The sequence below is a fragment of the Anoplophora glabripennis genome, unplaced genomic scaffold (assembly GCF_000390285.2).
Source record: "Anoplophora glabripennis isolate ALB-LARVAE unplaced genomic scaffold, Agla_2.0 scaffold225, whole genome shotgun sequence".
NCBI classification, from domain to species: Eukaryota; Metazoa; Arthropoda; class Insecta; order Coleoptera; family Cerambycidae; genus Anoplophora; species Anoplophora glabripennis.
This window is the reverse complement of record NW_019416658.1, coordinates 583,272-655,360: the sequence shown is the minus strand read 5'-3', so window position 1 is coordinate 655,360 and position 72,089 is coordinate 583,272. Positions and strand designations below refer to the sequence as shown.

Here is a 72,089-nt window from a genome sequence, read left to right as displayed (position 1 = left end):
ATGAGACTAGTTAAATTAAAATCGGTTAATAAACAAAAAGGTTATTGCATAAAGACAAGAAAAGTGCCAATTTTTTAATTTGTTTATAACTATCGCATTTATTGTTAAAATTTTATAAAACCTATGACAAGTTGAGGGTTTTGTCATACTTTAAAAGTGTGCCAAAAGTGGGCGCTGTAGGTGCAATAGTTTTCGCACAATTCTATTTGTTTATAGCGGAGGCTCCAAAAGTTATGAACTTTAAGCCTCTGTACAGACGTTAATTTTCAATCAAACATGATTCTGAAAGCGTCATTGTAATCTTAAAGACGCAATTAAGCGACCTATTAAAAAATATCACCGTTTTTTTGACATTAACATTCTCAAATTGTGCATTAAAAAACCGTGCGTTTTTCGCTTATAAACAATTTGAATAACATTGTTGCTATTTATGCTATCTCACCGAAAATAGATGCAATGGATAGCTGGCAAAAAAATACAGTTTTAAAATAAAAAAGTACCCTCTACGACCAACAGGAGCCAATTGTTTATAAATATTAAGACTTGAATTTTTCGCAAAATAAAGTTTACGACGTAAACTACGATTTCCCGTGAATTGCATTGAAAAATGTGGAAAATTAACGACTCACGAGCCCTTTAAAGAGAAGGTACTCGCTAAGTAAACTGTCCGGCGGCCGGCGGCGTGGTGGTGGGGGAAGTGCGCGCTGTAAATTTTGCAATATCTCGGCTTCTATTCATCGTAGAAACTTATTTTTTTTTTAAACTGGGGTAGCTCGACGAAAAAATAACAATGGGCATATTTACGAATTCGTAGAATAGCCCTGAACCCCAGAAAAAATGCATCTTTTATAATTAATTTTTTTTAATTTACAAAAATGTCACAAAAATTATTGTTAAACGAAATATTAATTAAAATTTCAATTTCGGAATTATTTTACTATTATTAAATAAATAAATGAAGCTATCGTTCATTTAAAAAGTTATTTCTTTTACATATTAAGGCAAAGTAAACTTGTTTTTTCAATATTTTGTTAGCTATTTAATTACGATTTAAATGTAAAATTAAAGTAAAAATTCACAAATTATTTTCAAATTATTATTTATTGTTAAAAGATTTAAAAAAGAATAAAAAGCATTTGAATTTATTGCAAAATTCTCAAAATTAAAAAATATTAAAAATAACGCGGTCGATAAAATTACAATTTTAACTTCCTGAAATTTTAATATATAAAGTTTTTTTATTATATTTATTACTAATTTTATAAACATAATCAACATTAATTCAAAAAATATTAATCACAACCATTTTCAATAATAGATATAAATAATGCAATATAATACAATTTAAAATTTAAAATTTTTTCTATTTTTGTGAGAAATAATAATTTGAAAATAATTTATGAATTTTTACTTTAATTTTACATTTAAATCGTAATTAAATAGCTAACAAAATATTGAAAAAACAAGTTTACTTTGCCTTAATATGTAAAAAAAATAACTTTTTAAATGAACGATAGCTTCATTTATTTATTTAATAATAGTAAAATAATTCCGAAATTGAAATTTTAATTAATATTTCGTTTAACAATAATTTTTGTGACATTTTTGTAAATTAAAAAAAATTAATTATAAAAGATGCATTTTTTCTGGGGTTCAGGGCTATTCTACGAATTCGTAAATATGCCCATTGTTATTTTTTCGTCGAGCTACCCCAGTTTAAAAAAAAATAAGTTTCTACGATGAATAGAAGCCGAGATATTGCAAAATTTACAGCGCGCACTTATTTGAACTTTGGATTTAACTTTTCTCGCCCGCGCGACCGCTTGGACGAGCTTCCCCCACCACCACGCCGCCGGCCGCCGGACAGTTTACTTAGCGAGTACCTTCTCTTTAAAGGGCTCGTGAGTCGTTAATTTTCCACATTTTTCAATGCAATTCACGGGAAATCGTAGTTTACGTCGTAAACTTTATTTTGCGAAAAATTCAAGTCTTAATATTTATAAACAATTGCGCTACGATTTTTTAAAAAAAAATTCTTATCTTGGCTCCTGTTGGTCGTAGAGGGTACTTTTTTATTTTAAAACTGTTTTTTTTTGCCAGCTATCCATTGCATCTATTTTCGGTGAGATAGCATAAATAGCAACAATGTTATTCAAATTGTTTATAAGCGAAAAACGCACGGTTTTTTAATGCACAATTTGAGAATGTTAATGTCAAAAAAACGGTGATATTTTTTAATAGGTCGCTTAATTACGTCTTTAAGATTACAATGACGCTTTCAGAATCATGTTTGGTTGAAAATTAACGCCTGTACAGAGGCTTAAAGTTCATAACTTTTGGAGCCTCCGCTATAAACAAATAGAATTGTGCGAAAACTATTGCACCTACAGCGCCCACTTTTGGCACACTTTTAAAGTATGACAAAACCCTCAACTTGTCATAGGTTTTATAAAATTTTAACAATAAATGCGATAGTTATAAACAAATGAAAAAATGGGCACTTTTCTTGTTTTTTTGCAATAACTTTTTTGTTTATTAACCGATTTTAATTTAACCAGTATAATTTTGTAGATAATTTTACTCCCTACAAGTTGACTGAGAGACACTTTTCTCTAAAATTGATGGTTTTCCCTGCAAAGTGTAAAAACTGTTTTCCTCACTTATTTGTTTAAATAGAAAAGTTAGCTAATACAAGTTTTTGACTCACGAGACGAGAGATGTCTTGTATTATGATGTTCCTTTAGACAATTTTACATAAATCTAGCGGATAGGAGTTTTTTCGAGTTTCTCTTTTATTTTCGCTAATTTTCCTGGTGTAGTAGTGGAATCCAATTTCACAATGCAACAACTGTTCATTTTAATATAAATACTAATAAATAGTTAATTGTTTAACGTTGTTTCCTTTATTTAAATAATAATTTAAATAAAGTTTTAATGCGTTTTTCTTCATTCTTATAATTTGTAGACTACTAGAAATCTAATTATCCTTGTTTACCGAATCTAGAGACGTTCCGGCACAAAAACTCGATTGTTTTGACTGACCCTCCTCCATCCGGTCTAAAACCAGACTGGAAATATCCTGTTATCACGACAAATAAAAATAATAATATAATTGACCAATAATTAGAGTAATTAGTTTATAATAAATTTCATAACTGTTGTTACGTCTAGACGGTTCCCTTCGGCGACAGGAAGATTTCGCATTTCATTCTAATTACCCGAGACGCTGAAAAATTAAACTCGGTGTTTACGAGAGTTTCTGCGCTAGATAAGGCCGTGAAAGGGAGTATGTGATTCACACGTGATATGCCGCAATATCTTGTTTATATTTACGTCTGTTCTCATTAATAACGAATTGTTTGTAACCGCACCTGATTTATTTTTATAATGGGATTCCACAAGGGCGCCGAAATTACCCAGCAATCGAATGCGTTTGTGTAAATATATGGAATTGGGCTGAAGGGGGAGGGCAACAAAAGGATGAAGTTGATGATGGAACAAAAGAGGGTTATACAATAAAATGTTTTATTTTTTTCCTCAAAACGGTGCATCTTACGAAAAAAATTGAAGAGACCAATTTCATTCAGAATTGATGGCGGATTTCTAAAAAATTATCAAAACGGGAAAAAGTCAGTGGCGTACCATTTATTCTTATTAAAAAAAGTTGTGGCATTCTCGCTCGAACGCCACTGGTGCAAATAGAAATAGTCGGATCACCCCAAATAATGCCCATTTATTCCTCCAAAGCGTGTTTCAAATTTCGAGTCAATATCTTTAAAACTCTTTGAAATAATTAATAAAAATAAATAAAAAAATAAAATTTAAACATAGTCCAGTTGGTAGATGTTCGTACTGTGTCAAACCTTGATAACCTGGAAATAACTACACAGGCCTACTTTAAATGGTGAGTACAATAACAGGCTAATTTGCTGACAAAGTATTTTATCACGAAAAAAAGTTATTAACAATTTAATGGTGAATTTTTTTTTTAGTAGTTTTCTTTAAATAACTCAGCGGGATGACTTTGTACGAAAATATGCTTAGGACATGATTTTGTTCGTAATAAAAGTAGCTACAAAATGGCGGTGGTCCGATTACGAAATTTGCAATAACAAAGCCGTGAGATTGAAAAAACGGTATAAAACGTCAATTTTTTAAAGTTGCTGTAAAAATGTCAATTATAAACAAAAAGTGATAAAACTTTCGAAAACTATAGTTCAATATATATACAATAATGACGCTAAAGCCGAAAATCAGGAGAGCAAAACTTTTTGTTCTATAAGGTGTTATACATTCATCGGCATCTGAAACTCGAAACTTTGCCAAATTTGTTCGAAGCTTTGCTGACACTTGAAATTTGGTACACACATAGTGTAAATATGCAGAAACCAAAAGCAATTTGCAAAATTCAAGTATCTTCATTTTTGCAGTTTTGGTAAGGTTTTATACGTCACCCTAGTTTTATACGTCACCGTTTTTTTAATTTTTGGACGTATATTTATGTATATTTATAAAATATTCCATTACGGTAGATTAGCCAGCATAATTACCTACAATTTAAAAAAATATATATTTTCATCGTTTAGATCCTAAGCTACTTAACATTTTGCGCCTGTTAGCCGTAGTCGTACATTATTCAACATATTAACATAAAACAAAATCGTACGTGTGGGGTAAACCTTTAACTTTAAGTAAACAATTGTTTAAATTTACTGTTGCATATTTCTAATAGTATACAAGCGCCGAAGAGCGGAGCTCGCGCTCGAAAATGAAAAGTTAAAGGTTTACCCCACACGTACGATTTTGTTTTATGTTAATATGTTGAATAATGTACGACTACGGCTAACAGGCGCAAAATGTTAAGTAGCTTAGGATCTAGACGAAAATTATTTTTTTTAATTGTAGGTAACTGTGCTGGTTAATCTACTGTGATGGAATATTTTATAAATATACATATATATTTTTCCAAAAATTAAAAAAAACGGTGACGTATAAAACTAAGGTGACGTATAAAACCTTACCAAACCTTCAAAAATGAAGATAATTGAATTTTGCAAATTGCTTTTGGTTTCTGCATATTTACACTATGTGTGTACCAAATTTCAAGTGTCAGCAAAACTTCAAACAAATTTTGCAAAGTTTCGAGTTTCAGATGCCGATGGATGTATAAAACCTTATAGAACAAAAAGTTTTGCTCTCCTGATTTTCGGCTGTAGCCTCATTATTGTATATATATTGAACTATAGTTTTCGAAAGTTTTATCACTTTTTGTTTATAATTGACATTTTTACCGCAACTTTAAAAATTGACGTTTTATACCGTTTTTTCAATCTCACGGCTTTGTTATCGCAAATTTCGTAATCGGACCACCGCCATTTTGTAGCTATTTTTATTACGAACAAAATCATGTCCTAAGCTTTTTTTCGTACAAAGTCATCCCGCTGAGTTATTTAAAGAAAACTACTAAAAAAATGTTTTTTCACGATTAAATTGTTAATAACTTTTTTCCTGATAAAATACTTTGTCAGCAAATTAGCCTGTTATTGTACTCATCATTTAAAGTATTCCTGTGTAGTTATTTCCGAGTTATCAAGGAAATGTCACCAATAGTAACTTTTCGGCCTCTGCCAACTGGATTAACACTGTATCTCGGAAACGAAGCATATTTCGACCTACGTTTATGTGAACTTTTTTTCATAAAATAACTTCTGCAACCGCCCTCTAAAATATTTCGCACCTACTTACAAACACCCTGTATAACACTGTTTCGCACGTCCTACTTTGTTAGTTTAGTTAGTTTCAACTTTTTGAAATTTTTCTTTTTCGTTACGTTTCTTTGGATCAATTAGAACCTATATCTACAATATTAACTTCTAAAATTAATATTTAGTAATTAAACAATTAGTTGCAAAAATATAAACAAGATTAATTAACAAATACATATCTGGAGCAACAATTTCACGGTCAATCGAATCAGCCTTTGGATTGACCGTCTTTTCCATAAATTTCATCAACATCCATCGCTTTTTGCAATAATAATGCGCAATTTTCGAAAACTGATTTTTCCGCGTTCAATCTCTATCTTACCGGTAACAAATTGGTGAAATATGACTTTAGATATCTTAAATTGAAGGTAATTTAAATGCCTATAACATAAAATGACTAATTTTCTGATAGGTTGTCTAAATTTTCGTGCGCAGTAAAAAGAAAAGTGAAAAAACACGTAAATTTGCCACTTATTTGCAATTTGCCAACTTAGAGTCCTCCTTTCGAATTACTCTTTTGATATTATCATTCTACATACCGCCTACCCATCATAAAATGCAATAAACTGTCTACTAATGATTTTTTTAACGTTCAAACTCTAATTCGACTGGAGTATCACAAAATCCTTAATTCTTGTACAGTGTTAATTAATAATAGTAATAGAGTAGTATAAACAAAATTTTTAAGATGTCCACATAAAAAGAAGTCTAACAATAAGCTATTTAAATCGGGAGACCTAGGGGGTCATGATTGGAACCCACCACGGCCTATCGATTGTTATTAGGTCTGTTCTAGCATCAATTAGGGACTGGTTTCAAACTGTCAGAAATATTCGATCAGTTCAATTGTTAATGTACTTTCAGTGGATGTACTGCAAGAAATAGTTGGTCGAACGCTTTTGACAGTCTCAAACTAGTCTCGGGTCGCTGCTAGAACAGACCTATTAAAAGCAATATTTAATTGTTCTTTTGCTTTCCCACTGAAATTCACCGGGGCCTCGTCATGCATAAATCACGTCCTGTTTCCAATTAAAAATAGTACATCGTCTAGCAACGGCAACTCCTCTAGTAATCGGCGATAACTGTGTGATAAATGGTCCAATCAAGTAATCACCAATAATTCTAACCCACATGTCTAGTGAAAATCTCAAATAATAATTATTTAATTAAACAAAAGTAGTTTTTGAAAAACGAAGGTCAAAATTAATAAAACAAAATAATTATTCAGTCTAGAGGATTTTGAAATCCAGCTTTTATTTTAGCGAGTTACAGGAAATCATTTTTTATTTTTTTGCTCGAAAACGGCCGCAGATAGGAAAAAAGTGCAAGAAACAAAAAAGTTTCTTAATTGAACAGGGAAATAAACTAACTCTAGAAAAGACCTGTTATGTATTAGAAGAAAGTTTGGGGGGCTGAAAGATGGCCCGACCCCAGAAAAAGTATCACCCAGTAGATCGTGGCAACTATTAGATAGGGCTAACGATGCAGGTATTCCTAGTTAACCTACTTTCCAAATTTGAGCTACATATCTTAAAAACTGTGAAAGATAAAAGAAAGAACAGAAAAATTATTGAAACTTTAACACGCCGTACTATAGTAACGAAGCATTTACGGACATATGTTTATATGAACTTTTTTTCTTAAAAGTATGCGCAGATTCACCCCCCTGTATAAGGACATACTATTATGAAACACCCTGTATGAATCGTACTTTTGTATTTTTAAATAGGACACCCTATATATTTGTCGTTTTTCGGGATCCTCTCTTATTTCTGTATAAGGACATACTATTATGAAACACCCTGTATAAATCGTACTTTTGTATTTTTAAATAGGACACCCTATATATTTGTCGTTTTTAGGGATCCTCTCCTATTTCTGATTACAGCGATATATACATGTCACTATTTTCTTTGGCAGCTTACACAATAATTTGATTTATTTATCGAACAGTCAAGATTGCCATGACAGATCAAATATTGTATTAAGAAAAAAAATACTCTGCTTTAAAAGGTATTTTATAATAATCCCACTGTGTTCTAAACAATGAACTATTTTAAATTAATTTCTCTTATGCTAATTATACGAGGTTAGATAAAAAAGTAACGGGAATTTTCAAAATTTTCAAGCCAAAAAGTTTGGTTTATGTCTTAGAAATGCAAGTCAATTATTTTGTAATTATAAGAAAACGTCCTAAAATATAGTTTCCACTATTTTGTTTTCGAATATTAGTTATTGATCCTGTATAAAAACAATTGAACGAGCTAGTGTGAGAAACAATTATCTTAAAATAAGTATCCTAGGGCTTTAAAAATAAGAAATAAAGGCAGACCTGAGAAAATTTATTACTGATTTTAAGGAAAACTGGAAAATGGGGAAAATCATTGCGTAAAACAAAAAGAGATGAAGAAAATGTTAGAAGAAATAAAAATCCATCTTCGACATGCTATACCCAATAGGATAAAATAGGGAGTAAAAATTAGGAACAAAATCACTTTTATTATAAAAGAAAATGTAAGTTTCCGTAAAAAATAAAACTTGTGTGACGCAAAACTTTACTTGTCAGAACTTATCATTACACAACAGTTCAATAGCTTAACATTTATAATTATTGACGTAAAATACTGAATAAAGTAAAATAAAATCAATTCTTTTCTTTTTTTTATTCTCTAATTTAAGTAGTTACATCACATTAAAAACCGACGTCCTCGAAAGTAGATAACTATAATTTGGCGATAATAGGCAACAAACAAGATGGAACACACGAGTTATGGATAAATACAGTGCAATTTTTCAATGAGTTGAATTTATTGTTTTGTTCATTAACGCTGCATTACGTTTGATGGAAGTTTAGCAAAAATATACAGGGTGGGTCATTAATAATGGTACACAGCTTAATGGCATATTGTTAACGCCAAAATATAGTGATTGAGCCAAACATGCCTTAATCAATTACTGCTCCTTTTCGTTCTACAGGGTGTTAAAGTTGAAAAATATTTTTCTTTTTTATCTATATTTTAAGTATGTATGGACCGATTGTTTTGGAAATTGGTAGTTTAACGTCTGTTGAGGTGGCAAATACGAATATGCAAACACTGTCCTATCAATGTAAAAATCTGTCTAACTTTTTGTATTTTACAATTTTGAATTTTTTAACTACAAATTATTGAACAAAGTTCTAAATAAAAAAAGGTGTACTAGTTACAAATCGATAAACCAAACCGTTTTCGAGATACAGACGTTTTAAGTTTTTGAGATTCGGCGGGAATTAAATTAGAAAATTATCAGGTCTTAAGATACCAAGCCTGAATTAAGAATTAAGACAAACATTACAGCGATTAAAGATTTTATTATATCTTATATATTAACAAATTATTAACTACCAGCAACTTCAATGCACTTTTATTAAGATATCCTCTTCTCTAAAAAATAACGACAAGGAAAAAAACTACTTCTTAATCAAATTGAGTAGAAAACAATATGGTATTATAGTGACAGCTGTCAATTTATTATGTCCATGCCTACTACTTTGGAAAAAATAATTTTCTAATTTAATTCCCGTCGAATCTCAAAAACTTAAAATGTTTGTATCTCCAAAAACAGTGGAGTTTATCGATTTGTAACAAGTATACCTTTTTTTATTTAGAATTGAACGTAGTTCAACAATTTCTAGTTAAAAAAATCAAAATTGTAAAATATAAAAAGTTAGACATATTTTTACATTGACATGACAGTACAACTAGCGCCCCCTAGACGTGACCTCAACACTATTTGCATATTCGTATTTGCCACCTCAAAAAACGTAAATCTACAAATTTTCAAAATAATCGGTCCATACATACTTAAAATATAGATAAAAAAAGAAAATATTTTTTCAACTTTAACACCTTGTAAAACGAAAATTAGCTATATGTATTTTGACGTTAACAATCTGCCACTAAGCTATGTACCATCATTATTAATGACTCGTGAAAATCGTTTTTTTCTATCGCATTTAAAAATCAGGTTCAATTAGAATGATTTATTTGAAACAAATTTGATGTATCCTATTTTCTTCTAAATCTAACAATTCTCTAATTATATAGATGTAGATGTAATGCAAAAATATTACAAAACATATCATTAATACTGTGTTTGAGGTTTGTAACACAGAATCTCATGTTTAATACAACCAATTAATAATAATTGCGATAAAAAAGTTTAAACTTTGATATCGAAATATTGTCAATCGACTAATTTGACAAATTGCGCTCTAATTAATCGTGGTTGTTTATTGATTTTATCGAGAAAAAGTAGGACACGCTCCACGACATTTAAACTAAATCATATAAAAAAAGATTTAGATGTTTTCTTCTGTGGACATGTACGGCAATAGTAATTTAAGATGCAAAAGTAAGTAAAAAATTAGGAGAAAATTGACCCCTCTTTTTCACAGTTACTGTTCGAGGTACGAAAAATTGATAATAAAAAAAATTGACACACTCACAATAAAGACAAAGGAATGTAACATTTTCGAGATAAAGATCTAATTTATGATTTTTTTAATGGAACATCTTGTATGTCTCTAGATCAAAGGAGGCCGTCAATAGAGCTTTCCAAAGATATACTGCTTATCTTAAACAGTTTTCGAAATGTAACGCATGGGCGTAGGTGTGCACGGCCCACCCCAGAAAGCCCGGTGCCCACCCCAGAAAAAAAGATCCAAAAATATCATCTTGCTCATATCCGTAAGTCGCAAAAATAAATGAGATATCATCGATCCAAGAACATGTAGTTACAGAGAAGCCTATGCTCAACGCAATGTTGCTAACCAGATACCACTAAATATCTCCATTAGCGCGTAATTAAAAAAAATTACTTCACTTGTATGTTTGTCTCTTCACTGAAAAAAATATCGTTCATAGTATTAATGAACGGTCGTTATTAACTTATTTTCATTGGCTTAATGAAAATTTGCATCGTCTCAATAAACAATTGCTTATGGACTAATGAACTCGTTCACTGATATTATGGAAGTGTATTCTTTGGCACGCTGAAGTCTTCTTCATTGGCTTAATGATTATTTTCATCTTCTCAATCAACAATTGTTTATGGACTGATGAACTCGTTCACTGATATTATGAAAGTGTATTCTTTGGCACTGAAGTCTTCTTCATTGGCTTAATGATTATTTTCATCTTCTCAATCAACAATTGTTTATGGACTGATGAACTCGTTCATTGCTATTATGAAAGTGTATTCTTTGGCACAATGAAGTATTACATCAATGAAGTATTTTCATATTACATAATAATAATGAAAACGGTTCATTAGTATTATGCATTTCTTCAATTATTACTTCTAAGAAAAAATAAGTCATGAAGTTTTACATTATAACAAAGCCAACAAGTTATCAATGCAATGAATTTGTTCATTAATAACAGCCCCACTCGCAAATCTACAACGGCCAAAATCTAAAAATAGCAATATGTACTCTACTCGCGCGGTTTTCACTCAATCTTCGTCTTGTCAGCTTAGGGGTATACCCGTATGCAAATTGCTACTATATTGTGAGTGTTTAAAAAAAATTTAGGAGGGCACACAGGGACACAGGTAAGAGATAAATTTATTATGATATGTAGGTACTTGGAGTTAAAATGTTTCGTTTGTAGCACCTATATACATATTCCGTTGAACTATACCAACATATATAATAATTATAAACTAGAAATTTTCGAATTATCCATTTTAAAGTTGAAATAAGGCACCTATAGGTATAGCGGTAATAATCTTGAAACCAGCAAGCATGCTATGCTTTATTTGTAAAGATAACTTTCCAAACTTTCCGAGATTAACAATCCATTTCAAAGGTGTTCATAATCTAAATTCCAGTTGTACATTCCGATGCCTAGAATGCAGTCAAAGCTTTCAAAATTTTGCTTCATTTAAAAGATATGTCAACGGATTCATTCAACTAATAGAGATGATTATTCGGAAGAATCATGTTCAAACAACAGTAGTTTTAGTGAAGCACAAAATTTAATAAATATATCGACAGTTAAGTCATTCCCAAATGACTAAGTTGAAGTAGACTCTGCTGAATCTACAGATAGACCCATACCCATGCAACCCGAACCCGAAGAATTGCAATTTAATTCTTTTTGGAAAGGAATGACTCGCGCTGCTTCAACGTTTTTACTCTTTCTTCAATGACAACTTTTCTAGGAAAGATGTAGTTACAATTCAAGAACATGTTAACAAATATCTATTGGAGCCGTTATTAAATACGTTCATGGCTTTTGCTAGGTTTTACTTCGAAAAAAATGAACCACACCTCTTCAATGAATTTTCTACTCTATTGTCAAATTGTAGAGACCCATTTCAATCCTTAAAGACAGAATACCTATTATACAAATATTTAAGAACCGAAGGTTACATTGACAATCTTACAGCAGAACAATTTGATACTGTTTGGAAAACATGTTGGGGATATCGACAGCACTTCATTAAGAACTCAAAAACAACTTCTGAGATTATTACGAAATGGCCCTTCTACAAAACCCCGGCTGGATATAGGCTGGTAAGAATTGTTGAAGTTGTAGATGTTGTAGATGTGATGTGATGAATTGACTTTTGTTTTAGATTGATATGGATTTCAAGTTAGCGTTCCGTAGTTGTAATGTGGCTGGCTTACTGGAACACTTTGATGGAGTTTTGAGAAAAATTTATACTTTTTTGACGACAGAAAACCATGTTAAAGACAAGTCAGTGAAAACTCTACTCGAAAAATTAGAAGACGTCACAATCTCAGAGAGTAAGTCAAATTACATCAGCTAGTCTAATAAGTAATAATCATTTTCCTACATATAAATATTATAATAAACCTAAACCTAGGTTTCATGTATTTCTATCAAAAAAGTATCCGGAATTTGTCATTTAAAAAGTCCTCGTAAACTAGATTTAAATTTGTTTTTTGATGGACAGTTGGTAGTAATGTTCTGACGCGAAGTAACCAAAAAAACAACGTCAAAGTCGATCAAAAATCAAAGTTTCCTTTGACTATCGTGGTATTGTTCACACAGAATTCCTTCCGAATTAAGAAAAAGTCACAAAGAATATTATATGGGCGTTATGAGGCGTTTGAGAGAAAGTACCCGCCACAAAAGACCAGATTTTGGACTACGATGATGTACCATACACAAAACGATATTTCTGAATTAATTTTCGACCAAAAACTCAACGAATGTCATCGAAGTCACCGTATTCGCCGGATATGGCCCCTACTGATTTCTTCCTCTTTCTCAAACTCAAATTACCACTTGGTGGAACACGTTTCGAGCCGATACAAGCCATAAAATAAAAAATCGCTGAAGGAGATGAAATCCATACCGGAATATGCGTTTAAAAAGTGCTTCGACTACTGGGTAGTTCATTGGAGAAAGTATATTGCTTCAAATGGAGCCTATTTTAAAGGAGACAAAATAAATTTTGATGATATATATACAGGGTGTCCTATTAAGTATGGATTGCGGCCATATCTCGAAAACTATTTAACTTACAGCTTCGGGGAAAAATATTTTATAATAAAAGTGATTATGAGAAATTCATCAAAAGAAAATAATTTTTTTCGCATATTCTCAACTACTAACCGAGTGAAAAAAAAAAATCTCATTCAAGATCAGCATACCGTCTTCTAGAACTTTGTTTTATGACATTTTTCCGTAACTTCACAAATAAAGGAGTAGGGGGAGGTTTTACCTATTTATGTAAAAAGTCGGCTTATGTCCGTTTGCCTCAACCGATTTTTCTCAACTTGGATCCATTTAAAAGGCAATTGCTAGGACAATCGACTAATTTTGGAGTTAAATTATTTAATTTATAAACGAACGGTGGCCAGGTGGCGTTACGTTCAACAATAGCTTTTTTAAGTTTTATGCATTTTTTTTCAAATGGAATAATACAGATTTTATTACACGATAAGAAAGATAATTTTAAGAGGAATCATCCAGTAAAAACCCGAAATCGATATCTCTAACCAGTCAAAATATTTTTCGATTTCGATTCGAATCTTACATTGATCGCAGACGGTGTGTTTTTAAGTATTTACAGTAGTGGTCGTAGGTATTATTTTATATTAATGAATAAATAAAAATTATAAATTGCATTTATAGTTGTTTTCGAAGACCGGCAATTCTGGACTAGTGCAGGTTATAGAAACTTGAAGTGGAGAATTTTTGCTTAATTTTAGTTTCATTCTATTGATGACAACTTGAAAATATCAGCTGAAAAAAACATTAAATATTTAGGAATACTAATTGATTGTAAACTAAAGTGGGATAAATATGTAAATTATGTATCAAACAAAATTAGGAAGTTACTGTATACAGGGTGTTATTAAATAAGTACGACAAAGGAGGAGGGCCTCTAAGGCCGGTTTTCGGACCCTTTTGTTTTTTTTTTCGCCAGTAAAGTCATAAACAGTCGATTTGACCCTAAACGGAACCTCAAATAAACCCCCCCCCCCTTATTCACTCCACAGTCCTATTCCCTCCACAGTCCCTATGATAAAGTAATAGGGTAGCATAAACGCCTTGTAAGTGACTAACTATTTGCCAGACTACTACCCTTGAGCCCTTTTACATATTACTTATTATTATTTTACATATCGCTCAATAGCCTGCTACCCCAATCATTACCCCTCCCCCCCCCACGCTGATTTTATTGAAACTACTCTTAGCGTTGCCCAGAAACAACGACGTGGACGTGGTAGGTATTTGTTTCTTTTGGGGTGCTTTATTAACGTGAGTCCCCTTGCTTGGGGTGCTTTATTAACGTGAACGGGGGGGGGAGGGGGGCAGGGTATGAGCAAATAGTTAGTCACTTACAAGGCGTTTATGCTACCCTATTATTTTATCATAGGGATTGTGGAGGGACTAGGACTGTGAAGTGAATAAGGGGGGGTGGGGTATTTGAGGTTCCGTTTAGGGTCAAATCGACTGTTTATGACCTATACTCACTGGCGAAAAAAAAAACAAAAGGGGTCGAAAACCGGCCTTAGAGGCCCTCCTCCTTTCAGGGGGTGATTCTACATGAGAAAAAAATGGTACGCCACTGAGATATTACGAATTAAAATTTGTGACAAACAATCTCTCTTGTCTTTTCTTCGTATGGGGCGCCGTTTTGATGAAAAAAAAATAAAACATCTTAACGCGTATTTTTTATTTCTTTAATACATTTCTTAGTAGGCTACTGTCAACATTTGTCTGTTAAATACGAATATTTTTAAGAAATGTCAAATTAGCGTTTCGTCATTATTAATTTATTAAGCTTTTAGTTTGCTATGACATTAGTGTTAATAAGTAATTAATTTTTCTTTTATCGAAAAGAATGGGAAATTTTACAAATGCGGAATTGTCAGATATGCATTTTGTCTATGGTCGAAGTAATGGAAATGGTCGGCAAGCTCGACGATTGTCTGCTGAGTTGTACCCAGGACGTAGGGTACCTCATAACACAATATTTGCTCGTCTTCATCAACGTTTGCGCGAAAATGGTTCATTTAAGAAACAAACGGTGACTGTGGGCGCCGCGCCCTCGAGAAGTACGAACTGTGCGACTAGAAGAAGCAGTTCTCGAGTTAATTGCGGAGTCACCTAAAAATTGCCAACATATTGAATGTAAGCAACTTCACTGTATTTAAAATTCTTAAAGAACAGCAATTGTATCCGTTTCATATTGAACGTGTGCAAGCTCTACTACCTAGAGACTTTTTTCCGCGCCTATTTTTTTGCCAATGGATTAATCATCAAATCGCTCAAATTCCTAATTTTTTAAATGCCGTTTTGTTCACTGACGAGGCTACTTTTGGACGACAGTGTATACGAAATTTCCATAACAATCACTTATGGGCTGAGGAAAACCCCCATGGAATCTTTGAAGCTCATTTTCAGAATCAGTTTTCCGTAAATGTATGGCTTGGGGTAATTGATGATCATTTAATCGGTCCATATTTCGTCCCACAACGACTAACACGTGAATTTTATCTTAATTTCCTACAAGAAGAGTTACCTGTTCTTCTTGAAGAAATTCCTCTACAGCTGAGACAACACCTATGGTACATTCATGATGGTGCACCAGCCCATTTTAGCATTAATGTACGTAATTACTTAGACACAGTATATCCAAATCGTTGGATAGGTAGGGGAGGTACGGAACATTGGCCTGCTCGACCGCCGGATTTAAATCCTCTTGATTTTTGCATTCGGGGTTTTCTTAAGTCATTAGTTTATTCCACTCTCGTTGAAAATGCTGATGACCTGAGGAATCGAATTATAGTCGGCTGTGAGACAATAAAAAATATACCAGGAATATTTGCGCGAATACGACAATCAATGAGGCGAAGAGTTGAATCTTGTGTCACGTCTGAGGGAGGTCATTTTGAACATTTGTTGTAGCTCAAAATTTTATTAGTGTTATTTTCTGTTATTGTTCTGGTTTAATGTTATTGTATTAGATAGTTCTTGATAATGTATGTATTAAAGAAATAAAAAATACGCGTTAAGATGTTTTATTTTTTTGCATCAAAACGGCGCTCCATACGAAGAAAAGGCAAGAGACATTTTTTGTCACAAATTGAACGAGGAATTCAAAAATGATTTTAATTTGCAATATCTCAGTGGCGTACCATTTTTTTCTCTAAAAAAAATTGAGATTATTACCCGTACGCGCGCCAATGATGAACATAAAATTCTTAATTGCGTGTCAAAAAATGAGCAATAACTACCTCTTGAAACCCACCAAATTTTATTTGCACATCTCGACCGGTTTCAGAGCAATAAATTAAATCGTCAGTTTTTAAGAAAAACTTTGACACCCCGTATCTTGGAAAACGAATCATTTGCGAACATACGTTTATAAGCAAACTGCCATTATTTTCTCATGTAGAATCACTCCCTGAAATTTGTCGCACTTATTTACTAACACCCTGTAGATTTACAAATTTAAGAGATATATTTGAAATTAAACAATTAAAAATATTGTACTATTCACTAATCGAATTGCATATGAGATATGGCATATGTATTAGGTTGGGGGGGGAGTACTGGATGCAACTGCAAGGAATTTAGAAAACTTGCAGAAAAAAGTTTTAAAAATTATACTACATGAAGAGCGCCCTTACCCTTCAAATGATTTGTTTGCAAACAGAGAAATGGACATCAGAATGCTTTATTTTTTTCAATGTGTCCTCTATCAGTGGAAAAACAAAAAATGTGTGGAGCTGTGAAAAACAAAAAGAAATTTAAATAATGAAGTACGAACACCTAAAAAACACACCTAAACACCTTAAAACTACTTGTGGGCATCAAAGATGTTTTACTTACCTTGCAGTCAGAGCTAATTCATTGCCTAACTGTATTAGATGTATTACATCTTTCAATAAAATAAAATCAAAAATTAAAGAATATATATTACAAAAGTGCAGGTCAGAAATACATAACATCATTAACCCCAAACGATACTTCAACAATATGTTTTAAGTTTCATGCCATCGTCAAATTTTGATAATTTTGTATAAAAAATAAAAAAAAAAGATTGTTGATGTTTACGTTTTTCAGTGTGAAGTTTTGTAATAATTACATTAATAGAAAATTATGATATGTTTGTGTGGAATATTAATAGGTAGTTAGAAATATTATGTATGTGTAAGTAGGTTCGGTATATATATTTAATGCTAATTTTATTTAATTACTTGATTACTTAGTTTTACTAGTAAGATGCTACTTACTGATTTTGATTTACTTGATTTTGTTCATGCACAGTGCATAGTGCACTTATATGAAACTTTGTTTATTTACGTACACCGGCTCTTATTGTTTATATGTGTGTACGATATAAGTATATATGTTATTGTTATCGCTGCTGAGTAAATAAAGTATTCTATTCCCTTCATCACGTCATGAAGATCCCCTCTTGCGGTTTCCTATTCGCTCTTTCCGTTTCCTTGCAATGGCGGGCGACCATAAGTGGGTCACCCTCTACAATATGAAATAAAATATTTGTTAAATCATTAGCGACGTTGTATCCACTTTCATCTTCTTGTTTACATCGACCAGATCCTAATTACTGAAAACACGACTAACCACAACACTGATAAGGGTGAGGACGAATCCCGAGTCTACTGGAACAAAACAAGCCGGTATGGTCTGATTTAACATTTCGTCAAGATATCGATAACGAGATTTATTTATATTCTCTTCGGAATAGATAAGAACGCGGCGCTTATATATTTGGTATAAGATACAAGCATCCATTCATAAATATCGTACACTCAGGCAGTATAAAACGTGGTGAAAGTGAGGTTGTGCTCTCAAGTGTGTGAAATCGGCTAATGAAGATGATCTATCCGGACATCGAAACATTCAGGAGGGACAGCGAATCCTTCGACTCCATCCCGGAGTTTAGGCAGTCCCAGCTGGAAAAAAACTGCAACCAGTTATTCGTGAAGGGACCCGCGCTGACCAAGGATTTTCTGGAGAAGATGAACACTGATATAGTGCCCAAGAAGACGTACCTCTTTGGGTACGAGCTCAACACGAAAAAGATTCTGTGTAAGTGGAAGGAAAAATTACACTTAAAATATCTTACAACGGTAATACGAGGTTTGTTTCATCTCAAATAGACAAAAGTTATTTTATCTCTATAACTTTATGAAAGATAAGACTCAACTTTTAGAATAAAAATCAATCATGATAATGCAAATCACGAGCCAGTGGCGGGTATCAAACTACTATCGGTTTTTAGGGAGTAATTTATATGTCCACGTATAGAACGATTTCATGACGAAATAGTTTCGAATGAAATTTGGGAAAATAAAAAAAAAATAGGGGTTGCTACCCGGAGGTCTTGAAAAGGTTGTACATGTACAAATAGGCTATTTTTAATTTTCTCTTATACCTATTTAAATCTTAATTTTAAACGAATATTTGTATTTTTCAAACATCTCTTTTTATTTGATGGCGTATTTCAGTCATTTCTTGCCTAACCAGCTTTATTTCATTGAGAAAGTAGATAATTTTTCAAAACACCATAATCACTATATATTCGACAGTTTACGTCTCGAAAAACTCCCTGTTTTTATTCTCAGACTGACTAAAAGTCAAATGTGACAGTTTCTTTGTTATTACCTCTTTTTATTTATCAACTATTTTTCTTTTCAGTGCGACAAAAATATCTAATGAAAACCGAAATTTTTTCATCACGAAAGCTCTCTATTTAGACCAGGCGTATAGTACAACTCATGCCAAAATAACTAACCAACAAACATGTATCGCATGTAATATATTCCAGTATTTGAAACAAGAGAAAACCGAGAATAAAAATTGCAAAATGTAGGTAAAAATTATTGAATAAATATTAAAAATCTAGGATTGGCCAATTAATTAGAATTAGTTCTATAGTGTCCAATTCACTTACCAATTTATGGAATGTAGGTAAATTTCTCACAATTTATATGGGCCATTCCATGTCAAATTGTGACCCGACCATTATTATTTTCATGTTTTTTTTAGTATTATTTAGTTAGTAGGTACCCATTTAGAGTAGCTTTTACGATTTTTTTTTCAAATTTTTCAACTCCTCAAGAACTTAGTTGAATATTTTGGGCAAAAAATCTCAAAAACTTGTAATTTGGCATATTTATTTATCATAAACATTTTTTTTTAATTTTTTCGTTTTGAGACGTAGATTTATAAAAAAATATATAAATGATACATTTTTAGTTTTTGGAGCTTTTTTTTTATTTTTAAAGAAAAAAGTCCTTTTTGAAAAAGAGTAGCGTGTCTTTATTCTTCGAAAAATTCTTAAAAAATTGTCTTTCAGTAAGCACATTTATGAGATGGATTTTAATCTATTTTTTTCGAATTTAATTTTTTTTTTGTATTTTAATTTTTTGCAGATAATGTACGCTATTAAACCCAATTATTTTATAGAAGTAAATCACGATGACTAATTACTAAAAATACCATATTTTTGAAACTACTTCTACTTATATTTTTAACCATTTGTATTTAGTAAAAACTATCGAGTCATTTTTAGCATATTTTCCATCGCCCAGGAGAAAATCCGAGATATACAAATTGGAGATTTTGTCGTCTACTTTCAGATACCGTTTTCAGAATTTAAATCGGACCATTTTTGATAAATCGCCACGCTGTGCAAAAAAGAGCCTAATTTGTTTATAATGCAATTAATTGTACAAAAACTATGCATCGGACAGACACCATATTATTATCTTTCATTTTCCGCAAGATTGTTTGTCCAGCTTCAAATTTGACGGAGTTATGAAATTTAAAAAAAAGGTCTATTTTAAAGGTTTTTCGGATTTTCTCTGTAAAAAATAAACCGATCGGGTCGCAGAAAAAAACATTCTATAGGGTTTCTTATTCTCTAAAAAAGTCCTATTGAGAGTAAGACGATTCCACCATTATTTTTCGAGATATTATAAAAAAACAATAAAATGTCATTTTTTTGCAGTTTTTATTATTTAAAAAAAATTGTTCACAACTTTGCTGGGGAAATCATTTACTAAGTATTTTTCAAAAGGTAATACATGAAATTTGCTGTAATATTTAAGTGTGCCAAAAAATCTCTATTGGTTGGCCTATACCTTGATCAGTTTGTCGATTCAATTTATAAAAATACATCTTTAAATATTTTTAGGTTTGTACAAGTAATGTTCCATTGAAATTAAATGAATATATTTGAGTGTTCCTGCAGTTTATACAGGGGTAGCCCTTAAATACATTGCGATAATAAAGATGGTGCTTTCTTAGTTAATTATAAGAAAAAATGAACATGGCCTATGGGATATAGTTATAGATTATTAAATTTTAGAGAAAATAAGACTTTTGACTATACAGGGTGTCTCATAATTAGCTGCCAACCCTGAACAGGCCGATTCTATGATCAAAACTAAGTAAAAAAATTCATCTGAACCCATGTTCAGATGAATTCCGGACCCATGTCCGGAAATGTTTCCTAAGGGCACAGGGGCCCATTGAAGAGGGAGGAATGGAAATCATTTTTTTGCAACATCTCTCAATCGCGTTGTGATAAATGAATGAAATTTGGTATGCACAGCTAAATTTTGATGAGCAATTTGATGGACTAATCCATTTATTTCCACAAGGTCAATTGGGGTGGGTACGGGGGGGCCCTTGGTACTTTGCGTGTGTAACTTTTTCATCTTTGACTTTTTAACAAATTGGACAGCAAATTCCGTTTTCCCGAACTGTTTTACGTTAAAAAGGTACTCTTGTTTCAAATCGTTATCTTTAACGGTTTCTGATAAAATCGCTCATGAATTAATCCCACTTTGGTCAATTTCATAGTACATTATAGTAGTTTCTAGAAAGCTCTGTATGTGACCCATCAAATATTTTTTTATATCATAAGCATAGGTAGGGTAACTAACTGTGTATTTATTGAGGAAAAAGTGGTGTGCCAGTAATTTTTGCAAGTTTTAGTACCAAATCTTTAAAGTTTTCTTAAAAAAGGGAAAATTTAATTATCAAAGCCGTAAACAAAATGCAAAAAATAATCTCTAGTTCACCAAACAGCAAAAAGTAAAAACTTTATTATATATCAAAATTTTAATATTGCGACATATTTGTAATTTGTTCGAAAACAAAAACATTGTATTTTCCCAAAATCTGTACTACTAAAAAAAGTATGACAAAAAACAAAATGCTGTTTTGTTCTTAGCAACCTGTATGTTGTAGGTAAAAGTAAGATATATTCATATTCGACTACCTCTATAAAATTTCCTTCAACAAATGATCGTTAAAGGTCCGTAACTTTTTAAGGAAGCAAAATTGTACTAAGATCACTTAACCTAAATCGGTTTTGTTTGACAAAATAAAAGAAAATAGTGGGAAACATTTTTTTAGTGAAAAGTCGTAAATATATTTGACGTTTCGAAAACTACAAGTTTTAGGAGACATCCAGGGTAACTTTTTCCGACAAAAAAAATTTATTACCATTTTGTAATTCCACATAAAACACAACTAAGCACGACTTTTGTAATTTTCGATTTTAAGACAATAATAATAACTTAACAGAAAAAAGTATAAAAGATACCGATTTGTGAAACCAGCAGTATAATTTCTCCGTAATATGGCAACAATAGAGCATCGTCACAGAGTGATCGAACCACCATAAATCAACAAAGTAGTGGCGTGACTACAGGAGTCAAGAGTTTATCGGGATCTAGTCGACCGTCTTCCAAACCAAACAACCGACTGTAGTTTACGCAAGGATTCCTAGATTTTAGTAGAATTTATGTAGCCGGCATGACTGTTTTCGATTTTACGTCGCTGTGTCGTGCAGTTTAGATAAGGCTCATCAATGACGGAGTAATTAGTGAAAAAATTAGATGCATATGTAGTGGATTTTCATCGGGATGTCCATGAGATGTTAAAGGTTGCGACAGAAAATTTTTTACTGTATTTGTTGAGACTCGGAACCGGTTATTTTTTAAATTAAACCATTTTTTTTAATAGATTAATTAAGATATAAACTTAAAAAATATTTGATGTGGTTACTAATTTTATAAAAGAACAATAGACTGTCGATTTTTAAAAGCGCGCCGTCATGATTAGTTATTGAAATAATTAGTTAACATGGGCGTTACTGAAATATGTTTTGAACGGGGTATATAATAAATTGTATTTAATCTGTGGTGCATGGTTTTTATTCGTTTTGTTTATAATTCATTTGTTATACCCAAGTATATTAATTTCAAAAAATTATTTACAATTATAAATTATCAGCAAACATAACCTCAAAATCATATTAATCTTATTTAATTATATTAATCTGAAAAATCGCCAGCGACAATACCCTTTAGAAAATTATATCGCAGTTTTTCAGAAACTGTTTTCTTTAACTCTAAAATCTCAAGCCATTAAAAAACTCATTAGCAGTTTAACTTTCTTGAACCCGCCACGATAATTTTTATAAGTGAAAGCCTGGAAAGTTCATTTTGGCTTATCGCTACATCGGGCGCCATTCTTATCGAATTTTACGGGTCGACAGAGATATAAAAAAAAATGTGATAACTCCGTCTAGCAGCAAAAGTTAATCCGTAGTAATTTGAATCATTTAAATCATAACGATAAATTAACTTTCTATTTCTATATGGTCTGATAGTACCGAATTCGTCTAGCTAAAAATAGAAATAATTATTGCAATAAGTCTATAACGGTACGCTACATTTTTCAGTTTCCCAGTATGTAATCAACTCGTTTGATTTCAAAGTTGTTTGACTTTGGAGCAAAATAAATTCTTTCAGGAATTTTATACAAAAATTCATCAAAGTCTACCTGATCGTTATTTAAATGAGGTTAGTATCAAGTAAACCTTCAGTGAAGTTAGTGCAAAATTTATGTCAAATTACTTTGCAAAGCCTCAAAGTTTTGTAAAATCAGGTAGGACTGGTAGGACTTGATATTTTTATACAAAGAAACTACACTAAAAACTTACGATCGTTAATAAATTTCGGTTCAAACCACCTATTGCTCAATTTTTTTTCCAGTTCTTTGCGGACTATTCCTATTATTTTTCATAAGCCTATTTGGAGCAATAACGATATGGTTCACTGATTACTTCGACAACACCGTCTTGTCTGTAAGTACTACAAAAACAATTCCTCCTGCTTCAAAACCATAATCGAACTGTTTGTATAGACCATGGTCATTTCCAACTCCTCGAATAATATTAAGATGTGGACGAACCCTTCTCCCAAGTCACTAGTTAAGGTCCACATCTTCAACTACACGAACTTGAAGGAATACGACAATAAGTGGGACAAGAAGTTGAAAGTACAAGAGGTTGGACCTTATGTCTACGAGTAAGTCTCTTGCTTATAAATATAAAACAGTGTTATACTTCCTTTTTATGCCTATTTACCGAATTCTTCTTTGTAGAGAGTCTCTAGAAAGAGTCAACGTACAATTCGACGACGATGGCAACTTCGTGTCCTTCCAAGAGAAAAGGTCGTACAACTTTCGCCCAGACCTGTCCAAAGGCAAGCAAAGCGACCAAGTCCACGTACCCAACATACCCTTAATGGTGAGTTAGTTTAACATTCCCATAAAACTCAAACTAATAAGGCTGTTCCTAGGCCGGCACCGCTATGAGCAAGTACCACAACTACTTCGTGAGGTTGGCCTTCTCCAGCTTCTTGACGGGCCTAGACGAGAAGCCTTTCGTCACACTACCAGCCGATAAGTTTATCATAGGATACCGCAACAAACTGCTGGACCTTTCACAGTCGTGGACGCGACTCAACGGCCTGGAGTCCTTAAGTTCTGAAACAGTGGGGATACTCGCATCTGTAAGTGTTCTGTTGTTTAATATACATTACTGGGTCTTCAGAGAATTCTTCTTTTAGAAAAATGGAGTGCAACCAAATGTGATTACCATGAACACGGGCAAAGCGGACATCAACAAGCTGGGACTCATTGAAAAGTTGAATGGGAAGGACCACTTTGAGTACTGGTCTACAGAAGAGTGCGACAGGTAGCTATAAGTAGCTAGCATAACGTGTTTTGGGTACTACCTGATTGTTTCAGAGTCACAGCTGCTGATGGAATGGTTTATCCACCCAAACTGGTGCAACGGAAGCAACCACTTCACTTTCTCATTCCTCAAATGTGCAGGACTTTACCCCTGGTATTCGAAAACGAAGCCACTATTTTAAATGGAAAAATACCTGCCTATAGGTATAAATCGCCGGAATACATCTTCGATACCGCGGAAGAAAGACCGGGGAACCAGTGCTACTGCAGCCTAACAAGTGGCGATTGTCCATTGAAGGGTGTATACAACGTCACACCGTGCAATTTTGGTAAATCCTTTGAAAATGCTTAAAAAATTGTTACTAATACATATCTGTTTATAGGTGTACCATCATTTATTTCAAATCCTCACTTCCTTGGCGCCGATGAGTCGCTGCTAACAGCTATTGATGGTCTTAAAACCTTAGACAAGAAAGACATAGAGACGTACATTAACCTCCACCCGAGCATGGGCTTCAGTATGTCTGGGAGGGCAACGTTCCAACTAAACGTTCAAGTCCAGAAGGCTTTTGGGGTCTACCAGTTGGATAGATATGACGACGGCCTGCTACTGCCCATAGCTTGGTTAGAAATTGTAAGATATATGATTTATTTACGAAGATAACGATTAACCTTCGCGTTTTTCTAGGAGTTAAATGAGAAGAACTTGCCCCAAGACTTCCTCAACATCATCTACGAAGCAACCTATACACTCAAAGGCGTGAAAATGGCGTTCGAATACGGTTTTTTGCTGACGACGCTGATCACTCTGATTTGCATCATCTTGGTCCTCAGAAACACCTGGGAAAGGCCTAACAGACTGGCAGTTAACATGAGGGATCTTCAGAGGCAAGCGGAAGACAATCAAATTTGAGCTTGGAACGATATCACAGATATGTAGTGGTGCATCGACAGCTATACATCTTTCTGAAAGATGTTTTGATGCATGAAATTTCTTGGAGGAATGCACAAACTTTTTGTTACTACTATTTCAATTCAATTGCTATTGCAATATACGTAATACTAATTATATTAATTGAACTATTAGGGAGTAAGAACTTTTCCTTTATTTGGAAAAACTAGTTTATTTTCAAACTGTAATTCAATCTGATTGTTAACAACTTTTCAGTTGTTGAAAATTTAGTTGATCCGTCCAACGAAACTTAAAAAACTGAGTAGGTCAAAATAGAATTTGAACGATCTCGATGAAAGAATCAATACTCAGCAACTTTTATGTTGAAGTTTTGACTTAAATCTTGTGACTTAAGATACTCATGTCTTGTTGTTGTTATAGAGACTGACCTTGTTACAAAAATTTATAATGTTAGTGTTATAGCTTTAATTTTAAAGACTAATTTTGATAAGTGATTTTGTTAAGTTTCTTTGTTACATTGTTAATAAAAACAATTTAAAACTATATTTTCTGACTTTGTACTAAGTACACCTTTTTGCTAGTTCCTAAAATTTTATCAGTACTTATCAATAGAGAACATATGCATTCATATGTGCATTTTTACAGTTGAAATTTAAAAAAATCGCTGAAACAGGTCAATTAGTAAATAGAAATTGCCACTTTTCTGAAATATTTTCTATTTTTGTTTGGCATGTTTGATAGACTTATAACATTACTGACATTTTTTTAATGGGACGCTCAATATTTTATACTATAAATAAATAGCCTTTCTAAAGACGAATTCAGTGATATAAGGTACTTTTTTGTCATAGTTGTCAGAAAGTGGAGTAATTAAATGAAAACAACAATTTAGTACTTTTTATTTTATTACAGTAAATGTTCAAAGTGGCTCCCATTAACCATTGCACAATGTCCAATTCGGTGTTTAAAGTTAGGAATTACATTTTGAATAACATTTGATGTTATGTTTCGAACTTCTTATCTGAAACGATTTTTCAATCCTTCGATCATGTCTGGTCTGTTCACATACACTTTGCTTTTTAGACAACCCCACAAAAAAAATCAAGTGGGGTTAAGTCAGGGGAGCGTGGTGATCATTGAAGCGGCCCTATTTTGCCTATCCATCCATTTGGGAAAATTTCATTAACGTAATTTCTTACATCGAGGTAAAAATGTGGAGGGGCACCTTCTTCTTGGAACCAGACATCACCAACAGGCATATCGTGCTCATTAGGGATAGGAAAAATTAATTCCATAAAAGACAATTTTTTACATTTTTTTGACATCTATGACAAAAAAGTAGATATAACCTTATATCGCTGATTTAGTCTTTAGAAAGGTTATCTATTTATACCATAAAATATAGAGCGTCCTAATAAAAAAAAGTGTCGGTAATGTTAAAGCTATGTCAAAAATGGCTCAAAAAATAGAAAATATTGCAGAAAAGTGACAATTTCTATTTACTAATTTCAGCGATTTCTTTAAATTTCAACCACACTGTACAGGTAGGTAAATTAAAACTGCAGAAATTCCATAAACTTTATTTTCATTTTAAATCAACCTTATCTATATTTGGTACAAAAATACATCACTGTTTTCTTAACTTGACCCCAATTTCTTAAAAAATATTTCGTTAAGACACAATTAAATGTATTTTTGTAGCTGTGGATAAAATCATATTCGAGACGTTATACGTAAAACCGCTGCAATTTTTGGTAATTGACTAGTCTACTTTCAAAATCGTATTAAAAATATATTTTATATACCAATGTAGCAAGCGTCATGTGGATGGAGTGGCAAATATTGTCTTTGTATAGGAAAATTTCTTAAGTCAACTTTTCATGGAACAAACAATTGTATACAGGATGTTTTATATATATGAAGATCTACTGTGAAATATATATATTCAGCAACCATCTCTGATATAAATAGTAAACGAACACCCTGTTTGTAGGCAAAGATTGTTTATATCACAGCTGAAAGCTTAACAGAGAACGTACTAGGTGTTTTTTTGGTAAAAACTAATAATAGCACACATATACATATATTTGTGGCACTTTGGTTAAACATTTTACTACGTGGACATGCATCTGTTCGTCAAGGTTTCAAAAATACTTCAGTCTCGAATGCTAGCGTTTTGTTCTCCACCAAGTGACTTTTCGACCGGCTTCTAGCTCTAAAGTAAATAATTACTAGACAAATCCCCACAAAGAACAAACAAGCAATGAAGAGGTATTGCAGTATCGGCACCAGCACCACCACGAAGTAGATCAGCCACTCAATGTACCACGGAATGCCCACTTGATTCTGCAAATACAATTATCATTACTCCTGAAAGAAAACTATTCAACAACCTACATATTCGAACCAGGTCAAGGGGATGGTGATGTCACTGAACTTCTTGATTTTGTCATTGAACCCTCTCATGTTGTTCATCACCAAGTTGCTCTGTGACCGCGCTATGCCATGAAGGGGTATCCCAGTATTCTTAAAACAGATAAAGGAAATCAGTTGTTGTTTTATTCTGCAAAACCAACACTTACAGGTTCTACTATAACAAAGGAACTGTGCTTTTCCATGTCTGGTTTCATCCCTTCAACGTAAGTTCTTATTACGTCATCTCCATGTAAGAAGTGGGGAAAACTAGCAGCCAATGGCACACCTGGAATCGTCAGTATTAGCTCAAGCAATTACTCCTTCAAGAAGATGTTACTCTACTTACCAAAGTAGCATGGAGCAGCGTCAGAAAGACCGTTTGGTAGAGCTGGTGTTCCCTTGTAACAATCATCGTAAGAAGGGTTGGTCCTGTCAAAAGTTGAAGGTGTCAGGTCATACCTGAAGGCATCCACACCATATAATTTTACATCCCCTAATAACAAATAAAAAGGAAACATTTTCACCAATACTCCAAAACAATACTTGTATGTCAGAATTGAAGTTTAACTCAAAAGTGTTACACTAGGAATCTGCTCTATTTCCCTTGATAGGTAGATGCAAATGAAGAAGAAATGTCATCTGCATCAGCATTTTAAAGAAAAATAACAGTAACCTACTAAGAGTGTCATCTATCTGAAGAAGAAATATACTGCATACTCACTGCTGTAGTAAAGATTACCGACTTTGCACAAGGTCTTCCTCCAATATTTCAGAGTATCATTTCTAGTTAAAAACTGAGGGTAACTGACACCTTCAGACGAGTTGGTAACTTTGTCCCCGCACTTGTCCCCGTTAAAGTGGGGAAGGTTGTCAGTCCCGTCGTACTTATCTATGAGGAAGAACTTCCTATGCCCAAATTTGGTCCCGATGTAGACGGTTACATTGTCCTCCATCTCTGAATATATCTGCAAGTAAAAACAATGACGGAACTAACTGCACATGTTACGCACGTACCTTATTTAGAATCCCGACGTTTTTGGTGGGTACCAAATTGGGCGCTAAGGTCTGGGCAAAGTCCAGAAGTGGATCCGTTATGTTCCAGAGGTAGTTATGGATGGTAGTCTTGATAAAGGGATGGCTATTCAAAGAGCTCATCATCAAGTTTACCCCTATCTTCGTGAATACAGACGCGTCGTATAAAAACCCAGGTATCAACTGCAATCAGTTCAATATATCAAACACTGTTAAAGTCTCTTTGCAGTGACTTACCAATACACCCAAATTGGGCATTACGATTGTTGAATTGAGGTCAATGGTGTTCAGCTCTGGCAAATATATGGCCGTTCTGTTGGCGGTGTAAGTGAAGGTACCGTTCTCGTTGAAGATCGGATTGGAGTGGGTTAGTTTTTCCCTGGAAGAGATGCATTTTATTTTTATCAATTTATCGGATGCCACTTTACCTGTATATAACTGGGCCTACTTCGTCCAACTTCAGCTTGCTGTCGGTACCGTTCAGAAATTCCTCGGAATTGGTGACGTTGAATAAATATATTTTAAGGATAACCTCTTCAGGTGGATCGAACCACCATTCATACGGAGGTAGACCTGGCGGAAGCACACGTATCAAAGATAACTTGACATTTTTAAGGTTTTACTGAAGGCCTCACCTGGAGTCATTTGGATCCTTTGATCCATGAACATGTCATACGGTTTGTAGAAGAGTGTAAGGACACCCCAGCCTATGAGCAATACGCCAAATATCAAACACGAGTTTTGACCTGAAACAGAAGATCATATTTTTACTTCAGTTTTTGAGCTTACAGTTTCGTTTTTCAGATTCATAAAAAGATTATTATGCTGTTAAATGAAATGTGAAACTTATTAATGTTTAGTTTACAATTGACATTCTATCTATCAGATCAAAGAAAAGGAAAGGCTCTGTAAACTACGTGGGACTAATGGCAGAACAGCACGATTGTTTAATTTGTTATGTGGTTCAGTTTTGAAACTGAGAATAAACTGTATCGTAGCCTTGATAAGTAACGGTTAATATTACAAGAGATATAGACTAGGCGGTATCTGTTTTGGTTTGGGTGAATCATATATCCACGGAGATTTTTGGCTTTTTGACTTTCAAGTATTACTAGAAATGAAAATTTTTCTATGCGCATAAAAAAAACGTGGGCTTGACTTTTGGCGGCACAATATGTTAAAAAAAAATTGAAAAATATCATACTTTTCTTCCTATTTAATTATGTATCTTTTCAAGAGTTGATTTTAGGCGAAAATGGAAGAGGAAAAAAATGTTTGTAATTAAAGTAAAAATCGAAAAAATCGTAAAAATGAGGTTAAAACACAATACTTTTTAGGGAATTTTTTGGGGTATTTAAATTGGGTATAGGACCTTTATACTTGGCTCAAGAAAACTTAATGTTATGTAGAATTATCACACCAAATTTCATCAAAATCGGTTCGATAGATTTTGCATAATAATTTTGCAATCCAGATTTTGAAAATAATTTGTAAATTTTCAAAATTTTGCACAGCAAAAACCAAGGCCCTTAGATACTTGAAAATTTAATAACATATAGAAGGGCTCTCAAGCTTTCAAACTTTTTTTGAAAAATTCGAATCCGTCAATTAGGAGAGCTCTGGCACTTGTTTAAACATTGGTCGAATTTTTTTACTTATAAACAATTAGAATAACTTTGTGAATATTCAATCAAATCAAATTTTTTAAAGCAGGTTTTAAAAGTTCTTGGAGAGACACTTCTTTAGTTATAATAATGGATTGTATTTAGATCTAATTTAAATACATATTTTTATATCAGACTTAACATAATTGCTATTGTTAGTTTAAATAAGTGTTGTATAATTTATTGGTAATATAATTCTAGACCGTACACGGTGTTCCAGTTTAATTAGAGCAAATTTGACCTGGATAACTTAATTTGAAATGGCCTTTAAAGTGTGTGACGAATTTGCTTTGATGTCATCAGTAGTCTGAAAACGGCATACTTTCAGCATTGATTTTAATTTCGGAAATAAGAAAAAATCGCAAGGAGCCGGGTCTGGCGAATACGGAGGATGGCCGAGGACAGTAATCTGATTTTTGGCACAAAACTGACGATTTGACAAAGCTGCGCGTGCGGACGCATTGTCATGGTGCAAGAACCACAAGTTGTCGCGCTACAACTGGTCTCTTTTTGCGGATTTTTTCACGTAACCGTTGTAAAACGCCTTAATAGTACAGGATGTCTCAAACTCGATATTATGGGCCTAATGTGAGAATATAACAAATTTAAATAAAATTTGGGATATGTGGTGTTAAATGGAATGAGGTAGGTAAGCCCCATTTTCAATCTAAAGTATTGTCTTTGGAATATGACAGAAACGACTTAAAAATTTTTCTGAAATACTTCCCGTTTAAAAGTTATAAACAATATCGTCCTAAAGAGTCTCAAAAGAAATACCACCTAAAAACCACATTAACGGTGGAAGGATCAACTATAGTCGTTGGAAAATAATTGAACTTTCGTTGTTTAAAGTTCATAAATGTCAGAAAATACTTGACATTACTCAATACGAACGTCAAACGTATTGTGCTTACAAAATGTTTTCTCATTCCGAAAAAGTTGATATGTTGCTAATTTACGGCGACTCACAAAAAGAGCTATTCGCGAATGCAGCTAAGAGCTCGCCCTCTGGCGGTGACAAGTGATACTAGCGAAACAAGGTAAACATTTCTTCTGTGTGTGACATTTCGTTTTGTATTTTATTTAAAACTGTGCTTAGTGTTCGTTTTTTGAACACTGTTATTTTAAGAAAATAGTGTGAGGAAAACTTCAGCAATTATGGATAGAAATAAGAAACTGTCAAACTATTATTGTTCAGTTCAAGGTTGCTCTTCATGGTCCAAGAAAAATCCAGAATTAAGTTTTCATCAAACCATTGAAGAAATTTTCAAAATATTATTGCCGATAGATAATACTCCCTGAATTTCATGAGGGTTGTTAGTAAGTAAGGGCACTAGTTTGCAGACACAATATAAATTTCTAAATTTAAATTAACTTTGCTCAATTTTCCCATATAAGTACCACATGGTCAGCGTTAAAAACTGCCTCTCCTTCTGATATACAACGGGAGTTTTCGTTGGCATATATGTAAATAGGAAATGTATTCCACAACGGATAAGTTCATAGTTATAACCTAATAAAATGTACATTAAATTGTAATGCTAGAGGCAAATAAAGTAGACATAAATACTTGCCTTAAAATTTATTTATGAAATATTTGAAACCTATAAAATAACACAAAAGTCAAATAACCGCAGTTTGATAACAAAATTACTAATAATAATGGCAAATAAGACAAATGTTATTTCACCGCGAGGCAAGAATTCAAAATGCCCAATTCCATTAAAGTCGAAAAAACAGTGAGCACCGCTTAAGACATTAGATCGAGACTGACATACTTTCTTGAATATCCTCTGCCAATCCATTGTGATGATTGAACTTTTATCTCAAGTGCGTAGCCGTAAACTCAGCTTTCGTATCCCGTTGTGATCCTTTGAATGAATGTTTCATCGTCATTGGATTGTTCAAGAAGTTGTCGACAAACGTCCATACGATTTTCTTTCTGTGGTTCGGTCATCAAACGAGAAACAAATTTTGCTGCAACTCGATGCGTGTCTAATTTTTCAGTTAAATTTTCATGGCAAGACTCAATTGAGATGCTAACCTCCTCTACAATTTTATTTGACAGTCAATCGGGGATTTGCACGCACCAAATGTGTGAATTTTTAAACATGGGAGTCATGAGTTATTTTCTGAGCAGACCTCGTATAGAAATGTTTTTTTGTGCTTGGTGGGCATATAGTCCACGGTGTAATTGTTTCTCGCAACACTGGTTAGAGTTGTTTTCGCCCTCTAGGCCAGTACCTGGCAAATTTTGGCAGGTCGCTTCCACCGTAGTAGCCATTTGAATGGCATAGTGGAAGTCGGCACGACAGACATATGGAGCCATTGCGCTTCGCGTACTATGTTTTTTTTATGTTAGTCATCTTTTTTTCAGTGTGAGGTGTTTAGTTGGACAAAACAAATTACATAACTAGTAGCAAAATACACACATGAAAAAAAGATACATATTTTTGATCGAATTTTCAAAATTTTGGGGTTCTTAAAGATAGTTACTCCCATATCTCCACCACTGGCTGACGTATTTATAAAAGAATTCAGCCGTTAGTTCACTTTTGCTCAACTCTTTTAGAAAAAGAAAATGACTGCTTCCATCCCACATATAGTTCAAATAATCTACATGGTGCCAAATTAATTAAAAATTAAAATTAAACATTTAAGGTGCAAATTTTTACGCTTGAATCAGGGATCACACTGTGCCCTAGTGCTTCAGAACTTACATTAACAACATTTCTAGTTATATTTCGTAACCCTACGCGTTCCATTTTAAACCAATATAACTGCCTTTAAAATAATTTTTATATTTTACCTGATGCAATGCTTATAACGCCGCCACTGAAATTAAGTCATTTCATAACTACTGTCTAGAGTGACTCTCTCAATTTAACCTTGGTTGAGTCAATGTTTATCATTACGTAAAAGGTATGTTTTCATTCATATGGAGATGCCACTACCTCATTATTTAATTATGCTTTCGATTAAGTGATTAAAGACGTAATATTAAAAATAAAGTTCTTATAATATCAAAAGCAAGGAAAGTCTAATTCTTCTGATATACTGGGTGTAAATAAATAAATGCGAAAAAATTCAGTGATTGTGATTCCCTGTCGAAAAATAAGATGACTCTTTCATATAAAAATTATTTGAATATCCTCTGTGAAGATACAACTACTTAAAGAGGGCGCCAAAAAAGTACTTTTTTATTTTTTCCTGAAATACCAAAAAAATGGCAGAAATGAAATTAAGTAGACGTTTTCTGCAATCTTATTACTACCTTACCATGTAAAAATTAATTTCAGATAGCAGATAGATTCATTCTAAACAAAAAAGGCCTCTTGTATTTTTTTTTGTAAAATTAACTGTTTCTGGGCAAAAAATTGTTAAAAATCAATTACATGGTATGATTGGCATAGGGTAGAAATTTTATCGAACTGTAATTTATCCAGTAGTCGGCTGTACAGGATGTTAATAAACTTCTGTCAAAAATTTAAAGGGGTGAAAAAGGAGAAAAGATTGAGTTAACAAACTTGTATCGGAAGCCATAGAGAAAAAAGCTAATTAAAAATGTGTTTAAAACTATTTTGGAGCTGCTGAAATACATGTATTTTATCGCGGCCAGTACTTACAAAAAATTTTGTAACACTTTTTACGAGTTTGTAGGTTTCTTATAAAGCCGGACTGTATTCGAAAGTCAGTTTGTAATACATTGTTGTAGTGATTGCTGTGTTGTTTTTCGAGAGTACATTTAATAGCCGTATTTCCTTATTTCCGTATTTAGGGCGACGACTAAGAATTTTAAATGTCGAGGAGATGATTGTAAATCTCGTCGAAGTAGATCCGCATCGTAGCACCAGAAATGTAGCACAACAAGTAAATATTTCGCATCCTGTTGTGTAGAGGACGTAATGAGAAGCTCAGATGTACCCATTTCACATTCAACGTGTTCAAGCGCTTACTCTTGGGGATTTTTCACTACGGCGAGGTTTTTGCTAATGGTTGTCAATTTACAGTGCAAATACTTGTTATAGATGAAGCATGATTCAGTCGAAATGGTAGGTGCGTTTTGTTAGATCAATCCCGGATTTATTGGATTCTTTAGAATGACATTTATCAATAAAACCATTCGATCAAATCTGACATTTAACAGATACTGAATGTCGACGGGCCAGTGCTGCACTAGCTACCTGCTACCTGTACCTTTATAATATGAGCAGGTGTATTTTGTTAAATTTAAGTCCTTAAGCGCCCTGAAAAGTGAGTCACAAAACATACGAGGGTGGTTTGAAAAGTTTCCGACCTCAGCACTCGTAAATAAAAGCTAGTGAATTTCGTTGTTCATCTGTTGACAGTTACTCACCAAAGTGGCCGTAAGAGCTTGGGAGACGATGAACGTTTGGGACGTCCAAAAACTGCAACTACCGACGAAAACATCGCCAAAGTTCACCAAATGGTGCTAGACGACCGCCGAATTAAAGTGAGAGAGATAACAGAGGTTATGAACATGTCAAAAGAACGTGTTTGTCACATATTAAATCAACATTTAAACATGAGAAAGCTGCCCGCGCGTTGGGTGCCGCGTTTGCTCACGTTAGACCAAAAACGTGTTCGAATGAACATTTCCGTTGGCGCAGTTTAGGCGCAATAAATCCGAGTTTTGGCGCCGATTAATTACTGTAGATGAAACTTGGATACACCATTATACGCCCGAAACAAAAATACAGTCCAAACAGTGGACTGCAAAGGGGGAACCGGCTCCAAATAAAGCAAAAACTGTTTTTTCGGCTGGGAAAGTGATGGCGACTGTTTTTTGGGACAGTCATGGAGTTATTTTAATCGATTATCTTCAAAAAGGAAAAACCATTACAGGAGCATACTACGCATCATTACTTGACAAGCTGAAGGCAGAAGGCGGAAAAACGACCACATTTGCAGAAAAAGAAAATCCTGTTTCACCAAGACAACGCACCGTCTCACACCTCAGCGTTTGCCATGGCGAAAATCCACGAATTACGGTTTGAACTGCTTGACCATCCGCGTTACTCACCAGATCTAGCCCCAAGCGACTTCTTTTTGTTCCCTCATCTAAAAATTGCGCTCGGAGGACAGAGATTTTCGTCAAATGAAGAGGCAATCACCTTCGTGAACAATTATTTTGCAGAGAAAAACGCCGAGTACTATTTGGACGGGTTACAGAGATGGGAGCATCGCTGGGAGAAGTGTGTAGAGTTACAAGGAGACTATGTTGAAAAATAAAAAAAAATGTCTTGTATCTTTGTTAGGTCGGAAACTTTTCAGACCACCCTCGTATAATGATGACAGTTACACATAAGTAATCTCACAAATTTGATCTCCCCACCATTTGATTCTAATAATACCGTATTAAACTGCAGAAGCAAAAGTTGCAACAGGATTCAGAATATCCTTGCAATAAAACGCCCATTCCGTATAATTCAATTCGTGAATCAATCCAACAAAACGCACCTGGTGTACGTAACGTCTACAACACTCAGCACTGGATTATCTAAAATCCACACAAAATACGTCGCGGTGCCTTTCAGCAACAGTTTTCAGTAAACATGTGGGCCGGTATCGTTAATGACACTTTAATAGGACCTTTTGGATTACCTAGACGCTTAGACATCACCCCTTTAGACTTCTTTTTGTGGGGATATATGAAAAGTGTTGTGTATTCCACGGAAATTCGTAACATCGACCAACTGCGACAGCGCATTGCCGAGGCTTGTAATACGATTCGAGAGAACGTGGCAATGTTGCAACGCGTGCGAGCGAATTGGATACGTCGCGCTGAAGCTTGTGTACAAGCAAATGGTGGGTACATCGAACATCTTCTATGAAAATCAGCAGTTCTCAAAAGGTTAAAATTACATTTTACTCAACACAAATCCGTATGACCTCATTTTGACATAACGGATATGTGGCAAAATATTTGACATAAGTTCATTAACACACTGTATTTAATAAAATTATTGTATTAATTATAACAATTAAGTTGCCATTACAAAATGTCGACGTGACAACCGCCTACTAGATAAATTATACTCCGATAAAATTATTTTTCAACAGGCAATCACCCCCTGACTTTTTTCCCACTTATTTAATTACGCTGTACAGAATGAATAATACATTTTGGAAAAAAAAGGAGTTTAATTTAATGGAGTTGATATTTATTGAAAAAAAATACGTACATACTTGCGTATTCATCGTTTGTTACAGATAGTTTTGTCTTCTAGTGCGGTGATACGTGCGTTCATGATGAAAGGAACAAATTCGTTTAAAATTGAGGTAATTATTTTGTGGAAAAACGCTGGGGCACGTCGATTAGTACTTTTAGTATCGGATTTTTTGACATAAGAAAATTGTACATAGAGTGTCTCAAGAACATACAGTCATCATTGATTTTTTTTTAATTTAACACCCTGTATAATATGCTATTTTTGAATTGTACGATAAATTCTGAACACTTTTTGTTAACATACTATATCCGTAAAATCAGTGGTTTTCGTAATAATGACGTTTGAAAATTGATATTTTGAAATAAAATGTTTAAATTGAACAACTTTGAACATTTTTTTAAGAGCCAACAAAAACAACCTGGTATGCCAAATTTTATCTTAAACGAAACAATTTTCTTCGTATTAATCGTTCTTCATTCCTTGACCCCTAGACCATTTTGATGTAGTATTTTGTGACAATAAAAACCAAACCATCACCGGCGTTTAGTTTGTCAGTGTCAATTTTAGTGCAGTCATTGAAGCTTTTCACGTCCGAATTCTTTGAAACTGAACCGATCGACTTGAAATTTGGCAGATAGTTACAGAAAAGGTCAATGAACATTAGTGACATAGCGCCGATTGATGCTTCCACCCTGTTGAGGGTTGACACCCCTTCTTGGGGGTGGAATTTTTTCAAAAATAACTGGAAATCGATAAAGAATCAAATTTTGAGCAAAAAATATTCGAAGAATTTTTTCGAGAAATCAATAGTTTCTTAGTTATTCACGATTGAAAACGAATTTTGAGTGGAAAAAAAACATTTTGTCAAAGTATTTTTCGCGAATAACTCAAAAACTACGAATTTTATTAAAAAAATTGTAATGAACAAAAATGTAGCTTATAAATAAACAAAGAAAATCGTTTTTTAAAAAGTGTTGTGCGTCCTATACAAAGCGAAATATGGTTAGTGGAAAGGGACTTGTTTTGGGGGAATACTCGAATCGATGTATTCAACGTCAAATAACGGAAAAAGAATTAATTTTACGTGTATAACGCTCCTGGAGTTTCTTGTAGTACTCAAAAACACCTTCAAAATGAGCACTTATAAAAGTTTATTAGAGCAAAATTGAAGGAGTTATCGTCAAAAACAGATGGGTTGCTCATATTTTTTAAGGAAATATGAGCAGTAAACGCTGTACCATTTCCATCAGAATTAAAATTAATCGTAGACCCTTTACATTTAGTTTTGTTTTAGTGTTTTTAATACGATCCTGAAGTTAGACCGGTTTAGAATGCCTATTTTTTTAATAATGTACGGTAAAAGTTGAAAACGTAATTTTCATTATTCAAAAAAAATTGCCTTATTTATATAATAACTCTGAAACTATGAAAGATACGTAAAAAATGGTAGACAAGAAAAATGTAGCTTTTTTTCAACAAATATTTTGCTTTTTTATTCCTATAGCATAAAAAATAAAGGAGATATCGCCGCTTGAAGTATCCATTTTAGTGAAAAAAACGACCTGTTCCGAGCCCTTCGTTCTTTTACCTTTAAAAAACGAAAGACTTAAAAGGTTTTATATGCAAACGATCTTACAGCTCTTGAAATTATCTTTAAAATGCTTTGTCATAGGATACTATAGGTTCAAAATTAACCGAGTTAAGGTTAAAAAAACCAGTGACATTTTTTCGGAGCAAAATAGGCTTTCTCATTTTTGGAGCAAAATGTTAGGATTCAAGTGCGCGTCAGCGTGTATAAAAGTTCTAATTATTGTGAACTTTAGTGAATTATTATATTGGTGAAACATTTTTATATTTAAATTTAAATATTATACAAATAAAATACGTAAAAAAATTAGTGTGATTATTTATATGCAGCGTAGTAATTTTTTTATGATTTATTATATTTAAAAATCGATTATAATAAAAGTATTTTACATTAATATTGGTAAAATGGTAGTTTATAAGAGTTGAAAATGGCAATAGTAAAATATTCTTTCAAAACAATATAAGGGAAATTTTATTTTAAATTATTGCACAATTATGGCATTCCAAGATTTAAAACGTATTTGTTTATAAATTTTTTAGCACAGGGGCGATTTATAAGGGCTGAAAAGTGTGATGAGATACAAATTCTTTCATAAGCAATGAGGAAATTTTTATTTTAAATAATTGTAATTTAAAGCATTCCAAGCTTTTAAAAAGTAATTTTTTATCATTTTTGTCAATACAGGGGTGATTTTTAGGGGTTGAAAGGAAAAAATTATTTTATTAGCTATTTTGTAACTTTTATTTTAAATAATTGCACGATTTAATCATTTCAAATCTTTAAAAAGTAATTTTTTATCATTATTTTTTGCATAGGGGTAGTTTTTAAGGGATAAATAAAGGGTCGAAAAGATCAAATATATCATAAAACATGTTCGAGAACATGGAACATTATTTAATCTTTGTGCTTGAACATGATAATCAATAAAATGCTTAAAACTTAATTTTTTCCATTTTTTTCACTTAGTTTTTACACCTAAAAAACAAAAAGCGTCAATCGAGCTTATGTCACTTTTGAACTTGAGCCTAATAAGATGAGCCTTTTTCTAAATTTTCGTGCAAATCCATGCAGTTTCAAAGAATTTGGGGGTTACAGCTGATTTTCAGCTTCAATGACTGCACCATTTGTCAGTTTCGCGTTTCATTTTAAAAATGAATTTATCTGAGAAAGAACGTAATGAAGTACTTATGATGACTGCTTTTGAAGACAGATTGCGTACTCAACAAGAAGTGGTTAATTTATTTAATGTAATTCATCCTGATCGACTTCCAATTACTAGATCTACTGACAGCAAAATTAAATTTAAATTTGCTGAGCATGGCCACGTTAGAGGTTTAAAGGAAGACCAGCAGAAATATCAGAAGATTCTGAACTAGAAATATAATTTTTTCTGATGCGGCTACTTTTGTTATAAATGGACACGTAAACAGACAAAACTGCAGGTACTGGGCAACTGAAAATCCTCGTTGGATACAAGTCTGTCACACACATCGTTAAAAAATAAATGTTTGGACAGGTGTTGTCGAAACCGAATTCTTGGACCTTATTTTTTTGAAGAAAATTTAAATGTAGAACGCTACTTCGACTTAGTTTCAAACGATTTAGCTGTTGTGTTTCCTAATCCACAAGATCCAGATATTCCTCATAATGACATACGGTTTCAACACGATGGGACACCACCTCATTTTGCAATTGTTATTCGACAATTTCTTGGCTTAACTTTCCCTAAAAAAACGCAGAGGTCCTATTGAGTGGCCACCAAGGTCACCGGATTTAACCCCTTTAGATTTCTTCCTATGGAGTTATTTGAAATCTAAAGTTTATATGATTACACCAAATAATCTTATAACCTGAAACAGATAATACGCCAGGAAATAAGACTTATTGCAGCAGAGGTAATTGAAAACGTTCAACGGGAAACAATCCATCGGCTACAAAAATGTATTGAAGTAAACGGACAAAACAGTGAACATTTATTATAAAGCAATTATTGTTATTTAAATAATGTCTTATGATTAAACATTTTTTTTTTCCATTTACCATATTTCCTATTATTACGAAAACCGCTGATTTCATATATGGCATGTTATATGAAAAGGGTTCAGAATTTACCGTACAATTCAAAAATGGCATAGTATACAAGGTATTCCATTAAAAAATCGATGATGACTGTATACAATTTTCTTATGTCAAAAAATCCACAACTAATCGATGTGTCCGAGCGCTTTTCCACAAAATAATTATATGAATTTTAAACGAATTTGTTCCTTTCACCATGAACGCACTGTATTGTCAATATGCAAGGCACTTTCTCTTCACACGCTTTGGCTAAACTCTCAAGTTCATTGGTTGTTAGCACAAATAATAAGCAGCACTTAGCATTTCATTATAATTTAATTGTTGAGTATGATTATGGATATATTATAAAAAAAATACAAATACCAAAAGTATCATCATTAATTAAAAACAAATTTTTGAGAGTGTAGCACATCCATCAGACTTAGATGCTAGGGATTATTATTCAAATAGATTGTACTTACACAAGGATATATTGTGAGCCATGATTATTTGATTTTGATAAATTGGAAAACTATATAAAAATATGTACTTGTTTTTTTACGCATACAAAATGCCCTGCCAGCAATAAACTTTAAAGTTGTTTTAATCAAGCGTTGGATTATTTGCTTAGGCTTCTAAGCCCATTTAGCAATTAAAAAATCATGTTTTTAAAATGACATCGATTTGCTGTTATTTCGTCAATGAACAGTCTATTAACTTACTTAAATATCTATAATTAAGATTAATTAAGCACTCACGTGGTGATAAATTACCGGTAATATATTTCAGTATACAGCGTCCGAAATATTCCTAAAACTTTTTACAGGAAAAAATTTCCAAAACCTCTCAGGCAAAAAGTATAGACCTTCTTTTGTGTCCAGGTCTTTAAACTACATTTAATTTAAGACTTAAGTCATAACAAGCTGTTGCATGCCCAGTGACGTCATAATTTGAAATCGTGGCAACGTTGCCAAGTTAACTCTTTGTCATCAAATCTACGAAATACTTAAAAACCAAAAGAAAAACGTATAAATCACCTTACTTAGCCACGCATGAGGTAATAAAAAGAAGTATCCAACAAAGCTTCTAACATAAAAACCTCTGAGATCGGGGAACAACAATGTAACAAGGCCTACAAAGCATTTTATGTTTTTAGGAACACGAGAATCATAATTATGTTAAAAATAATTAATGGCGACCGCAAGGCTGTCACATAGGTGTAGTGAAACATTAGCATATATTATTACGACATCGTCTTTAAGCCGTTTCCAAATATACAGGATGTAACTGAAGAAAATGATGACACTTGGGGTCTCTGCAAGAATTTCCGGTTTACATATTTACATTACAAAAAAAATCCTAAACTATTCATTGCAAAATTGAATTATTATTACTATAACCTTCTCAGATTACAGATATATACATATAAAATATCAGTTCCTTCTCGCGTATGATACGGAAAAACAATAAAATTAACAGTTGGGATAATCCAGGCCTTATATAAAGGCTATGCAATTCCCATACGATGAGGGTAATTAATGTAAAACATTGATAAGCCAAGGACTCTTGATCCACTCTAACTGCTTTTCCTTATTAGCGCATATTCAAATTGGATTTTAGTAAACAAGAAACAGAACCAGTTTCACCTATTACTGTAATTGATCAACTGACAAAATATAGTTGTAATTGCATGTCGAGGCTTCTAATACTTTTTTGTGCGGTATTGTTTCAATTTATGTGTAAACCCTAAAAAAAATCCAGATTGCCTATAGCCAACAGATTGAGAAGTACCGACCCATATTTTTTTTCGAACTGCAGAGATTTTTTCATAGTTATAAATACTTATATTTGAGTATCATCAGCAATTGTCGTTTGTTGTGTACGAAATTGCGAAACACCCATCTAGCTTCTGTTTTATCATTCAAAGTACTTAATATCGTAGTCGGCCGAGAAACAGAATTAATTAACACATTTTCTGGAATAACTACGTTCATTTGTTACTAAATAAGTGTTACAGCAGAGCCGTAATAATTATATATATATATATATACTTTCAAGGACCCAATTGACAAGCTTAGTCGCTGGTGTTTTAATGAAGAATTTCCATATGATATTTCATATACGTGGAGGAGAAAATATCAGAAAAAGAAACTTGAATCGATTCCCTGTTTAAATGATTGACAAAGTAGTAAGCCTTGGACAAACGTCACAGAGATGTATGTACGAGGTCTGTTCAGAAAATAACCGAACTCTTTGAATTACGTGCTAATGGAGATATTTAGTGATATTCGGTTGGCAGCATTGCGTTGCGCATTACCTCCTCTGTAACCACATATTCTTGGATTGTTGATATCTCGTTTACTTTTCGTGATATTATTATTTAAATGCAACGTGTTTAAGTGTTAAATACATTAACTATACTACAAATAAATAACTTGAGACCTTAGCAAATAGCGCATAGAGCGCCGTGTCCACCCAGTCGAACGGTATGACGTCACAAATGCGCCGCGAACGAATTGGGCCTTTTAAAATATTTTATGAAGTAGAAATTATAATACACAGTTAATATTAAAGCTGTAGACCTGATTTTTCACCACATATTGAGAGGGGGCAATTATAAGAACAAATTATAAATTATTACAAAATGAAAGTAAAAGTAACATCGAGTAGGTACTGCGAAAAATTTTAGACCTACTAAGAAGTCAAAACTGACAGAAAACTGCATTTAATGATATTGCTGCTGTAATTCAATGCTACTCAGGGAATATAGTCTGTAGAGTGCATTGAATTCGAGATTTTTAGGTAAAAACTAAGTATAGAAATAAGAAAGTTAACAAAATACTTTTTTAAGTACATATTTCAATATAAAAAGTCACTGTGTTTAAAATATAAAAATATAATTAAAATATAAAAAACAATAGGTTTCAGATCTGGCGACCCAGCTGGAAATCTTTCTTAAACCCGCTGCGAAAAATTTACTACAACAATTCAGAAATAATGTTTTGGATTGAATTTAAATCTTCTTTACGCAAAACAAATTTTCCGTTCAAGAAATCAAGCCACCCTATACACGCAACGTGATTATTATCAAAGATATGTTAATGGACTAATCAGGACTGTGCCGATTTAACTATATCCAGTTATTAAATTATAGCAACGTTTAAATAATTCTGTATACTTGGAACAGACATTCACCGATGTTTTTATTCTATAACTGTGTGGAGTTGTGACGAATTATATTATTCACAGTAAGGTTGCGGCCAATTTCCATTCTCTCGGCTCGAATCTGAGATTTCAGTGACTTTTCATGCAGTGGAACGTGAAACGATATGGCCTAGTGAGACATTTCTCAGGAGGCTATGATAAAACAAAGAAGAAATCTAATTAGCGAACTCTTCGAATTTGAAATATCTGAATTTTAACGCGGTACATTAATATGGAAATCACTTTGTACGTCTAAAAAGTATCCACTAATTCATAGAATTAATGACGTTGGTAATTGACTGTTTTTCGTGCATAATACCATAAACCAATAAATAGTTGAAGGTTCTGTTACCTAATACTGGATGAAAAAAAAGAAAACAACAAACTTATAACAGCATAAAGAATATTTTTATTTCAAAGGTTTCAATAAATTTTTTTTATTCATTGCTATTGGGAGGTAAGTACGCTTATAAAAGTAATCATTCGTCCTTTTCATTGATGTTTTTTTGGCAAAAAATGCAGCAGAAGGTCAAGCTGTAGTATTTAAAAACAAAACAAGGTACCAGAAGCAACTTCGATGATCAGGTATGCATTATTAATGCAGTGTTTTCCAAAAGTAAAAGTGGCAAAATTATAAAATAATACGCCCGTATCTATCTATTTTTAGATGCGATGAAATCATTCGTCGTAAAGTGAGTACGATTTGTGTTTAATATATAGAGTGGTGCACTATAATTAAAGATAAAAAGAAAATTGTATCTAATATTTTTATATGCAAGTATTTGAGTGTAATGATACTAAGGTGTCGGACTGGCCATGTTTAGGGCCTCTCAGAAGAGCCACTTTTGAAGATCGAGAAGAGAAATGAAAATAAAGAATAACTTATTTGATAATATCGGAAAATATTGGAGATTTAAGTGTGAGGCAATCTAGCAGGACTAAAGGCTAACTCCGTAAGCTGTTTTGCAATTCATGCACCAGTAAGGTCTCCTCCTCAAGTTAAATTCCGTATAAAATATACATATAAATGTAAAATATAGTCATTAAATGGCGTGTCTCTGACAGTTTTCAAAATTATTGAGAATTTCAAAATAAAATTTAAACATTGAACGCCCTGCATCTTTGAAACCAGCAACATTTGCATAAGGCATATTTGGCTCAATCGACTTATTTTGGCCATCAGTAACTCCAGCTTCGATATTTCTCAAGATTTTCACAGATATATAGATAGATAGAGAGATATTTATTCGTGTTAGTACACAAAAGTGTTTACACACGCCAAAAAGAATAATTACAGTAGTAATATAAAATCATTATGAAAAAAATATAGTAGTAAAATATACAACACAGTACACACACGCATATAACAGTGTTGACAAGTAACTAGTTCATAATTTAAAGAACAAAGAAAATGGTAATAAAACATTACAAGTACAAGCAATAAATGGTTGTCAAATGTTAAAATAAAATGTTTGTAAGAGGATAACAAAACAAACAAACAGTAAATGATACATGTTAAAATAAGATTATAAGTAATGTAAAAAGAAAAAAACTGAAACAATGCGACTGAAGTATGCGAAGCCTACGTCTAAGTTAGTCATATTAGGGTGAGATAACTTTTTAAAAATTCTGGCGTAGTATAAAATGCGTTGGTTAATAGAAAGTGTTTTATTTTGCTTTTAAATAAAGTAGGGTTGAGATGACGTACTGGAGCTGGTAATGCAAAACTGGATGCCCAGATATGATGTGCCATTACGTGTTTTACTTAAGCGATGAAAGTTTAAGTTTATGTCATTTTTGTTTCTAGAATTATTAGAATGGATTTGGCTACGGACAGTAAACGACCCTTCATTTTCTTTTACGTACAAAAGACACTGGAGTATGTAAGTACATGGTAATGTTAAAATACCAAGTTTCTTGAACCGTGCTCTGTCATCTCTGAAATGAATCTGAATTTTAAATCCTAGATTATGCGAATGGCTTTTCTTTGAGTAGCAAAAACGATATCAGCTGAAGGTGAATGACCCCAAATCAGGATAGCATAGGATATTCGGGAGTGAATAAGGCTATGATAAGCAGTAATTAACGTTTTTTGAGATACTTTGCTAATCAAGTTGCGGATTAAATAGATACCCTTGGAGATCTTATTGCAGAGGTAGTGGGCGTGCCTGTCCCATTGCAATTTCGGATCCAAATATATTTCCAGAAATATTGCTACATAAAAATTTTATGGCAAGATGTATGCAATATGTAATAAATAAAATTTTTAATAAATATTAAATGTTCAACAATCAATTGTAAATTGTTTTTTTGAATTTGACTTATTCAGGTGTAAGCCGGATTTCTTAATTTCAGTTCTGAGTTAATGTAAATTTCTAAATTAATACATCAAAATAAACGGTTAAAATGACATCTTTCTTAAATTACCTTTTCCTTTGATAAAAATAAAATATCTACACCACTGGTGCTATAGACTGATTCAGTGTTTTAATTTTTATGGAATACCAATTTGTATTGGGAAATGTAATGTTGGTTGCCTATCGTCGCGGTCACGTGGGTCTCGGACATTAATGAAAGCCCTGTAGATGTGACATACCTAATTCGCTCTGATTGGTGTTCAACCTATCATAGCGGTTTGCTGTATTTTGTAGTTTTATTTTATCAAAAATATTATCAATCTCGCACATAATATAAAAATAAATACGTTTTTTATAATCCATGAATCATATTTCATTAGATGAATACATACTTTTAGTGATTCTTAGTTACTGTCATCATGCCTATTGTAAAGCTGCAACACTGTTTTTTCTACATTCCTCATAAACCAGTAGCATATCAACTTCTACATTAAAATCATTAATTTTGTTATAAGTCAAACTTGAAAGGTGACAACAATTACAAACAAACCGATATGTGACAGATAGCCGTATGCAAAATTGTTTTTCCAGCGCCTTCTTTTTGATATAATTTAGAAAGCGAACATCGTAAACTAAAGTCAGAGGCTGAAAGTTTTCTCATCTTTTCTCAAAAATTTCGTTATGCAAAGCCATACAAATTTTATATGATTGGAAAGAAAATAAAAAAAAATCAAAGGTCACTATTCGACTTTTTTGATTGCCAAGAACTGTCTACCATTATCATGTACATAAATTGGGCCGCCCTGTATTTTAAAGCTATAAATATTCATAACTGATACGCGTAAATATGCCAAATAAGATACATAACCTAACCTTACTGCTACTAGTTTTGCATATAACACTTCTTCCTGCATATCTATGCAAGAGATTCGAATGTTGAATGAATTCTTTGCCAAAACGCGTTGATTATCCCATATTAAACTCCATGGATATATTTTAATGTTAAAGTTATTTTAATTTTTCAAGGCTACCAGACAAGTTTAATATGCAATAAAACGCTTAACTGTGTCATCGAAATAACTATTAGACAAGAAATAAACAAATTTAAGTCCGAAATAAACAAAAATCTTGACTTACCACATTTTCCTTTTTTTTTATTAAGGCAGCACTGCGTACCGTCTTTCTTCTTGGAGCTTATAGTTTCCGTGCTAGTCCTGGAACTGAGCAAGCTATCCTCGGTGTTACCCGTACTGATTTCATCCTCGGTGGAAGTTTCTTTGAGCCCCGGGTATATGCTGATGTCACTGGCGTTGGACTTTTTCCTTGACTCCATTATCTTACGCAAAATGTATTGGTCAACTTTTACTATCGAACTTGTAGCTCAGTGAGTGGATCTAGATGATTTTCTGGTCATTTTAGGCACTTGGTGAATTGGTCTGGAAAGAAACAGACAAAATAATATGCAAAACCGTACTTATCTTATCAACTTCGACGTCACCTGTTGCATGGGTGTTATACAATAATGAAAAAGTAATATTAACGGTTGGTAGAAGGAAGTGCAAAAAAAGCAAACGCCTAGGTGGGGCAATTCTGGAAGAAAGCCTAGATGATTGAAGATAAGTAGTTGAAGTGTGGAGATGGGTAGTAAGAAGATCGGCGGGCAGTGAGGCAAAATAGTTGAAGTGAGAACAGTGTGCAAATAGGTAGCAAGACGATCGGCGGGTAGTGTGTCAAAAATAGTGAAAAATTAAGTGTTTAACCGGTATTAGTTAGCAGGTAATATTCTTTAAGTACTTTGTTGTTAATTGTTCTATATAATCTTATGATTGTGATGATTATAGACGTTTCATGGTAATAATTCTGTATATGTTTAGCCTTCATTGTCTTACGCTCAGGGGCGTATATTTTTCTAAGGTAAAATTGTTACAATTATTATTATAGATTGCTCATTATTTATTATACATATGTTAAAATGTATATACAATGTCGTGACTGCCCGGATATTGCAAAAACAACTTCTTTGTTTCACATTTAACTTGTTTTATCATGATTACGTTGTTCGAAAAACAAGTAATAAAATATTTCTTGTGCTCACTTTATGTCAAGACGCATATAAGGGCCTTGTTGAATTCACTAACATTTTCGCCCGTGAGGAACGAATCTGAAAAAAAAGAATAATTAAATACAAAAAAAGAATTGCTAAAACAGATCTTCCGAAATCTCAACTATAGCTGGATTGCCTCCCGTATGGGACTCCAGTACCTTCCGGCCCTGCCGGTTAACTAACACCAAACCTCTTCAGTTTTACTTGGAAGTGCGTATGACCAATATAAGTGAGATGACATTTAGTGACACATTAAATGAGACAGGTCTTATTTATCATTAGTAAAGGATCTTAATTTATGCCTTTGGTTAGCGGTTGTTTTGTATTTATATTTGGGTGGTAAAAGCAACGATCGTGGGTTTCTCTGCCATGCTCTTTCCCCACAGGAGCTCTAGGTGAGCCTGGCACTCTCGTTCTATGTTAAATGGTTGTTAATGTTTTTGTTGTTCTTTCTATTTGTCCCATGTTTAATTTGAAGACTGTTGTATGTAAATAATAAAGTTAGGTGTATTTACTCTGCTTTTGTTTTATAAAATTAAACCATACTTCCCCTATTTAAAGTTCAAGCCAGCGCCTTCCGTTCAAATAAAAAAAATAGATGTATACAACGTAGGTATTCCCTATGACGATCACGTATTTCTGGCCACAACTACGTTTACTTATTTTTTTTTTCGATCGAACCTGGGGTTGTTATACTGCAATAAGTCCTTTTATATCGAAAAAACGTGCTATAGAAGTTAAAATCAATAATAAAAAGTGCATATATTTATTTTTTATTGTAGGTGGCCCTCAGGGTTCTGTTTTAGGGCCGCGTTGTTTTATAATCATATTAATGATCTCTATAATCCTTATCTCCTTATAGCTGTTAGCATGGTGCTCTCTACACGGTTGTGATTTGGGCTCCAGTTGCTGAAGATTTTAATGTAATATAAGTTGATACGTGATACTTTTATATCAATACATACTGACTATACTGATGTCACAAATCCATAAAATTATCGTCAAATTATAATTTAAACTTTGAGACTCAACATTTAGATTTAATAAATCACCTAATTTTATCGATAATATCTCAATTACAAGCAAGTAGGTCAAATCCATCTATTAGTCGTCTATTACGAACCGTCTTTTGTCAATACCGTTTGTGTATCAATTATAACAAATTAGGACACCTATCACTTTGTCCAATCTGACCTCTAACACTGATGCACTAGAAGAAAATTTAATCAGGATAAAAAATCTTTAAACGTTGAGTTGCCGACTTTTTTGGTCATGACGAAGGTAGAAATCTTTCTTCTGAACCACTGAAATTAATTAATTCAGTTACAATTACGTTTTACTAATTATGAAGGATTTTTAGTAAACTTTCTAGGTAGCCTTAAATTTTATAATCTTTATACAGGGTGTCCGCAAATTTCACCGACAACGTTTAACTGTATATTCACGACGATAAATAAATACGATACCTATTCGAAAAAAAATTAAATAAAAACTTTTTGATTTTGAGTTACAGGCCTTCAAAGTTGTCAAAAATAAAACTAATTTAATTAATCACTTCATAAATCTTTTACCGATCGCGTATAAATTTGGGACATTTATTTGGACTATTATAGCGTATTATTTCTTAAAACTTTAGTCAAATCGATAGTGTGTGGTAGTTTTCTCCGTTTACCTCTCCCTTTTAGCGGTTAAAACTTTTACAGTGGTCGTATTATTTTAAAACGGGCAGCAACATTGAAAAAGTCATTTTATTTTAAAAAAATATTGTCTCTTGAGAAAATCGCCCACAAAAAGCCATTTTTGAGAAAAATTACATTACATGCAGGTCTGTACGTTTCGGTTTGCGTAGCAGTGTCACGGATTTAAAACTTTGAGTTTAGTAGGCGATGAAAACAAGATGTTGATTGCTGTGGCTATTAGGTAGTGTCATTATAGACGAACGGTCCACCCCTAAAAAGATGCTTAGAAAATCAAGGTCACCGACCACGAGGAGGATGAGGATGAGGCCAGGATGAAACCTTTTGTAATCGATGCATTGAGTTATTGCGAACAAAAAACCTAAGTAACATCTTTGTGTCCGAGTGGCAGGTAATTTGTTATTAACAAAAAAGTTGCAAAATAAAAATATTGCAAAAAACGCTCTGCAAATAATTTTCCAAGATAAATTGGGCAAAAATAAACACTTTTTGTCTCTTGACATTTTTTCGTAGGACGCTTCCCTTTCGAGCTAGAGGCGATTTAAGGTCGAAAAATGGCTAAAAGTTGCCAACTTTAAAAATTCATATCTCAGCTCCTACCAAAGCTTTCGGAACGTTCAAAAGCGCAAAATGATCCTCGAGACTTATACTTTAATGTAGTATTTTTTTTAAACCCGCCCCCTTTTTTAACCCGTTTAATTTGCAGTTGAATTTCGGCCGCTAGTGCCCACGCAATATTTTTATTTTGCAACTTTTTTGTTAATAACAAATTACCTGCCACTCGGACACAAAGACGTTACTTAGGTTTTTTGTTCGCAGTAACTCAATGCATCGATTACAAAAGGTTTCATCCTGGCCTCTCCTCGTGGTCGGTGACCTTGATTTTCTAAGCATCCTTTTAGGGGTGGACCGTTCGTCTATTATTGTCGTATTTTTTTAGGATCTGTTTTTTAATAATTAACAATAAAAGGTCTAAAGTAACCCAGTCTACCAGTTTTTTGCCTACCAGAAAAAAACGATAATTTTTATTATAATGTGAAAGTAACCAACTTGTAGGGAATAAAAAAAAAACCTTTAAAATGGCGGTTTTTAAAGTCCGATACGATAATTTGTTGCTCGCAAAATTGCAAAAAACTGTCCAAATTCGATTATTACTAAATAAACAATAAGTTTTGCAAAAGTCAACCTACGACTTTGATATTGCATAAATAGTTGGCTTTTATAGTCCTTAATATGTGATTAAAATTTCAGACCGATTCATCCAATAGTTTTTGCAAAATTCTAAATGTTTATCCCAGAGGCATTATTATTGCAATAACTTGACATGCAAAATTACCAAGATAATTTAATTCTGCGGGTGTCATATGAAAGAGAAAGACTTCTTTTAGGTATTAAAGAAATTATTTTATTGCAAAAAAATTGTTTTTTACCACTGCAAAGACGTACCACAAAAACACTGTCATTTTTGTCTTATAAACTCGTAAATTCGTAAAGCTGGTATTTTTACACAAATTTAAAAAAAAGTTGTTCTAACCTAATTTGGAGCAAACTTAGACACTTTTTTTTAAATCACAGCTACTTTGTTTATAACAATTAAGACTTCTAATAAATACCATTTTGAAGAGCTAAAGTTTATATGTGAAATTTTTGTGGACGATAGCTTTGTAACAGCATCTCTGAGAATGCTCCAAATAATGACTTCGATACAAGATGACTGTGAGTCAGTGGAGAGGGAACCTACAAATCCACGAGCTCAAAATTTGAAATAGCAACTTCAAATTGATAGAGCAAGTTATACCTCTGGAACTTGACCCATTTTGATATTTTTTTTTTTAATTTGGAGTACCTGCTTACGTACATCACAAACATGCATTTTGTTAATAAATAAAAATTTAAATTAATCCAGTAATTTGTTTCTCCATCCTATTACCTATCTTGTTAATTTATCTTTCTCACAGGGAGTTTTTCCAAGTATATTGAAAGTAGATAAAGTCATTCCAATTTATAAAAAACACGATCCACGACTTATGGAAAATTACAGACCTGTAACTATTCCACCCGCATTTTCCAGAATTTTTTAACATTGTTATATGCAGCGACTTTTGAAATTTATTGAAAAATTTTATATTTTTTCAGAACATCAACATGGTTTCCAGTTTAATAAGTCTACAAGTACTGCTTTGTTATCATTCTATTATAAAATTATTGAATATATTGAAGCAGGAGAGTGTCCTATTGGCATATTCTGTGATATCAGTAGGGCATTCGATTGCGTTAATCATAACAAGTTGCTTTCAAAACTGTCCTCGTATGGTGTACGGGGAGTAGCAAACGAGTGGGTCGCATCTTTTTTGAAAAAACGTAAACAGTATGTTAGTCTGACATACAAGGACAAGAATATTTCATCTAATATAAATTCTGGATCTCTGGAAGTCGGTATAGGGGTTCCTCAAGGATCCATACTAGGCCCAATTCTATTTTTACTGTATACCAACGAATTTGGCAACGTAGTTTCTGATACCTCTTTTGTCATGTATGCCGATGACACATCCTTGTTAATATCTGATAACCTAGACAATTCTCTAGAAACAAAAACTAATGCTTTATTAAAGTCAGTAGGTACGTGGTATAGGTCCAACCATCTCTATCTCAATCCTGAAAAAACTCAAGTAATTAGGTTCCTTAACAGGCAAAAATATTGTGCCAAATTACGTTTAACTTTGAATGAATCTGATATTGTACGATATGAAAATGAAATAAAATTTTTGGGAGTAACAATTGACGAATGCCTCAGCTGGAAATCTCATTGTACTCAGTTAATACCGAAATTAAACTCGGCATGTTATTTGATAAGAAATCTGAAACCTGTTTTAACTTCTATACAATTAATAATTGTTTATCAAGCGTATGTGAGTTCCAGATTGAGATATGGTGTTGTTTTTTGGGGAAATTCCTCCTTTGCATCAGACGTTTTTATTTCACAAAAACGTATTTTAAAACACATGGCTGGAATACCTCGGGAACACTCATGTAGGCTAGTTTTTAAAAATTTTAATATTTTAACGGTTGTGTCTTTATTTATCTTCGAATTGTCCGTATACNAAAATTAAGTCATATCAAAAAATTTTCATGTAAAAGTTGTAGGATATCAAGAGACCAACATACTGGCGACCTTGGATTTGATGTTGACCTTAAGTTTCAAGGTGAACTTAGATGGTTTAACCTTCTGTAAGGTCAAACTAAGGGCAACAGAGACAAATTTTATGTGGGAATCTGGGCTAAATTTTTTTCCAGGAGTTTCTTGCAGATGGTCGTTGAAGGTCATACTTGAAACTTGAGATCAATGTCAAGTCCAAGGTCACCAGCAAATTGTATTTTTGATGTCCTTTTTGGGCTGTATGGAATCGAAAATGATCCTTAATTAATTCGAACTTTTTGTGGTGTTAAATAAGTTTGGCGGTAGGATTAAGGGAAAACCTATCTAATCATCGTATTTTATCCTCTTCGGTGAACAACTCGCTCTCAGTGTCACTTGTCGGCGTAGGACAGCGTATTCCGGCGAACCCCCCGAACGGGCACAACGTGTGCTCTAACCGACATTTAATTGCCGCTCCGATTCCACTTCCAGAGGAAATTGTGACACCTTAAAGGTGTTTATTTTGTCGGAAAGTACGAACTATCGATCTTAACCTACGATTTGGAGAGCTAGGTGGTGGCCGCCAGCTGCCGGTGTTATCGGGGTGGCGGATCGGGGGGAAGGGGGCGAGTGGGGCACTAGATTCCGAGCAGCTGCGGTGGGATTAGCGGGGGATAATTCGGGTTTCGCAGATGTGGGTGTGGGATGGTTAATTCGAAGGAGAGGTATTGTGGCGTTGACTGACACCCTGGTAATTGATTGTGTCTGTTCCTTATGATATACTTCTCTATTAAAGAGCAAAAAATCTCGTAACTTTTTTAATAACGTGTTCAAATTTTGTATATAAAGTGGATCTCGGACATTCTTAGGGATAATTATGTATAAACAAATGAAAATAAGGGAAACTATTTAAGAAAAACAGGATATAATAGCATATTAAATTTAAAACAACAAGTTATTTTTTTAGTCTACTTATCGCTATCGTATTGCTTTTGTATTCAAGAATGACGAGAAAATGAATTTTTTTTTGTAAAATATCAACATCTTTTGTAATTTTTTGTAATGGAACATTATAGGAATGATTAAATATAATTTTTTAATAAATTAATTTTGCAATTAACTAAGTATTTTGTTTAAACTTTTACCAAAAAAAAAAATCTAAATTATCAACATTTTTCTTTATTTACATTGTCCTTATATAAAAAAATATGTGTACCAATTTGAAGATTCTAAGAAAAATAGTTTTCAAATTAGTTATCTATTCTATATTTAGAAGGCTATATCTCAGTAGACGTGCACTTTTGCATATAGGTAAGTTAGTCTAAATAGCCTTATTTTCATCCAAGGAACCTGTGGTCAAGCTTTGTCCATCCTTTCCAGGGACACCCTGTATAACCCTATTAATAAAAAAATTACAATTTTTAATTGAAAACCTGTGTTTTCTATAAAAACTACGTGAATAATTTTATAAAAAATTCTCCATGTATGACACTGATTCCGTCACTGTACACTAATTGGAGAAAATATATTAAACTGAAGAGGTTCAAGGACTAAACATCGATATTTTTGGAGAATTGGGCAATTGTGAATTAAGTTCAAATTACCACATTTTGATTTATTCACCTATCTCGCACCAACCTTGAAAAAATTGGGGAAAGGTACAAAGTTGAGTAACCTAATATCGTTTTGCTATAAATAAAAAAACATCGATATACATAAAACCTGTTAATTGATTTTAAATAAATACGGGGCGTTCGCCAGTTTCAGTTTTTAAAAGCAACAGTGTAAATTGTTAAGTGGCTAATTGTCAACTAGAGGATATCAAAGAAACAAAAAAACATACGTATTTGGATAAATAGATAATAATAAAGCCGTTTATTAATTTTTATTACCCATTATGTAAATTAAATCGTCTCCTGGTGTCTTAGGCTGGTCTTTCCCTTCACTGCGGTATATTTCCACGCGTTTTTTTTTTAACTGTAGAATTATCGTGTCTTTAGATACGCTTTAATGACTTCACCAAAAAATTAGTGACCAGAAATCACACACGAAGGTCACCTTTATCACTTACTACGATTTTTTTTTCAACCAAACTATGTGCATAATTCTGCAAATGTAATTGTTGTTTACTTTTAGCATAGTGTTATTTATAGAGACTGTTTTTGTGAAAATTAATACGAAGACCAGTTCTTTTAATTAGAGAAACCCATTTTTTGTATTAGAGTAAATTAAAACAATTGTGACTAGCTAGACTCTGTATCCTACTGACATTTTTACTGTAATAAAAACCTACAATTTTGGCACTATTGCACAAACGTATAAAAACACTGTTAAGGTCGATGTATTGGGTGTCTTTGGTGTCTTGCACAACCCTCCTAAATTGCTTTCAGATACGTTAGGCAGCTGAGGTGCGGAAAGGTTAAGGTTAGCCCGGTACATCGGTTGCAAAATTTTTTATATTCGATATTAATGCATACCTATGAGTATATTGTTATTTTGTTTAAATGGTATAGATCCTAAGGAAATTATATTGAATTATATGGAAAATTGAGAACACAGTAATGTAGGTTTTATTAAGTATGTTTATTTACGTTATTACAACTCAAATAAATTCAGTTTTTTTTCCTAAAAGTGCTATCAAATGGACTTCAATAAAATCCTCGATATCAGAAATTTAGGTATGCAAGAGATGTTTAGCTTCATATACAAGATTCTTAACAATTGATATTCTGGAAAATTATTCTTTGGGCTACCAGCCCGAACTTTCACTGAATTACACCAACAATATCAGGTAAATAGTTAAAAATGAATAATTATCCAAAATAAAAACTGAAAATTATGTGTATTCAAAGGAATGTTCTGTATTTTATTTGTTCTAATATAATACCTATGTCAAAGTTCAACCTTAAAAACAATACTACTGAAAGATTTAATGTTTTAACATTTTCTTTTTCTTCGGGTAGTGTATTTGCGAGTGGAATTAATAAAAAACAATAGAAAATTATAAATAAAAAACACAAAACTATTTTCTTTGCAAATTTTTGAGAAAACGTCTGTCTTCGGACTCAAATATATGTTAATACTTTCTTGATTTTATACAGGGTGATTCATTAACAATGGGAAAATCGAAAGCTGAAGATACTACACGTGAAATGGTGACCATTGGCGCAAACATGCCTTATCCGAAAGTTGATAGTTTTCGAAATACAGGGTGTTGAAAGTTAAAATTTTAAATCGTTTTTTTGCAATTATCCTGAAAATATGTAGATTAGGTACAGAAAATTTGTGAAACTATATTTTTTTAGGTGACGAATAAGATGCGCGTTGTAATTTTAGCATTGCTCATAGAGGGCGCCACTTACGACCAATTTTACCGAAAATTTACTTAATAACATTTTACCCTGTAGGTCTAACATGAAACTTGATTCCAAACCTGAAAGAGCAATCATTTTTCCATTAATTATGTACTCTTGTTTCATTTCGGTATCTCGATCCGTTTTCGAGAAAAATCGATTTAAGGAACACTGTTTTGATAATATGAGAAATTAAAACCGAAACAAATCAAGTGTTTATTCGTGTTATTACAACAATTAACCATAAAACAAATGAAATTTGTAATAATGATTTAAAGTCAGTGTTCGAAGAATCCACCGTTGACATTTACATACTTTAAACGTTTTCTGAGAGATCTTCGAGTTTGAAACAACATATTGGGATTGCGTTTGACTTCGTTGGTAGCGATTTGTATTCTTTGCCACAAATCTTCACACGAAGCAATTAGACCAAGGTCGATAATTTTTTAAACCAAAAAAATTATAGTAGGATGAAACCCATTGGAAAAGGAAGAGAATATAACAGAATTGAAAGGAAAAATAATTTACGGGCGATCTGAGGTCGGGAAGGGGAAGGGGGTGAGTTTTTAAGGGTAAAAAACGGTTTCTCTTGATTTCCAGAAAAACTACAAGTCTTATGGAAAAAAGTTAAATGGCAAAGTTGTAGGTAATAAAAAGATCTACAACTTTTGTATTTACACTTTTTTCACATAACCTCAAAATTTATGTGAAAAATTCAAATAACCAAGTTTTTGGTTTTTTATTTTTATCTTTTACAAACAAATTTTTTTTTCACGAAATTTGGTGAAAACTTACCTATTTATGTCCCAAACACGCTGTAATTTTTTTGATTTGAAATATTTATTTTTTCACCTTATTTTTACTTAATATCGAAAAAGCACCCTAATTTTCAATCGAAAATTCTCACGTCAAAATATCTGCTTTTTTAAAAACGTCGGTGGGCTTTTTCTTCGTTGAAATCTCTACTTTCTTATTTGTGGAAGGGCGAAATGGGCGGTGACTATTAGACGCCTTCATTATAGCCATCTTTCTCTATCGCACGGATTTCTATGACGTGACTATCACTGTCACGTAACGGCCGATGAACCATGGGGACTTTCCGACCCTGTATAGCTTTACAAAAAAAAATTAAAAAAATGGATAACAAAGGCACAACATCGTTAATGATTATTTGTTATTACTCTGACAGACATTTATTACTGATAAATTTTGATTGTATGTTTATTAACACATTTAAAACTTTGACATTTCCATTACAATAATTATTTTGAATTTTTTCACTATTTTGTACGATTGTTTATAATCTTTTTGAGGTTATAAAGTTCATGAACTTGAATTTATACATCTTGATAATTTCAAAAAACTTACACATGCACACCCTACCACTCCTTACTTTAAAAGCTTAAAAAAAATCGTTGATATAAATCAGAAAACGAAGTGTCCCAGTAACTGGTGCTTGAGGTGTACCTACCGTTAAAATTAAAAGTGAAATTGAAATTATTTATTTTTTAGTAAAAACGTATTGTGTTTCTAAATCAAATAATTTCTAAAATATTTCAGTCGATTTCTTAGTTTCCACATAAAAAAGAATGTCTCAATGTTTACTTAAGTGCAATTTATTGTTCCAAATATTGCAGAAATTGCATATCTTCGCATTGTATACAATTTCTCACATTAATAAAACATGACATATAGAGATGCACATGAGAAAATTAGACGTAAACAATTTTTTTAAAGTAAAATATATTACTGCTCCAATAACCTACCCTCATCGCTCTCACCCCTTGCTACGAGTCTTGTACAACTTCAAAACAATCATAGTTAATATAACCAAAATTTCAAAAATATTAAAATTCTGTACAAAAATCCATCGCATTAAGTTTTGGGTGGCGAGGGGGGCTTTCACCTAGTTTTGACCCGTCTGATAAAAGTTATCGCGTTGAATTTTAATTGGGCGGCGCTGACGGTTCGATAATTACGACAAAATTATGATCAGAAGTCGCGGTATCGTTAGTAATTAAGTAATTTTGGAGCGTCCCCATTTCTTCTAAAAAAGAACCACGCCGACTGGCCTTTACCTAATTGTGCAGGACGACAAGCGAGTTCAAGTACAGAAACACGTACGATTATTACCTAACTTTCCATTTCGTACTATGGAAATAGATATTTTGTTAATATGCATGCGTGCTCTGAAGATTTATTAGATTAATTGCATATTTACCGTCTTATTAATAAAATGTTAAACAACCGGCATGTACGTAAATTTGACCATTGATTTTCAGACTTTTTTTTACTGTTTATCTGCGAAAATATTACTTCGTGCACTGGGTGACAATGGGGCATCAAGCAAAACATTAAAACTTTTCAACTCTTATTGACGAGGTCGGTATCAATATGTACTCTATAAGGGTTCTGTATCAAATAAATTTGAGGTCCTCTCTGGTGTTCCGCAGGGTTCAGTACTTGGATCACTATTATTTAATATTTTTATCGATAATATTACAACAATTCTAACAGTACCATACCTTCTCTATGCAGGATAGTTTGAACTTACTGAATGTGTGGTGTCAGGAAAATAAACTTCCGTAAACATAAGTAAATGCACAGTTATGTCTTATTGTCGTAAAAAAGAAATTCTGAAATTTCCATATAGCATTTCTAACACGGTATTGACGAGACCTGAATATGTAAAAGACCTAGGTGTATTTTTTTATTGTAAATTAAGTTTTGACTATCACATAATATAAAATAATTTCTGAGGCTGTTTAAATTCTTGGCATTTGCAATGCCTATCCTCCAATTCGATATACTCCAGAATTGCTTCTTCGAAGATTTGAAGGCAATTCTCTACTTGTTCGTCGCAATATGCATTCCATAATATTTTTATTTAAAGTAATTCATCATATCCATGATGTACCCGATTTATTACATAGAATACATTTTATCATACCTAAAATCTTCAGAAATCAAAATAAAGAGTTTAAAACGTTCTACTTAAAAACAGCCAACAGTAATATTTTACATTATTCTCCTTTCTACAAGATCTGTAGAAGTTATGATCTACTGCACACTTTTATAGATATATTTAATTCTAATGTTAAACATATCAATAAAATTTGTTTGTCCTTACCCCCAGATTCTTAGTTTGTATTTTTTTGTATTGTAATATGTATGTATATGTGTATAAATTGTATTGTTATTCAAAAATGCATATTATATACTGGACATGTTCATTTGTGTGACATCTTATTTTTCTCGTTTTAATTAATTTTATTTTCTGATACAACTTTCATATATGCTTTTTTTGATTACTGTTTTACCTATATACTACGTATTTTTGTTGTATGACCTGTTTATATGTATATATATTTTTTTCCTTCTTCTCACTATCCTCTAATTAGGACGTGTTCCTGTTGGATAGCTCTGTCTAAATAAATAAATAAATAAATAGAAAGAAAAAAATTAAAAAATCGACTAACTATGAAACTCAAATAATGATTTACTAAGAAGCATTTTTTCTATAAGAATTGTTCCATCGAATCATTAACTTGAATAGCTGAGTAGGAATATCTGCTCTTACGAATGAAGATATGGAAATTTTGTATGTACTACATTTTAATAAATTAGTATTAATGTGAATGAATTAAGAAACTGTTAGTTTTTATTCCAGATTGCGAGTAAAAAGGCCATTCGATAATGTAAAAGTGACTTCTCAACTGTACAGGGGGAGTCAAAGCTGTGGCAAAGTTGATTTATCACTAGAATATAATTGAGGAAAAATATTTCAAAATAGGTTCCGGTGAGAAATGCACATTTAAAAATAATTTGACTTATACAGGGCGATTCGTTTTCGCAGGGCTGACCAAAGTTTTAGTTTTTTAAACGGAACACCCTGTATTTGAGTAGATATTTATAGTTTACAAGGATTTATGCAACTTTTTCGACATATATTATTAATTAATATTGATCGTTGCTGATATACCCGTTTTTTGAGATACAATCTAAGCAATCGTCACACATATTGTACTAGATTCACCGTAAATTCTGAAGTCGTCACTAACGTCATACGGAGTGTTCACAAAATCAATACAAATGTTATCTTTTTCAAAGGCAAAAATTTTGTTTTTTGTTTTTTTTAACTGGAAGTGAATGAAAGACCTCAAAATCTACAACTTCCATAATAGATGTTATACAGGGTGTTTCTAAAATAGGGTTCCAAACTTCTGCTGCGTTTATAACTCATTAAAATAAGCCAAAAAGTTCCTATTAACATGTGCCCTAAAACGCACCCTTAGGAAGTTATATACCCTTAAAAGGGCTCAAACAAAACTGTTTTTTTTGTTATTGACAAAACGGTCGCAAATAAATAGAAAAAAATTTATGGGTCTTACATAACTTTTTACGTTAAATAACATGGTCTACTCCGTTTTTCGACATGCAAATCATATGCGTCCCATTTAGGTTGGTGAAGGGGGTTTTCGGCCAGTAATTTTTTTTATTTCAATTTTTTTACAATTTTCTCTACAGATTTATAAAATCTTGACAATTTTACGGAAAAAATATTATCTTTGCCCAAATCGATATTTCCAATGGTTTTCGAGTAAATTGAGTTTGAAAATTACTCTGCTCTAAGTTATTAGGTTAAAAATTACAAAAATCTGTTTACCATGGCAAATAAAAGACTGACTTTGCCACAACGCTTAACAATTTAAGTTATTGATAAACTGTCAATTCAGCTTTGCAGTGTTCAATTAGTAAGAGTGGTGAGTGGAAAATTTAAGTATAAAAAACCATTTTGTTTGAGCCCTTTTAAGGGCATATAACTTCCTAAGGGTGCGTTTTAGGGCACATCTTAATTGGAACTTTTTGGCTTATTTTAATGAGTTATAAACGCAGCAGAAGTTTGGAACCCTATTTTAGAAACACCCTGTATATCAGTTCCTCATATTTTACGATATTTTTAGTAATTTCTTTATTTTTTATGAAAATATCCTAGGGAGGCATTAATATGGCAGTGAAACAAAAGAAATGTTTGTAACTAACTGTCAATAGTTTTTCCTGTCATTAGCTTTAACTGTTGAAGTTGCGCTTTTCTGTGATTCAAATAGTTATTCTTAATTAATTAATATTGTTTGTATGATTTTGTTCTTACTTGTTCGTAATGAATTTGAATTTCTCAAGAGAAGCAGCCGAGCCTATCTTGATGAGATTGATCCTATAGTCTGTATGGAAATGAAAGAGAGTAATAAAACCCCGAGATAAGAACCGGCCATGGGCGTGGTAATATTTCGTTTCAGGTAATTATCGGGTAACACTAATGCTAACAGGTAATGGGTGTACATTAGTATATTTTACTGGATACATCACATGGGCAGGAGCCAGTGTATTGTGACAGATCAATCTTATTCCTCCGGGGTCTGTAATTGTCATGGATAATGCCAGTTACCATTCACGCTCGCGAGCGGACGCCTACGACTGCTTGGAGGAAAGCTGATATAATTCAATGGTTATCCGGAAAAACATTTCTTTTGAAACAAATATGGTGAAAAAGGAACTTTTGACACTTGTCAATCTTAATAAAGATCAGAAAAATTATGTTATCAATGAAATGGCAACAAATCGCCAAATAACGGTACTACGGTTACCACCTTATCACTGTGAACTTAACCCAATCGAATTAGTCTGGGCGCAGGTAAAAGGAGATGTAGCGCGAAATAATACGACGTTTAAATTAAGTGACGTGAAAATTTTGTTAAAAAATTCCTTGGAACGAGTAACTGCAGATAACTGGCAAAGATGTATACATCATGTACAAAAAGAAGAGGGAAAATGTGGGAACTCGATAATTTAATTGACGTTACTGTGGAACCTATCGTTATCAATCTAGGAGACGAAGATAATTCATCAGAATATTCAGAGGATGAATTTTAATATACCTACTTTTTTATTTTCTTTATTGTACATTTATACAACACTACATTTACTCACCATAATTTGAATTTCCAAAATACATATATTTTTGTGTGGAATAAAAGTCTATTCATTAAATTTAAATAAATATTTTGATAATAATATTGAATAATTTTATTTGAATTACTAAAAACCCTCTTAACCCGGTTATGATGCTTAAAGTAGCCTCATGTTTTGAAATGCTGTTTTTATATTGTTTACTTATAAGAGAAATGGACCGAGCAATTGAAGCGGCATAGACAAAGACGGATTGTCGGGGATTAAATTTTAGCTACCTGCTACAATTTAGTACAACCCGGTCACATAAAGTTTTTTTAAAAGTACACCTCATCTATACCGATAATACATAATTTAAAAATATTGAATATAAGCACCAGTACTACATTTATTTACGATTTGCTTACATAATAAGCTTTTATTACTCTCTTTCATTTCTAAACAGACTATAATAGATGGATTTTTATACTAATTATAAATAAATATATTAATAATAATTTTACAAAATAATTAATCCTCTAATCAGTATACAAAATCCATAATTATATAAAAAGTATGAAAAAATAAAATAAATAAAAATATTGTTTTTTTTGGGGGTTGAGGGGGTTAAATTAATTTTGAAGGGTTAAAATAATTTTGACAACAATTTTTTATTGAGAACTATTATCTAAAACATTTCAAATTAAAAAAAAATACAAAAAGAAAATTTTTTTCAAATAATTCATATAAATGTTTCGATGCTATTGTTCTTGTTCTTCGATACCAGAAATAATTAATACAAAAAACGCATACTTGATACATACGATACATATTGAAATTGTAAATAATTCAGAAAAATATCCTGTATTCTTCCTGTTCTATTATCACCCTGTCAAAGATTAATCAAGTAAACTAAAGTGTCAACAGTTTTGATCATGACTAAATCGATTATGATTGTTTTTCTGTCTAAAAAAATGTTTGCCCTTTTCTTTTTAAAAGTTTTTTTTTAATTTAAACACCCTGTAATTTGCAAATGATCTAACTTTAGACTATCAAGCTGCAATGCAGAATGTATAAAATAACGCTTATAATAATAATCCAAAATAGTGTATAGGTACTTACAGTCCACTAGATTCGCACGAATATCACACAGACCACACCGAGATTGCACCCCAAGAACAAAGCACGGGCTCAGAGCCTACTCATGTCTTAGAAAACCGCCTTTCAGCCGTTTCAGCGCCGTCTTCGACGATCGCGCGCGCTGCTCGATTTTAAGCTGCTTCAGCGCCTGTTACCGTTCGCCGGTGTGCTCGCCACAAACGCTTACGAACGCCTGTACACCTTTATCGGCGGCGTTTGACCTTCCGCGGCACTATATGTGATTTTTCCCAAGTCGTCCGGTTGCCCAAGCGTTCCGGTGACCCTCGAGAACCGCAAATGTTTGTTGGGCAGTGCACGGAACCCGCCGACACCCTTTTTGGCGGAGAGGTTAGGATACGGGGGCAGCGCGAAAATTACCAGGACATGCGAAATTTGGGGGGAGTGGGAGAAGTTTTCATAACACTTCATCTCCGCACCCTGGAGGTTTTAAGGTTCTAGGTGATTTGAAACGAAATGAACTGTTTTCGCGATATTTGAGAGATCAAAAAAACGTTCCAATTGGTAGTTTGTATGAGAAATCTGAAGAAATCAGCAACAAACATATGTCAAAATTACCCACAATCTATGTAATACCATGTAATACAAGGTGGTCTAAGTTTTAAGGCAGAAACGCGACCACCAGTGGCGGAGATACCAGAAGTCAGTAGGTACCACTAGGTGCCTCAGAACTTCAACGCTTAAGTATTCTGCAAATTCGGTTAGTGATTTTTATTAACAATGGAATTTTTGAAAAAAATATATCTCATACTTCTCATTTATGGGATTTTTTTTTGAAACCTATAATTTTTATGTGCCCAAACTTAAAAAAAAATCATTAATGTACAAATTTTTTATATTCAAAGGGTACAGTTACTAAAAATTTCTGCTGATAACAACGAATGGTTCATTTTGATGAGAAAGTTTAAAAAATAAACAGTTAATATTAAAAATGAATGATTAACTGAAAAGACCTTACAAATATATGTTCTTATTTCAAGTTGAGAACAGCTAAAATTTTAAACAAGACAGGTTTTAAACGACAAATAAAATTTTGTTTTATGTTTTTTTGTAAGCATTGAAATCTGCCAAAACTGTTTAATTACAATAATTTTTTAAAATTCTGAAATTTAAACATATTAATAATACTGTGCAACAACCAAAATCGATATGGGATGAAGCCAAAAGAAAATGAAAGTTGACGCTCTCCATAACAAAACCCTCATGGGTTTTTTCTAGTTCAGTGATCGTTTTTTTTACACGCATTTGAAATTTGTGATTTTGGAAGGCTGTGTAGCAAGTAAAAATCATTAAAAATTTCATAAAATAATGCTTATTTATTTTTATTATCCTATAAATTTGTAGTATTTTACTGTTTTTGGGGTCGAGGAATCCATTTTTGCTATTTATTTTTACATGAAACTAACGCTAGATGGCGCTGTCATACAAATTTTGCTATTTTTTCTAGATTTTCATAGAAAAAACGATTTTTTTACTTTTTTTGAGGCTAAAAAATCAATTTTTGATGTTGGCTGTATTTATATTTATAATAATATTACAAAGTACATTTTATTGTTATCAGTATGCTACTATTAAAAAAATGGTTATTTATCTTAATAATATTTTTGTCTTTTTGGATCCGCTAAATCATAGTGATGATGTGAATTTCCATGTTTAACGTACCAAACGCTCCAAAAGCAGTAGATTGTGTGGTTGTTATTCATCGTCAGTATCCTCTTCATCGGTGGTTCTCTTTAACCACCAGCATAAATCTCCTAACATAGAATCTACCTTCTTTCCTCTATATCTAGTTTCCATGGTTAGAGCTATTTGGTGAAAACGTTCACTTTGCTCATTAGACTCGGTGGAAAGTTGGTTTTCAAACCAATCCATATGGTAATGGAGAAAATGAATTTTTAAAGACATATTCACACCAAGTTCATCAAAGGCTTGCAAGAGACGTTTACTCTCTGTTTACTATCTGCTTCTCGTTTTTTACCAAGAACGTTCCCAATTACGTCTTTTATTGCATTCCATGCAACTAATTGATTTTGATCCAAAGAATTGTCAAATTCATTACTTTTCATCAATCTTTTAATGTCTGGACCATTAAACATACCTGTAAAATTAGAAAAAAATATATTGTAAATACATTTTTTTGAATTATTTATTTTATTTGTATACAAAACCTTCTGTTAGTTTGCTAGCACTGAGTCGTGGAAATGTAGATCTTAAAGTAGAAAAATCTGGTCCATCCACAGAAAGCACTTTTACAAAATTTTTGAAAAGACCCAATTTAATGTGAAGTGGTAATACTTTATTTGTTGGCACAAGAAGTTCATGGATAACATTAGCTGTTCCAACACGAAAAACGTCTCTCTTTTCCCAGTCACTTTTTCGATATTGGTTTCCTTTGTAACGTGTGTTCCACAAGCATATAAAGCACATGTTTTTCGTATAGCCACCTTATAAACCACAAAGTACGGCCACCATTTTCAAATCACAGCATACACGCCATTTATGCTTCTCGTAGTTCTCCGATTCCAGTAGATATTTTACTGATTCGTAGGTTTCTTTAGTGTTCAAATTGTATGCTATTGGAATGCTCGATTTTTTGTTATTGTGGTATAATAAAACTGCTTTCATACTGCTTTTTGAAGAATCTATAAATAATCTCCATTTCTGAGGAACATACTTCATACCCATTTCTGCCATCATAAGTTTTTCAATATCATTACAGTAAACGAATGTATTTTCTTCGTTGACAGAGAAATATTGTTGAAATACTTCTTGACGATTACGATAAGTAGTTACTCTTACACCAGGTTGTAGTAAATTGTTTTGTTAAACAGCTTAGTTTTGCCTAAAATGTTGGTCTTTAATGAAATAATAAAAAAAATCACACTTCGCCGAGTCAGAGTTTGAGACTGCGTAATAGTAGCGTACTGATAACAATAAAATGTACTTTGTAATATTATTATAAATATATTTTACAATACAGCCAACATCAAAAATTGATTTTTTAGCCTCAAAAAAAGTAAAAAAATCGTTTTTTCTATGAAAATCTAGAAAAAATAGCAAAATTTGTATGACAGCGCCATCTAGCGTTAGTTTCATGTATAAATAAATAGCAAAAATGGATTCCTCGACCCCAAAAACAGTAAAATACTACAGCTTTCTGGGATAATAAAAATAAATAAGCATTATTTGATGAAATTTTTAATGATTTTCACTTGCTACACAGTCCTCCAAAATCACAAACAAATGCGTGCAAAAAAAACGATCACTGAACTAGAAAAAACCCATGTGGGTTTTGTTATGCAGAGCATCGACTTTCATTTTCTTTTGGTTTCATCCCATTCCGATTCCGAAAGTTCAATTTTGTGCCACAGAATAATCACACAGCCAAACGGCAAATAAAATTAATGTGTGATAAACTAGACCACAAATCCATTACGTTTTCGGGATCACTGAATCCGAGTCCGGCGTCGGTTTCTCGAAACTAGCTCATGTTCAATGTTATTTGAAGGTCTACTCTTGTTTTTTTACATGGTAATACAATTTTTGACCCGGAATCAGAAATAACGAGAAATTTTACGTTCGTAGCTGTGGTTGAGTAATTTTTTCACTTTCAAGGTCGTTTGAAGGTCTTTTGAAGGTTAAATCCACTTCTCTCGAACTTCTTAGGTTGGTGTATCAGGACAGCGAGATATTGGAAAATGACCTATACAGGCCGATTCAGTCATAATGTGTAGAATACGTATACTCGATTGAAAAAAAATTAGTATTATATTTGCAATATTTTTCAAATCGATATTTTCGATATTTTCAAATCATTATTTAAAGTCCTTTTCGAATCGTTCCTGACCGCTGACCCACAAAGGTTTATCGAGAGTTAATCTTCACCTACGTATTATTCGATCACTAACCTAGATTTTACTGCGTATTTAATACGTAGTGAACGACAAGGAGAAAACAGATCTTTTTACTTAGACGCACGAGTGAATAAAACATGTTCTTTACTTTTACATATTAAGAAGTATTATTTATTTGTTAATAAAAACAAATGCATAAAGATAATAATTGTTTCGAATGTTAGGTTATTACAGTTTAGAATTTTTACGTTGGCGTTTTCACTATGTTTTATAATTGAATATGAGTTTTTAGTATTATGGTCAATCAATTATTTAGGTACTAGTACGTATACCTAGTGATTTTTTGCTTTTCATATGGTACCTACCTATTTACAATGCTAGTACGGTTAAAACAACACTCATTGTTAATAACAACGCACTTTGTTAATAGAGTTGGGATCCGCTGCATTTTGATTTTAAAGCCAATTGAAAAGTTCAAGGCGACTGGGGAAATCAGCTGTTTCGCTTCAACGTTCGAAGTTCGAACGCTTTGCGAGCCCCCGACACGTTTCCATTCAGAAAATGCGATGCTGGGTAAGGTGCCGAATTAACGGAAGTTAAGGGCGCCATATTCTTTAAATAGTGTTTTCCACAAAGACAAATAATTTCAAACATTTAATAACTAAATAATCTAAAGCTTATCAAATAATAGGAATGTTATGTCATGCTATCTGAGCATTTTCAAAGACGTCACAGTAAAACGAATAAACAGGTGCAACACGATCAAACCATCAAGGTTTTAGGTACTATCTACGAAAATACTAACTTTTTTATATATGTATAACTCCACATGTAAATATTCTTATAAGATTTACTTGCTTAGTCCTACATATAAAATTGTTTACTTTTATTTACAAGTACGTGAAAATAATTCTTAAAATGTGGGGTTAGGATAACAACAAACGCATGTTTTACAAACGCTTTTTTTAGTTATTATTTTATTTGAGTAAATTTAAATAGTAACAATGAATAAATAGAACATAGAATTTTATTTTTGTGCTTACTTTTGTTCTAAACGTTTTACTTTTCAAGATTTCAATACCACGCCAGAAAGACTATTTCTCGACGAGGATATGGCCACCTTAAGGAATAATTTGCTTCGTTTTAAAGGGCCGAGTAAATTTCTTTTTCAATTTTCTGTCTTTATTAGGCCTTCCGAATACGTGGTTAAAATTAATGGCATTATGACTGAATCACAGTGTATAATAGTTACTTGGATCATGGGGACTACCACTTGGTGACGTCGGATTTGACCGTAAAGGTCATCTTGATAAAAAAATCACTACAATTTGGCTCTAAAGCGATGAGATAATGATTTCCTATCTAAGAGATCTGGTTTTCATGATTTTGGCGGCATAAAAATTACAACGTTAGATATCTTATTCCACAATTTGCTGCTACATCAAAATATGCTGAAAAGATTGTGGAAGATATGCCAAACAAGTTCGATCGAATCATGTGTTACAAACTGACGAAGAAATTGTCAACGATTAGCACTATTCTCGTGAGTCAAAAAATTTTAATAAATGTGTGTTGATAACAGTTAAAAAAACATTTACACGAAATAGGGTCAATAATAATTCTTCATAAGAGCCACATACTGTCCATAACAATCCCCATAATGTCCGAAAAATGAATTTCATTCAACTAAAAAAATGGAGCCTTGTAAATGGTATCTTAATTGGACCTTTCCTTCCATCACAGTTGGAGCATTTAATATTCCACTATGCCATGAGGAAAGCAATTTTTTAAACAAATCATTTCCTAGTAGATAGATCAGAAACAATTGACCTGTGTTATGGCTCGCCCGATTTCCAGACCTAAATCCACGCGATTGTATATGGCGACTATTACAATTTGTCAGCAAGCAGCGCATAATCTCCTGTAGCGAATCTTGGATACGTCGAACTCTTTTTTTTATTAACGTTTGATCATTTTGTAACATAAAATAATAATTTAATTGCGGCAACAGAAACCGATGCGTGTTTTTCGTCATAACGTATTTAAACAAAGTTTCTTCACGATCTTCTTCAGGGCCGTAACACAGAGTTGTTGGATATTGGAGTAGATTCATATTAAAAAAATTCTAAATGGTGAACTTTTAGTCATTCAACTGACAAGAAAGTATTCCAAGTTAGTATACATCCATTTGTAAAAAGGCAGCTATTACTTTTGTCATTAAATATTTTCCATAGGAGTCTCCTGCAAAGAATTGGTTGATATCTATTTCATTAGATAATAGATTACGATACTTAAAATTTTTATGTAAATAATTTTCAAGTACATACAAGGCTTCGATAATGTGCTTAATTTTATTTATTTCTTGTTTCAAATACCTTCAATGTCTGTGTATTTTAAGAAAAATTATCATAAGACACTGGTATTTTTTGTTTCATAAACCGATTTTGCAACATTTTCTTTTCTCATTGACCCAAATCCAGTTGTAACAAAATCAACGTTATAAATATTTGCCAAATAGGTATGGCACAGACTAAAAACAAATAAAGCGTTTCGTCTAATTGTAGCTATTTATTTAGTTAAAAATTTGGCCAATGTCATCTTGTAAACTTCCTCGGTATGTGTACTTATATTTGAATAAAAAATTAAGGAAAACACGTATTTATTGAACAGTAAACAGACCAAGACGAAAATTAAATTTTTCATCAATAAAAAACATAAGAGGAGATAAATAAAGATTATTTAGACGGCACAGACAAGAAATCGCACTTTTAGTAAGACAATGATACATAGGTAGGTTGAAGTGTTTTCACTAGTAGATGGTTTATGAACTATTGAATCCTCCAAAGTGGTTGAATTATTTAAAAAATCGATTCCAACACTTGATGTCCTTGCAGTTGGAAATTTTTTTCTGCAAGTCATGAATTTCTCAATGTAGCCTTCAGCTACCGTTGAACATTTCCATTCAGTAAGCATTTTTAAAGTTGTGATATCAGCTCCTCAATTTATTAATAGTGCAGCTGAAGTTCTACGGAAACAATGTCCGGTATAAATTCGTGAGCATCGTTAATTTTGTTTGTACAGATTTTGTAAAACCCTCTTCAAAAGACTGCTATAAATTCGCTAAAAGTTACGCAAAAAACGCACCTCTTAATGCAAGTTTATCTTAACAGTGCAGTGAGAATTTTTTTCTTTATTCATTATATCAAAATCCACTGGCTTTGGCATGAAGATACACAGAATGTAACTAATTGTAAGCTAAAGCAACACTCTACAACTTAATTAACGATCGACAGTCAACCTGCGTATTACATTAATATTTTCCGCATCTAAATGCAGTAAATATAATGGTACAATAAAGATAAAGACTCTGACATTTTATGTCAACGTTTCTCAATAACGCAAATAAATAGTAACTTTGTAGAATGGTTGTTATTGAACTCGATCCGAAGAAAGAATAAAGTGTGGAAACAAACAATTAGAAAAATAGTGAGGATATATGTACGTTGAAACAATATTTAAAGAAAATACGTTCCAGTCCCAGAGGGATTTGCAGAATACCTTAACTTAAAAATAATAATAATAATAATAATAATAATAATAATAATAAATCAATTTTTTAATATAGTTCAGGAGTATTAACTTATGATTATATTATACAGGGTGTTTCAGAACGACCTCTCGTAAATACAGGGGGTGATAGAAGAAAAGAAAAATAAGATTTTTTTGTCTTATGAACTATATGTATGTCTATCTCCTCTTGTTTTCGAGATACAGAGCGACAAAATAAAAATTTTTAAATGGAATTTTACGAAAATTTCCAAACGATGCGAAATATTTTTATGTAATTTAGCATTCCGGGGTTTTTAAGGATACCAAATACGCCGGTCTAATTATTTTTTTTGACATTTCTTAGAGGGCGCAAGTTATGCTACATTCCTATTACATTTCAAGTTCTAATTTTTTTAAGGTTAAGTTTTTTACCATTCGGGCTCCAATTTCTAATGTACAATTTTATTTTCTAAAAATAATGTACTCTTGTTAGAACTTCCTAATGTGGACGGTTTTCGAGAAAAAAGGCTTTTAATTGAACTTTTACAATATTACGGTATATAAAATAAGTGACTTTTCTCGAAGTAGGCTTATGTCAAAACTCATTGATGAATGTCTCATAAACAACGCATACATTCATAGTAATATTTTAAACTCTAAATAACCTTATATCAAAATTTTAGTGATTGTTAGTGACTGTAGTTAGTAATGACTAATTAGTCACTAAAATTTTGATATAAAGTTAATTAGGGTATAAAATATTACTAAGAATGTATGCGTTTTTTATGACATACATCAATAAATTTTGACATAAGCCTACTTTGAGAAAAGTCACTTATTTTATGCACCGTAATATTGTAAGAGTTCAATTAAAACCCTTTTTTCTCGAAAACCGTCCACATTAGGAAATTCTAACGAGAGTACATTATTTTTAGAAAATAAAATTGTACATTAGAAATTGGAGCCCGAATGGTAAAAAACCTTACCTTAAAAAAATTAGAACTTAAAATGTAATAGGAATGTAGCATAACTAGCGCCCTCTATGAAATATCCAAAAAATAATTAGACCAGGGTATTTGGCATCCTTAGAAACCCCGGTATACCAAATTTCATAAAAATATTTCGCACCGTTTGGAAATTTTCGTAAAAATTCATTTTAAAAAATTTTGTTTTGTCGCTCTGTATCCCGAAAACGAGAGGAGATAGACATATGGTTCATAAAACAAAAAATTCTTATTTTTTGTCGTACTATCACCCCTGTATTTACGGGAGGTCTTTCTGAAACACCCTGTATATGTATATAGGATGTTTGGAAAGTAAACCGACAAATGGATACACATTTTAGAAGTGATTTTATATTGATTTCACATAAATCGTCTTATCCAAAAATGCTTTCTAAGGCAGGAAAGGCTCTTTGAAGTCCCTTTGACAATGTTTTTTTTTAATTATTCAGATAGCTGTTTATCTAGAAGGATTTAAGAGAGTCAGCTAATATTTTTTTTATCTTTCATTTTTTGGTATTGGTTTTGGTATCAAAATCGAAAT

The 72,089-nt window shown here is 32.6% G+C and overlaps 2 protein-coding genes across 4 annotated transcripts; one reads left to right on the top strand and one right to left on the bottom strand.

The window, feature by feature from the left end:
- The first annotated feature begins 18,076 nt into the window (after positions 1-18,076).
- LOC108908011 (scavenger receptor class B member 1-like) lies at positions 18,077-25,780 on the top strand. Of its 2 annotated transcripts, none has more exons than XM_018711905.1 (9): positions 18,077-18,352; positions 23,338-23,429; positions 23,489-23,652; positions 23,729-23,873; positions 23,926-24,138; positions 24,196-24,323; positions 24,377-24,651; positions 24,706-24,956; positions 25,011-25,780. In XM_018711905.1, the coding sequence occupies exons 1-9, from the start codon at positions 18,133-18,135 to the stop codon at positions 25,233-25,235; spliced, it is 1,713 nt and encodes a 570-aa protein (XP_018567421.1). In that variant the 5' UTR covers positions 18,077-18,132; the 3' UTR covers positions 25,236-25,780. The 2 variants fall into 2 exon arrangements, with proteins under 2 accessions (XP_018567421.1, XP_018567422.1); XM_018711906.1 differs by lacking the exon at positions 18,077-18,352 and adding an exon at positions 23,053-23,145.
- A 1,058-nt stretch (positions 25,781-26,838) lies between these two features.
- LOC108908012 (scavenger receptor class B member 1-like) lies at positions 26,839-63,206 on the bottom strand. 2 transcript variants are annotated; one of them, XM_018711907.1, is made up of 11 exons: positions 63,106-63,206; positions 46,885-47,183; positions 29,318-29,428; positions 29,111-29,255; positions 28,920-29,061; positions 28,665-28,865; positions 28,372-28,615; positions 27,997-28,143; positions 27,818-27,936; positions 27,633-27,761; positions 26,839-27,581 (listed from the first exon to the last, which is right to left on the bottom strand). In XM_018711907.1, exons 2-11 carry the CDS (start codon positions 47,078-47,080, stop codon positions 27,372-27,374), a joined length of 1,644 nt encoding a protein of 547 aa, XP_018567423.1. In that variant the 5' UTR covers positions 47,081-47,183; positions 63,106-63,206; the 3' UTR covers positions 26,839-27,371. The 2 variants fall into 2 exon arrangements, with proteins under 2 accessions (XP_018567423.1, XP_018567424.1); XM_018711908.1 differs by lacking the exons at positions 46,885-47,183; positions 63,106-63,206 and adding an exon at positions 40,669-40,799.
- Between the last annotated feature and the right edge of the window lie 8,883 nt (positions 63,207-72,089).

What these genes read in the sequence shown, in the direction of transcription:
- LOC108908011 (XM_018711905.1), top strand. Translation starts at nt 18,133, where the DNA reads ATGAAGATGATCTATCCGGACATCGAAACATTCAGGAGGGACAGCGAA. An exon ending in TCGACAACACCGTCTTGTCT is followed by an intron (nt 23,430 to 23,488) that starts GTAAGTACTACA and finishes CTGTTTGTATAG; the next exon opens with ACCATGGTCATTTCCAACTC. An exon ending in CGTCACACCGTGCAATTTTG is followed by an intron (nt 24,652 to 24,705) that starts GTAAATCCTTTG and finishes ATCTGTTTATAG; the next exon opens with GTGTACCATCATTTATTTCA.
- LOC108908012 (XM_018711907.1), bottom strand. Translation starts at nt 47,080, where the DNA reads ATGGAGTCAAGGAAAAAGTCCAACGCCAGTGACATCAGCATATACCCG. An exon ending in TGCCCAATTTGGGTGTATTG is followed by an intron (nt 28,866 to 28,919) that starts GTAAGTCACTGC and finishes AACTGATTGCAG; the next exon opens with TTGATACCTGGGTTTTTATA. An exon ending in ACGTCGGGATTCTAAATAAG is followed by an intron (nt 28,616 to 28,664) that starts GTACGTGCGTAA and finishes TTTTACTTGCAG; the next exon opens with ATATATTCAGAGATGGAGGA.